At 30.3% G+C, this 72,089-nt stretch overlaps 6 protein-coding genes across 7 annotated transcripts; 3 read left to right on the top strand and 3 right to left on the bottom strand.

Moving 5' to 3' along the window:
• Positions 1 to 1,267: 1,267 nt before the first annotated feature.
• LOC131171255 (ethylene-responsive transcription factor ERF022-like) lies at positions 1,268 to 2,007 on the top strand. Its single transcript, XM_058130725.1, has one exon. It carries the CDS (start codon positions 1,324 to 1,326, stop codon positions 1,900 to 1,902), a length of 579 nt encoding a protein of 192 aa, XP_057986708.1. The 5' UTR covers positions 1,268 to 1,323; the 3' UTR covers positions 1,903 to 2,007.
• Positions 2,008 to 12,547: 10,540 nt separating this feature from the next.
• LOC110673400 (pentatricopeptide repeat-containing protein At1g52640, mitochondrial-like) lies at positions 12,548 to 14,580 on the bottom strand. Its single transcript, XM_058131482.1, has one exon. It carries the CDS (start codon positions 14,541 to 14,543, stop codon positions 12,744 to 12,746), a length of 1,800 nt encoding a protein of 599 aa, XP_057987465.1. The 5' UTR covers positions 14,544 to 14,580; the 3' UTR covers positions 12,548 to 12,743.
• Positions 14,581 to 15,596: 1,016 nt separating this feature from the next.
• LOC131171408 (uncharacterized) lies at positions 15,597 to 28,268 on the bottom strand. The gene is made up of 14 exons (XM_058131481.1): positions 28,254 to 28,268; positions 26,739 to 26,923; positions 26,566 to 26,650; positions 26,402 to 26,472; positions 24,936 to 25,050; positions 24,722 to 24,801; positions 23,930 to 24,014; positions 23,749 to 23,829; positions 18,906 to 19,000; positions 18,699 to 18,749; positions 16,628 to 16,708; positions 16,222 to 16,294; positions 16,066 to 16,143; positions 15,597 to 15,977 (listed from the first exon to the last, which is right to left on the bottom strand). Exons 2-14 carry the CDS (start codon positions 26,876 to 26,878, stop codon positions 15,939 to 15,941), a joined length of 1,074 nt encoding a protein of 357 aa, XP_057987464.1. The 5' UTR covers positions 26,879 to 26,923; positions 28,254 to 28,268; the 3' UTR covers positions 15,597 to 15,938.
• A 16,065-nt stretch (positions 28,269 to 44,333) lies between these two features.
• On the top strand, positions 44,334 to 49,079 carry LOC131171407 (uncharacterized). The gene is made up of 3 exons (XM_058131478.1): positions 44,334 to 44,949; positions 46,408 to 47,206; positions 47,318 to 49,079. Exons 1-3 carry the CDS (start codon positions 44,366 to 44,368, stop codon positions 48,635 to 48,637), a joined length of 2,703 nt encoding a protein of 900 aa, XP_057987461.1. The 5' UTR covers positions 44,334 to 44,365; the 3' UTR covers positions 48,638 to 49,079.
• On the bottom strand, positions 47,887 to 50,902 carry LOC131168766 (beta-amyrin 28-monooxygenase-like). 2 transcript variants are annotated; one of them, XM_058131480.1, is made up of 4 exons: positions 49,881 to 50,902; positions 49,552 to 49,739; positions 49,212 to 49,476; positions 47,887 to 47,969 (listed from the first exon to the last, which is right to left on the bottom strand). In XM_058131480.1, exons 1-4 carry the CDS (start codon positions 50,845 to 50,847, stop codon positions 47,947 to 47,949), a joined length of 1,443 nt encoding a protein of 480 aa, XP_057987463.1. In that variant the 5' UTR covers positions 50,848 to 50,902; the 3' UTR covers positions 47,887 to 47,946. The 2 variants fall into 2 exon arrangements, with proteins under 2 accessions (XP_057987463.1, XP_057987462.1); XM_058131479.1 differs by lacking the exon at positions 47,887 to 47,969 and having other exon boundaries at positions 49,084 to 49,476.
• Positions 50,903 to 54,157: 3,255 nt separating this feature from the next.
• LOC110673374 (tubulin-folding cofactor E) lies at positions 54,158 to 68,955 on the top strand. Its single transcript, XM_021836496.2, has 15 exons — positions 54,158 to 54,552; positions 54,655 to 54,825; positions 55,097 to 55,143; positions 62,194 to 62,340; positions 62,475 to 62,549; positions 63,441 to 63,550; positions 63,665 to 63,801; positions 63,882 to 63,943; positions 65,439 to 65,546; positions 65,635 to 65,669; positions 65,877 to 65,939; positions 67,482 to 67,573; positions 67,655 to 67,731; positions 67,814 to 67,891; positions 68,454 to 68,955. Exons 1-15 carry the CDS (start codon positions 54,240 to 54,242, stop codon positions 68,550 to 68,552), a joined length of 1,614 nt encoding a protein of 537 aa, XP_021692188.1. The 5' UTR covers positions 54,158 to 54,239; the 3' UTR covers positions 68,553 to 68,955.
• Positions 68,956 to 72,089: the final 3,134 nt, after the last annotated feature.

Genomic DNA, 72,089 nt, shown 5'->3' with positions numbered 1-72,089 from the left:
GAAATTTTTTTTTTTAAAGAGAAAAAATATCTTCAAAAATGCTTCCTATTAATAATATAGAGTTGGCAAGGGTCAGGATTATATATTTTTATTACCAAAATATTTAAAATATTATAAATTTAAACAACACACAAATTATGTTAATTGAAATTTAGAATAAAGATGAATATAATAAGGAAATTGCAAATTAAAGTTCGATTAATGCTTATCCATATTTGAACATTTTTTTAATAATTCAACTAAAATTATTGCTTTAATGTTTTAATTTTGACTCATTAATATTTTATCATAACTCAATAATATTAAAATTGTTATTATTTTTTAAAATATTTCATAAAAAAAATCCATATTTTATATATTAAATAATAAATTCAACTTATTATATACAAATGAAATTTTTCCTCTTACAACTTATAATAATTTTAATATCACAAGTACCACACAATTCTTTTGTTTTATAGAAAATAATTCTTTAAATAATATATTTTTTTAGGACGTTACTTGTATTTAAAGATTTAATGGTTTGCAGGATTTTGCAATTCGCATAAATTATGCATTTTTAACATTCTTCATCAATGTGAGAGTCGAGACATTCGTTGTCGTCGAGAGTCATTTTGGTTCTCAAAAGAGAACAATGCGTCCCAAACGGGAGCGTGCCCTTTTTATTTCATGTTATTTGATGCTTCTTGCGTAGGGGTTAGCTGTTGGAGCCGTGGAGAGCTTGCGAGGGGAGGCTGAGGCCATGCCCGACTTGCCTCCTCAGCCTTTCAAATGACTTTATATTTTTTTTAAAAAAATATATATTTTATAAATTTTAATAATCTCAACAAAATTAAAAATATAATTATATATTTACATTATATAAACATATATATAAAGTATTTTCTTTGAAATTTTAGATAAATAAAGTCTAAATATGAATTAAAATAGCTATTTTTTTAAAATAATTTTTTTATTAATTATACTTGGTGCACGTGTAATTAAAAATAAATCAAATATATATTTGCATTCATTTATAGAAATTATTTATCAACAAAATGTCTGAAACTGATGAATTTCAGATTTTAATTTTCCCACCACATACTGAATAATAAAAAGGAAGCAACGTGGCAAGATATGATTGCGTCATCTAAGACCGAAGAAGGAAAAAAAAGGCTTGCATGCAGTGCATAGCCAATGCCAGCATCTTCCCACTCAGCTACGTAGCTACTCGGAAGTTCCCCTTCTTCACTCCACCACACTTCAATGGTTTCTCTCTATATAACCACCCTCGCACTCTTTCACCAGCAACCCATTTCTGCTCTTCTCTGCTCTTCTACTTAAATGGAACAAAGATCCACCGATGCCCATCACGCTGCTCCTCCACGGTATCGCGGCATTCGCCAGCGAAAATGGGGGAAATGGGTGTCTGAAATCCGGGAGCCTGGTACGAAAAAGCGCATTTGGCTTGGGAGTTATGAATTGCCGGAGATGGCCGCTGCTGCTTATGATGTTGCTGCATTGCACTTCAGGGGACCTGGAGTTCAACTCAACTTCCCTGAACTTGCTGATAGTTTTCCTAGGCCAAGGAGTTCTAAAGCAGAGGATGTGCAAATGGCGGCTCAAGAGGCTGCTTTACGGTTTAGGAATAGAAGACCGATGATGAAAAGTTCAGAAGCAGTGGACGGCTCTGGTGGTGGCGGCGGCGGCGGCTGTAGCGGCGGGGGTTTGGGTCCTGTAAGAATTGGGCTTTCGCCGAGTCAGATTCAAGCTATTAACGAAACTCCTTTGGACTCCCCCAAGATGTGGATGGAGTTGGCTGGAGCTCTGCTGCTTGCAGAGCCCATGGTTTTTGCAGATGATGACACTTATCAATTTAGCGAGTTTGAGGAAATTCAAGATGCCTCCATTTGGGATTGCTAAATTTAATTAACGTATATAATTAAATTCAATCAATTTTTAACAATTTATTGCAAGATATTTAAACAATTGCGAATTTCTTTCTGTTTTTTTTGAAGGAAAACTATTTCTAATGTAAACCTTATAATTTTTATGTTGAATTTTTGCATAGACTCTCTCGTCTATCGTGAATTTAAGACGATATACAGTGGAGTGCATATGTTAAATGAGTGGGACTCACGTATTTATAATTTTATTTTTTTTAAATAAAATTAAACCATATAATTATTAATGTATTAATTAAGTTTGCAGTTAATTGCATTCAATAATTACCCTTAATTAGTCTATTTTGTGCAATGAATGAGTGGTATTGATGAAGCCTAATATGTGTTGTGGGGCCTCAATGCATAGCTATGTGGAAAATAAAAGTTTAATGTTTAAATATATTGTCCTCTACTTCCACTGACGTATGCTAATTAATATATTTTTATTTTTTTTAAGATTATGATTAGGCATTATTCATTATTAATTATCAGATTAAGAAAAAAAAATTAAGGTTAATTAGAATTTTAGAGATGTACTCATTAGTCATTAATCGTGATAAACCTCTCAATTATGAGATGCCGATGGATAGATTGTAACAACCAAACGTAGAACCTCAAAGTCAATGTATTTAATGGTTAATATTTCCATAGTGGTGCCTATAATAATAATACACAATATTATTATTATTATTATTATTATTATTGGTTAAGACTTTTTTTATTATTTTTAAAATTATGAAATTTTAAATTTAATCTCAATTAAAATCAATGAAAAATTAAAATTTTCTTGGAAAAAAATCAAATAAATCCATGTATTTTTATTTGAATAATAAATAAATTTAAAATTAAGTTTTTGATAAATAAGCTCTTATACTTCCTAATTAAAACCAATTAAGCTATTACCTAATAATATATTATTTTTTAAAAATAAATAATATTTTTTTTTATTTTTAATTAAACAATATTAAAAATATAATTAACATTAAATAATTCTTACTCATAATTTTTTTAATTTTTTTAATTTTATTTTAATTAAAAATAATAAATACTTTTTAATATTTAAAAGTGAAAAATAATATTTTATTATTAAAAAATAATATTAATTTTAAATTTATTTAATCTCAATTAAAGCAAGAGGGGCTTATTATTTTTTTTTTTTCAAATTTTCTTAGGTGTAGCCTGCTACTACGTCACGTGGAAAGTGATGCGCAATTTTTTGTACTATTATTTTTGTTAAAATGATGCTGAATTAATGATGTTGAATTAACTTGACTGCAGAAAACGCTATTCTACTTACATTTGTCTGTACAATGATCTAGTCAGATTGGCAAGAAGGCCTTTTACTGTTTCCAATATTTCCTCCTTCTCATAATTTAATTTAATTATGAATACCGTATATAAATGATTTATATGAGTTAATATTTTTTAATAAAATTATAATAATTTTATTAAAGAATGTGTTATGTCTCTGAATTATTTATATATATGTGTATATTTTTAGATAAAATAATTAAAGAGTTTGAGAATGTGAGGGCAGTATGTGCGTGGGCTTAACCCCCTATACATGATCCACGTACACATAGACAGTCGCGTGGAGGACTGATTCTTCGAAATTCCATATTCATTGTAAATAGCGTATGTAAGTGGTTTATATGAGTTAGCATGTCTCGATAAAATTATTATAATTTTACTAAAGAGTGTGTCTTATCCCTGAACTATCTCTGGTTGCATACATATTTGGGTAAAAATAAATTAATTAATTCATTTTTAATAAATTTTTTATTTAAAATAAAAAATTAATATTTTAATTTAAAAAATTATTAAAAATATAAATTACATATGATAATCTAATTAATTTTTTTAAAATAATTTTTTTTATAATTTATGTATTTTAATTTAATTTATTAACAGTTTTCTTTAATATCATTAGATGAATATATATATATATATATAAAAGGTTAATTCAAGAGTAATAATTTATAAAATATAGTTTTCTTTTGGTAAAAAATTATTACTATAGTATTTTCCCAAATTATATTATAATTCAACTTGAAGAGTGATGTGATATAGAGGAAACACACTCTGCTTGATGTCTATCAAATTACAATTTAAATTTTATTTCTTGAAATGAGTTTAGTTAAATCACACAAATATTTAATCAATTATTTCAAGTGAATTAATCCATGAATGAGAGGTCAAATATTAGCTCTCTTTTTTCCATGTTCATGTCCCTCCAATTAGGATATGATTGTGGGATCCTCAATTCATCACCTTCTGTATATTTAATTCATCTAATATTTTATTGAAAATTAATAAGAATACAAAAGCATTTATATATAAACAAAAGACTAAAAAAATATTAATCAATATTTACACTCTACCTACCATTGTTACATATAAAATATTATATTATTACAATCTTAAAAAAATATATAAAAGATAATAATTAATAATTATTTAAAAAATAATATTTAATTTAATTTTAATAGACATATAATTATATATATATATATATATATATATATATATATATATATATATATATATATAGTCAATTCAAAAATTATTAAGTAACATATTAAAAGACTTAATTTAATATAATTAAAAAATAATAAAAATAATCTATTAATCAATTTATGAACAAATTTTAAAAATTAAAATTAAATGGCATGTCTTTATAGTCTCTATTAAATAAAAAGTTATATCAATTACTATTAAAAATATAAGATATTATTTTATTAATTTTTATAAAGAAATATTTAAAAAATAAAAATAATAATTTAAAAAATAAAATTTGATTTAATTTTAGTAGTCATATAATTATTCAAAATTTTAACACAAATTTTAATCGTATATAAAGAATATATGTGCAACTAAAAATGTGAAAAACTAATCAAAAAACCTATGATGCGTCTCATTGGATCACTAAAATTCATGGGGATACTTTGCAAATCGAAAATTTTATAGTGAATCATTTCCATAAGACTTGCAATTTGTAATCGATTTAGTATTTTGAAGTTGCATTTAGTTGTTGACACTCATTTTGCTTCCATTGTTGTGATGCTTAAAAGATTTAAACTCATTAGGCGTGCTTTAGAAGCAATTGTTATGAGTGATCAATGGGTACAATACCAAGAAGATGAGTTGCAAATTTTTCCCTTAAAAGTAGGCCATTTGTATATCAAGATTCTATTGGAAGTAAGTATACTATAAATCCTAAGAAGTGGTGGGCATGTTTTGATTCCATTGCACTGTTACTTTAATTGTTGGCTTTTAAAGTGTTAGGAAGACCTATTTCCTCTTCTTGTTGTGAAAGGAATTAGAGTGCTCATTCATTCATTCATTCAAATAGAAGGAATAAATTAACTCTAAAATGTGCAGAGGACTTGATTTTTATCTATAATAATCTTCATCTTCTATCAAGAAGCTTCACCCAATATTAAAATGAAAAGACAAAATTATGAGATGTTGGTGGCAATGAATTTGGGAATATGGAAAATGTGGAAGCTCATGAGTTTGCCAATCTTTTATTAGATGAATAAGAGTTAGAGTTTTTTTTTTTTTTTTTATTCTTTATGAAAAGGCAACTAGAAACATAGAGAAGAGAAAAACAATGAAATATAGAAAATGTCATAAATTTCATTATCTTTTCCTTTTTTAACATTTGAATGTATTATATTTTATTTTATTTTTTTATGAGTATAAAACTTCTAAACTTTTTTTTTTTGATATGGTTGAATTTAAATGCTAATTTAGACTCTTTTTATTGTTGAATATCTTTCATAATTTGGAGACATATATATATATATATATATAGGGGTAGCCACTGTCCAATTTTGAACCGCAACCGAACCGAAATCGGTTCGGTCAAAACTGGACCAAAAACTATCAAAATCGGAATCGGCTTTGAACCAGACCAAAACCGTCTTTCTGCGATTTGGTTCAGGTTCATATTTTTTAAGAATCGTGAACCAGTGATTCTGAACCGGATTGAACCGACGATTTAAATATAAAAAAATTCAATAAATATGTTACCTCACTCCTAATTTATTTATATATATCATTAACTCTCTACACAATTATTCTCTACATTTTCTTCAATTCTTAATATTTTTTAAATTTTTCTCAAATTCTCTAAATAATTATTTTCTACACTCATTTTAATTTCCAATACTCTCTCAATTTTCCTATTTTATTATTTTATATACTTACTGAAATTTTCAATACTATCTCAATTACTTTGTTATTACTTTAAATCCTCAATAAAATTTTCAATACCCTCTATTTTAATTTTTTTCTCTTTTATACTTTTTAATTATCAATTATTATATAATTTTTAAAAAAAGGCAAATAATAGAACTAGAAATTTTTATTCCTCTAAATCGTAAAGGGATATTTAGACAAAATTAAATTCATACACTTTTTGCTAATTTCTTTAAAAGAGATTAATTTCATCTCTAGTTTTTTAATCAGGCTCAAATCTTTATTTATTAAATTTTTCTTAAAGATAAATTATTTTCTTTCTTTTTTTTAATTTTATTTTGATTGAAAGATTTTTAAGAAAAATTAAAATATTTTTACAAATATAACTTAAATTTTGAATCAATAAAATTTTTCTCTAATTTTTTTGTCTAAATTACCCTTAAATCATCCCTAAACCACTTATAAACCATCTTCCAAACTGTCTTGAACCATTTTTTTTCGAATCACCTTTCAAATTGTTTTAAACAGAAACTTCAAACCGGAATTGGCGATTCAGGAACCGTCTTTCAAACCGTCCCCTAGCAGTTTGATTCAGGTTCATAATTTCATTGAACCTAAATTGATAGTTAAAAAATCGTAACCGACAATTTCTGAACCGTAGCTATCCCTATATACACATATTTTATATTTATACAATTTTCTCACGTTACTGTTTTCTATATTTTTTGAAATACCATTTTCCCATATTTGTTTATGCGCTACATAGACCTGAACACATAAAAAAATTCAAGAATATAATTTAGAATTCATCAAGAGAGCCCAGAGCACAACAAACGTTGCAAGTCAACACCCTAAAAAATTATCTGTCTCTTTAATTTGTTCGTCCACCTCCACCTTCTCTCTTTTCTCTTCCAAACCCAGAATAGTTCTTGGCAAACCCAAACCCAGTAAGTCAACTCATAATTTATTTACTTTCTCACTCAATTTTCTCTATTGCCACACAAGCACAAACTCTAAACACAGATAACAAACCCATAACACAAAATCCAAGTGCGCCCATAGCAAAACTCCCCTTCTTTCCCATCACGATTCCTCCCTTGACTTCGAAGAGAAACTCAAGTGCGCCCAGAAGCAAGCAACACAAAATGCAAACATAGTTGCACCCGCAACTGCAGTATCCTTATGTAGAAACCCCATGAGCGGCACCTTTACATGTCTCGTGTAGATGTGCGTTTTCGTGGAGGAGTTGGTGGAAAAATATAAAAATTAATATTTTTAATAAAAATTTTGAAAAATTATTATTTTAATTTTTTTATAAATAATTTGACCTTTTAAACAAAAAAATTCTGAATTTATTAAATTAAAAAAAAAGACTTATTTAAACTTCGAAAAAAAAATGAGGGATTAATTTAAACTTATTTTCAAATTTTTAAAGTTTTATCGCCAACGCCGTTGTCCACCGGCCTCCGCCCGCCCCTGTCCACAAGCTAGAAGTATATATTTGTTTTCGTTTTCTTCATACAGGTCCCAGTCGTATTCGTTTTTAATTATTTTCTTTTTAACTGTTGTTTTGACTTTCAACGTCTACTTATTTTAATGCTCAACATTTTTTTTTAACACCAAATTTAATAATTATAATTCAAAAGATGTTTACCATAAACATTCAATAAATAATTTACATTAACTATTAATTTCGTTGTAATTTTCTTTTACTATAATTTCTTTTTTTCTTAACTCTAATTTAAATATTAATTTTTAAAGAAAATTTTTTTGCACTTGATAATAATTTTATTAAAATATATATATATATATAATGTAAAAAGAGCCTTCGGGCTCTCACATTGATTGTGGATGTGTATATGCGTGAGTTTATAATTATTATCGAGGCTACACTCAGTCAACAATTGTCTGAGTGTGAATGTTGATGCACTAAGTCTTGTATCCCGTGTGTGTACATGAAAAGAAAAAGCAAATCCTTAGGGGGTGAAACTGATTTTCAGTATGGGTCAATGGTTTGATAAAGTCTGCTAGTTAACAGGCGTGTCTATTGTGGTTGAGTCTTTAGACTCCCATATCGATTGGAGATGTGTGTATGGAGGTTTATAAGCGTTGTCAAGGATCTACTTAATCAATAATTGTCTGAATGTGAGTATTGATACAATAAATCTTATATTCCATATGTGTGTAAAGAAAAAAAAAAAAAGGTATCCAAAAAGAAAAGTTAACAACGGACCAAATTTCATTTCACTTTTTCAACAATAAGTCTAAAGGGTCACCCACTTTTTTCATCTATTTTTTCTATTTTTTTTATGTTAAAATATTTAATTAACTGAATCTAATGTGCCGTCCAAATCTAATATGGGCCAACCACACATGACTTTTTAAGGTAAAATAGCAAAGCAAAGTCATCATTCCATGTGATACTTTTTGCTTAAGTGGTATGGCATTTCTTATTATTATTATTATTATTATTATTATTATTATTGTTTTTAATTAATTTTAATAAAAATTTAAATTTAAAATTTTATAATCTCAAAAATAACTTTAATAATTCTGAGTTAAAACTCTATGACATTTCTTATCTTGGTGCAGCAACAAACAACAATTCCTAAGCATTTTTTTTTTCTTTTTTTACCCTTCACTTTGCAATTTTATTTCATCATGTTATAATTTTAAAATTTAAATTTTTTATTTTTATTATTTAATAAAAATAAAATTTTAATTAATTTTTAATATTTATTAAAATTTACAATATAATCACTCTTTTTTCATTTTAAAATAATTTAGCCTCTTAAATTTTTTCCATTAATAAATTGATCCAGCCGTTTATATTATCATTAATTTTATTTTCAATTAAATTATTAAAATTTTTATTTTATTAATAAATTAGTTCCTTCATTTAAATGGTTAATATATTTTATATTTAGATAATTTTATATCAGAATCCTCTTAAAGAGACAAGTGTAGAGCATACGTATCTCTGATTATAAAAGTATGATACACGTTCAAAGGTTTTCGGAGAGAAGGAGAAGAAAGTTTAGAAAGCCATAGAAGAGAACTTCAGAGAATATTATTGAAAGGGGAACTAAGTCCTGATACATCTGAAGAGAGCAACTCCTTATATAGGAGAGGAGGCTCTTAACATTACAGGCAACCGGTTAGAAACTGGCTACCGACGGACCGACCTTATGAGGAATTTGGTGCGCTGACTGGACAGGATATCCTTTTCAGCTTAAGTGGTATCAGAGCCTCGTAACGGCCTGGGTTTGCCCTTGAGGTCCCGGGTTCGAATGCCTGCCCTGTGAATGTTAAGCACTGTCCTTCCTACTCCTGAATCTGCTTACTCTCCTTTTGGACCTTTTAACTATTCATATGAGTCATCTCCAACTGCGTATCACCCATCTCCTTTGTTCAGATCTACTCCCACTCTGACACCTACCAGGTAAAATATTTGCTGTTTGTCATGTCTTATTAAATTGTTAAGAATAATTGTTATATGAATTGTACTATAAATGTGTTTCATGTTCACATTTATAATTTATAAAACAATTAAATATATGTGAGTACAATAATATACATTTAAAACTAAAATGATTAAAATATTTTATTATAATTTTCATGATTTATAGTAAAATTTTATAGGTACATATTATATTAACCACATTAATAAATTATACAATATGATTTTTTTTATATATATGTATATATATTATTTTTTAAATATAATAAATATAATTTTTAATTCAGCTATTGACTTTGTCAATGATAGGACTTTTAGGTTGCCACTAACTAGCTGAATTCCTTACCCTCCTTTTAAATTGGGCTGCCAATTTACTAGGACAACTCAATTCATTCATAAAAAAAAAAAGTAAATATAATATGAAAAGGGAGCGATTTTTTTTCTTTTTTTTTATTTATAAAATTCCAATTTGTCAATATATATACGATTTTACACATTGAATTGAATTAATAAGGGTTTAATAATTCAATCATGTACTTGGTCTATGATAGGACTTTTGGGGTTGCTCACTAACTAAGCTGAATTTCTTGTACTATAGTTAACACCTCCCTTTAAATTGGGTTATCAATTTACTAGGACAACTCAATTCATCCACTAAAAAATAAAATAAAAAATTGAACGTAGTATATCTTTAAAGTCCTTTTACTATTGCATGGTTGATGAGAAGAAGATATTTATGAATAAATGTGAAGATTAGGATAATAGTTTTATGCATGCTGTTTTGATAATTAGGAAACACTCAATTTATAGAAGAGACTATTAAATTCTCGGTTAACTTTTAGCCTTTTTTTTTAATTATTAAATTTGGATGGTAATCATAATAATAAAATTAAACTAATACGGATTTAGGTTAATTGTTAATTTCAGTCAAGTAGTTGGATTTGCTGACTAACAAATCATACTCTTTAGATATTAATTTACAACTTTTTTTTTTATATTGAGTTACCAATCTAAATAAATGCAAAATTTAAACACATATCATTTTATTCGAATATTTTTTTTAATAGTTATATTTAATTTTTTTTAACTTATATTAAAAAACTCTTAATTTTTTTTTAATTTCACAAAAATTTAATTTTAAAATTTATTTAACCAAAAACCATGATGCACATTTTTAGATAATTTTTAGAGCTCATCTTTGAATTTTTTTTTCATATTTTACTTTTATTCTTTATCTTTAATTTATTATTAAAAAAATTTTCAAATTTTAATTTTATTTCATAAAAATTCTTTAACCTATTATAATAGGTTTTTAGGTTAAAAAAAATAAAATTACATTTTTATCTCATTTCCTCCCCCACTAAAAAAAATCAATTATTTTAATTATCATTTAAATTTATCATAAAAATATTAATATAATCACAATTATCTGCTTCATAGAAAAGAATATAATTTACCTTTAACTAGAAAATGCTAAAATTATATTTATAAATTTTATACTATAGGTTAAAGAGATTTTTTTAAAATAAAATTAAAATTCATAAAATTTTTAATAATAAGTTAAAATTAAGAGATAAAAATAAAATATGAATTAAAATTCAGAGATAAACTATAAAAATTATCCCACATTTTTACCTTGATGCTTATCCCTTTTAATTTAAGCAGATTTCATTTTTAATTAGCAAATGATTCAAAATCCATATTTTATTTTTCTTGTAACTTCTTTTGCTTTCATTTCTTTCGAATTTAAAAATTGGTCATTTTTCAGTCAAATTTGGAAGCTTTCTTTCTTTCTTTTTTTAATACACTCCAACTTTTTTTTTTTTTTTATCACTTTCTCACAGTTTTTAAAACTCTTTTGCCTAAACTAATAGTCACAAAGTGGTAAAGTTTTTTTTTTATTATTTTAAAAATTAACTTTTAAATTATAAAATTTTTTAAATAAAATTTCTCAAAAATAAAACTCACTTTGAGAGTGATTCACTTCCACAGTTGACTCATCCTAATAAAATCATTTTCAAATTTTTTATTTATTTATCACAAAGGGTAATGCCCACAAGAAAAGCAAGCACCCAATTAAAATATATTTGAAAAGGAAATTCAAATTTTATATTTTCTTTCCTCTTGTTTATATTACTGAAGTGAACCACATCTCACTTTTTTGTCAATTCAAATTGAAAAATTAACCAAAACTGGGTTGAGCATGAACTTTCAGTTGAGAACCAAAGCTGAAAAGGGCTAATAATTCTAACTGGTGCAGAGAGTAGAGGACAATGCGAGGCAGCCAAATTCTGTTGGCTATTTGCAGTTGCTGCTGAACAAGAACTCAGAAACTCAAAGATATGCATAGTTAAGCCTAAAGCCCTAAACTGAACTGACTGCAAAAGGAAATAGTCACTGACAAGTAATCATAACTCTAAATGATACATGAGTACATATATGAACACAGGGAAATCAATTTTCAGCAGGACGCAAACACTATCAATCAGCTATAAATTAGTTGATAACAGGGTAAACTGATTGGTATAAACAATAGATACATGTTTCTATTAACAATTCTTTCAAAGGAGAGCCAAATGAATCACACTAAATGAAATGCATGAAAGGGAGCCAATTAAATAGCAATTATAGTGCACACCTGAACGTCTATAGCTGAAGCAATATCCAGATTTAATTTGTGAAGCCAATCAATAGTATTGCCAAGCAACACATACATTATGCATGAAAAAATTGAAATAAACCCATCAGAATTCAAAAGGTAAAGTATCAACTAATCATTTCCTCTTCTTCCTGTATCTTTGGCAGCTTGAGCTGCAAGGGCGGGACTCGATATAGAAATCAAATGGCTACTTCCACTACTACTGGCAATTTGAAATTGATTTAGTTGAAAGGGATAAAACAAGAGAACCAACAGAGTTTATAGGAAAAAACTCCAGGTAAAAAGTTCTAAACATAATAAAAATAAGAGGCAATCTGCAGCTTTATTCCTCCAAAATTTGAATTCTGAGAAAAAAACAATCCTTACTGCTACAACTGAAAATGCTTCTGATGCTTGTATTACATGGTTATAAACATAACATTCTATGAAAGGAAAAGCAGGTTTAAAAGGAGGAAATATTCAGAAAACCTGCGAAGCAATAGTCCGTGCAGTACCAGCACTAAGCTCTTAATTCAAGCTGCAGAAATTTCTCTTGTAAATCAGCAGCCGATGTTTTCTCGCCTGACCTCTGGAGTTGCTTTAAAACTCTCATATACATATTATAATGAGGTCTAAGACCCTTTTTTATCATTTCGGAAAGAATATATTCAGCAGCACCCACATTTCCTCTTTTCTGATTAAGGCCTGCAAGCAAGCTGTAATTCACACTGCTTGAGCACTTATCATCTGAACTCAAAACATATTTGTAAGCCTCCTCATACTGTTGTGAGTTAAAAAGCCCCTTGATAAAGGCAGCATGTGTTAAAAGCCGAGGTTCAAGACCACTTGCAACCTCTTCATCTAAAAACTCAAAAGCAACATCCAACTTGCCTCCACTACAAGAGTTACATATAAATATCTCAAAAGTTAATGCATCAGGTGAACAATTGCTCTCTTTCATTTTCTGAAATAATTCATAAGCATCAGCATTTTTACCATTCTTTAGCAAATTGCTAATTATGTAGTTGTAAGTTTGGGAACTTGGATTACAGCCTGCCTCCCTTATCTCATCCATCATATCTCGTGCTCCTTTAAAATCACATCTCCGACACATTTCCTTAATCAAAACATTGTAGAAAGACAACCTCCTCTCTGTTTTCTCGATCACAAACTTTGCCATGTCAAAGGATCCCAAATCACTGAACATCTCAATTAACGAGTAAACTCCAGTACCATAACACGTCCCCCCAACTTCACACAATATATCAATAACTCTCTGTGTTGATTTCCTTAGCAAAGTCTCAGTTGCACCCATAGAAGGTAAGAACCCAAATGCCTTATTGGTTAGGGATAAACTCTTCAGGCTGAAATCATTCAAAAGACATTGCATAGCATCATAATCACCTAACCGCCCACAATTATCAATAACCAAACTACAGATGTCAGAATTACATTCCAATTCTGGCTGCCAGCATCTAATCCATTGAAAGAAATGCAGTGCAGACCGTTTTTTACTATTCAAAGCTCGAAGAACCCGAGCCACCGAAGTAATAGATAGTCTTAGATTCAACTTACACAACTTAGATTCCAAACCATCTTCGTTACTCCTTAGTAAACCAATAATCTTAAAAACTTGTTTTGGAGTTGCTATCGGTCTAAGCTCATCAGTATGCAATTTTTTACACTGAGAAGCATCAATAGAAGAAACTGAATAAAATCGAAAGCAATCATGAGCTCGAGACTTGAACAAATAAAGATCAAAACTTTGCTTTGTATAATCCTTATATCTACAATTACATCTGGTGAAACCAAAACAATTTGAAGATTGAAGATACGGGTATGTAATAGAACTAACAGAAGGTGACCCATGTGAGGAAATTGGGGATAAATTTCTACAACCATTATACTTAAACAAGCAGAGAGAATGATGAAATGGGTAAGTTTCAGAACAAAACAAAAAAGACCCAATTGTGGAAATAGAGGAATATGGATGATCCAACGTGAGGTTTCTGAAAGATGAATTGCAGATTGGATTTCCAAAGAGCCTTGGTGAAACTAGGGTTTTAGCAGGGGAAGAGAAAAGGAAATGTGTCAGGGAGTATTGAGAAGAAATAGAGCAAATAGAGAGATGAGGATTTGACAGGTACCTGAGATTGCTCTTAAAAAGTTTTGAACTTTTCATACCCACTAGGAGGATTTCGGAGACGACATCCACCGGAATTTGTCCTACAGTGAGAGCATCAAAGAGGAGAAGTTTCTCATTATTTTCGGTTGTGTGTTTGACAGTTTGAGAGCTTGGGCTGTGGGCTTGGAAAGGCATAATCGCTATTCCTTGGGCTTGATTGCCCTAGAACTGGGCACGGTTTAGGCTTGAAAGGAGACACATCTCTCTTCCATATGATTTAAGTTTCTGTTTAATTGTGAAAAATAATTTTTTTATTTTATTTTTTATAAAAATAAAGAAAAATATAAAAAATATGTTAAAGTATAATGAAAAATTCATACATTTTATTACTAAAAATTAAAGTATTATAAAATATATTTTATAACTTATTTTATTTATTTATTTCATAATAACAAAATTAATTTTTTATCATTATAAATGAATATATTCCTAGATAATTATTTAATTTTAGTTTTAAGTTATAAACTTATAATATGATTTTGATGATAGAAAAGTCATCGTTTTTTATTTGACAAATAGTTGAAAAATAGAAATTTTATTATAAAGCAAAACAATATTAAATCTTAGTTAAATTTTAAAAATTAAAAAAATAATTTTTTTAATTCTCCATTTGAATAACTGACACATATAAACACAAAATCTCTTGTATTTCAGTTTTCTTAGAAAATTTTTCCAAAAAAGTGAAAAGCAGAAAAAAGTTTAATGCTGGTGCACTTGTAATTTTGAAGTAGACACTTTCTGAGCTTCAAAGGATTCCTGACAGGTTATTGCTCCAGTATCATCATCAGAATATAAGGTGTCTTCCTGTTTTTCAAGTGAGGAATAAAAAAAAGTCGACGGAGAGTCCTGCTTGCAGGCAAGCCACAGAGCAAATCCATGAATTTATGGAGAAATGTAAGACATACAAACCTGCAATAGCTAAGATCCTCCACCTTGTGAATTAGTTGAAATTGACCCTTTAAGGCCATTATTAATCCAACTCTCTCTCTCCTTTGTGAATGTGGACTTCCAGTGCTATTTTCTCAATATCAAGATAGGTTTATGTTGTTGGACTTAGGTGTGAAGGTACACAGTAAACTATACATGTTATCAGTTTAATCCTTTGGATTAGGCAAATAATTAGAATCCAAAGGAGGACAAAAAGAATGAAAATACTATTTATGTACATTGAACTTGCTAGGGTATAACTAAGAAGTAAAATGTAATTTCAAATACATTCCCTGATAAATTATAAAACGCATGTGAATGCAACATTGCAAGTATCCTCTGACCAACAAAAAGCTAACCAATATGAAATTTGATCACCACAGATTATTCAAAATACATCAGTTCAATTATGTCACTGTTTGTCATATCACTTCAAAGTTGCATTACTGGATTATTAATTCAGAAATTTGGCAAGATTAAAGAAAATAAACCTCTAAGCACATTTACTAGAGATCCGGCATGTGAAGCTGAATGCATGACATATGTTGTCTCTGCATCATCGTCCAAAATAGGCGAAAATGTCTACTAATTTGTCCAACATCATCAATGTTGTGGCTGTGATGGTCGACGGAGTCCAGGTATCTGAAACATTTTCATTTTTCATATTGGATGGCAGACCTATAAGCCCTTATGTATTTAATTTGTACAAGCAGGTAATATTGATACCAACCTCAACTCCATGAGGCCCTATGCGGTTGCGGGATATAAAATTAACAATGAGCGTTGCAAATTCATCAGGTACATCTTCCTGCAATCATAGGGATTATACTAGTTTGAATAACAAAGGAAAAAATATCTATTATACATGTAAGTAACTGGTGCCGACCTGTATAGCATGTCCGGTATGTCGGACAACCACCATTTGGAACTTCCCTTGCATTTGGCCAATTGTAAGAGCTCTGTTGCAAAACAGAGCAAAGAAAATCTCAGAATAAAAACTTTTACCAGTCTTGCAATTCCACAACCTATCACACAGAATGCTCCCCACTACTAAATAAGTAACTGCTCCTAAAAAAGCACCATTCAGACATTTAGTGCCATGGAATACAAGGATTAAAAGTAGCTAAAAAGATGAGTAAACTTTCACAATCATGCACTTCACTAACATCATGTCAAAAATCTGTTCAGTGCCATACATTCCATACTGCTAGTTGATTTAAATGTAAGTGATTGTATAATGATGTCATAAAAAACCTTCTATATATAATTTGAGGCAAGTTCAAAAGCACAACCTGTCAAGTCTATCTGTTCCTGCTAAAAGTAAGAGTTTCGGAACAGGAGATGACAGAAATTTTTCTGAAAGGCCTTCATACCTGCAAGATGTGCAAAGTAGGTAATACATCAACATACTTAAATAGAAAACGACTATTTGCAACAATCAACGATTGATTAGAATAAAAACTTCTTTCTCAGTAGAATTAAACTCATCCATCCTATGTTTGGCTTAGGCATTATATTATTGTTTAAGGGTGTGCATTTGGTCAACCGAACCGAATTGAAATTTTGCGTAACCAAATTTTTAAATGACTTTAAGAAAACTAATCAAACTGAACAGAAATTGATAGATTACTGAACTTAACCAAAACTAAAAATATTTGGCTGATTATCAATTATGACCAAACTAAAAAGGTGACCTAGTGCGCAATACATCCCACACTTGTGGGCTCTGTGGAAAATTGATATATGCAACCTTACTTCACAAAGAGTATGTTTTTGTGGCTCCAAACCTTGTCCAGTGTTATTAAAGGCGCTAAAAGGTGCATGCCAATTCCAAGAGGTGAGCACCTCTCTCGCCAAGGTGCAAGGCGAGGCGAGGCACACCTCTTTCAAAATAATATTTATTTTTTTTTTACTTTTTAGGAGAGAAAAAATAAACTCTAAAAATTAAAAAATAAAATAAATGTTACTTTGAAAGAGGGGTGCCTCGCCTTTTTCTTTCCTCTTCTCTCTTCTCCTTCTCTACTCTCCTCTCCTTTTCCTTCCTAAACCCTAAGCCCTAATAAAATAGAGTTAATTAATCTTTCTTTAAATTTCATTTCCTTTCTATAAACTTATTATTTTCTGCTTCTTATTTCTCTTAAATTACATATAGTGCAAATAATATATTTTTCTTTTTAATATATTTTTTTACTTATTAAACTAGTTAAAAGTTTGAGATGGAGGCTATGACGTCTCACTTCAAAAAGACCCTTGTCTCGCCTCATCTCTCGCCTAAGGCCATAGGGTGCCCTGTCGCCTTAGTGTCGCCTCTCACCTTAATAACACTCATAGTTATTAAAGGTTTAAGGCGCATTAAGGCGCCAAAAAGTCCTAGAGCCTAGGCGCAAGGCGTAGGCGCGCGCCTGAACTAGGTTAGGCGCAAAAGTAAAAAATTTAAAAAGCTCATAAAAATCAAATAAATGTGATGCTTTTCTTTTTTTTTCTTTTGGCATATACCTTGAATTGGGTTTGCTGGTTTGAGTTTAAATGGTTGTTATTTTTGCCAATGAAAGTGCTGGCTTAAGATAGAAATAAAAAAAGTATGCCTTTCTAGAACCTTGTGCCTAGAACAAAGGCACACAGAGGCGCTAGGGTTCAAGCCTGGTGAGCCTTGAGCCTGAGGCGCGCCTTTAATAACTATGATAACACTAACCCCGTGACCTCTAGATCACAGATAGAGTAACTTTACCATTAAACCAAAATCACCCTCTGGTTATAATTGAACTAATTGAAAAAATTATAATGTATATTTTTTATATTATTAATTAATAAAATATTAATAAAAATATATTTATAATCCATTTTTATTATAAAAAATAATAAATAAGATTATTTTTAGTAATTAAATATTATTAATAAAATTATAATTAACATATTAATTAATTAAAATTCGGTTGTTTCGATTACTAAGTCAAGGTAATAAAACTGAAAATTTTAGAAATTACTAACAAATAACTAAACTGAACATATTCATACCAAAATAACCGAATTCCATCAGTTCAGTTCAGTTTTTTTGTTATAACTTTATAATGCACACCTCTATTATTATCTAATACCAAGAAAAAAATTAAAAAAGAAAAATAAAACAGTAGAAGCAATAGCAGAATCCATAACATATACAAAAGAAATGGTAAGTGCTAGGAAGGAGTATCCAAACAACTCAGTGATAAAGTTGCATCCAAGCATGTAGCATTGTTATTCAAACTCATAACCAAATCACAAAATATAAAGCCTTTGGTTTTGGTTGTAACAATTTCTATGAATCAAATCCTCATTGAAATGCCATTTTATAGAAGTAAATGTTAATTGCACATTAAGTTATACCATCCTCTCCAATATTGTTCTGTTTCCTCCAGACGTGCTCTATAAACATAACTGCAGCACAAAATAATTTCCCTCAGTTAGTCAAACTGTCCTGGTAACTTTTTTTAACATTAAAAGCAGAACCAGTATACAACAACCTGTAAAAAGTTTTTGAGTAAGAATATAGACATTCCGATTACTTCAACATACTATGGCAGGAGTACTTACCATTTCTTTGAATCATCATACTTTAAAGTGGTAGGCACAGATATGCGGGCAGAATCAATGTTTCTTAAAGAACCTCCCTTGACACTCCATTCTACCTGTGCAAAAGCATTTGTTTCCAATTCACTTCCATTTCAAACTTCACCAGCATGCATAAGCTTCAGTGAAAGTATATCCCTAGCTGTCTGACAACCAGTAATTTCTAAATTCCAGGATATTGAAAGTAGGCTAGAAGGTAACCAAACATTGGATACAGATATGTGGGTATGTTATGTGTCAACTAGTAACATAGTGTTCAGAGAACTTTACAGTTTACATAATGTTTCAGAATATTAGACACAAAAATATTAGGAGTCCTACAATAATTGATGCAATAAAAAATATTTAAACTTTTTCATAGCAATTAGCAAAATAATCAGTTCTCCACAGGTAATCATTTGATTCAAAACTTGAATTGTATGATTCTATTTTATTGAAGCACCAAATGACTTGAATTGAGCATGCAAATCAAAATTGCACAAAATCATAGATGAACCTTACAGATTAACTTTTGTGAATTTCATGATTCGAAAATCAAATGGGTAGAAATGTTATTTTAATCTTTTTTTTCTGGTATTTCCACTCTTATTCGCTATCTTGCTCTCTTCCTCCTTAGTTCCCAATTATTTCTTTTTTCTTTCTTATCTCCCTCCCCTATTTTCCTTTCTTTTCTCGTTCATTGTTTTCTTTATTTCGTTTCTTTTTCTTCCCTATACTCTCCCAAGAAAAAGGGGATATGTAAAAATCAAGCTCATAAGTGGTCTTGATTTAGTTTATGTTGGTTTTGTTTGTATTTTGAAGATGACAAAGCCCATAAAGGGAAAAACTTTCCTACTTTATATAATATATAGGGCACAAAAACACTGTAGATGTAAATAAGGGAAACTAAATCTATATTTGATAGGTGAAATTATCAAAGTACAAAAGCCACAATTGGAAAATAAATGTTGTGTATATGTCTATTTGCATGTCTAGATGATGTGTAATGCAGATTGCAAACATTCCTGCTATCACATTTCTATGAGAGCATGTTTCGTTATGTATTGCATTTCTGATTTGCCATGCAGTCATTAAACTCAACTACGCCTTTATCCCAAAAATTTGGGGTTGACTATATGGATTCTCTTTCTCCACTCTAAACGATTTTGGGTTAAATCCTCGGAAATGTATAATGCTTTTAGGTCATGTTGTACTACTCTCCTCCAAGTCAGTTTAGGTCTACCCCTTCTTTTCTTTCTATCCTCTAACATAATATGTTCTACTTGTCTAACTAGAGCCTCCATATGTCTACGCTTCACATGACCAAATCACCTCAATCTCCCTTCTCTCAACTTATCCTCAATTGGCACCAATCCTACCTTTTCTCTAATACTTTCATTACGGACTTTATCTAGTCTAGTATGGCCACTTATCTACCTTAACATTCTCATCTCTGCAACTCTTATCTTAGACACATACAACTCCTTCAGTGCCCAACACTTAACCGGTCGTTTAGTTGTATGGTAAAAATTTTCCTTTCAACTTATTGGGAATCTTGCGATCACATAAAACTCCCGTAGCACGTCTCCACTTCAACCATCCGACTTTAATCCTATGACTAATATCCTCCTCACATCCCCCATCTACTTGAAGGATTGAACCGAGATGTTTAAAGTGATTACTTTGGGACAGTACCACTCCATCCAAACTAACTCCTTCCCTATCACCAGTTCGGCCTTCATTGAACTTGCAATGCATGTATTCTGTCTTCGTTCTACTTAACTTAAAGCCCTTTGACTCTAAAGTACTTCTCAAAAACTCTAGCATTCTATTGACTTCTTCTCGCGTCTCATCTATCAAAACTATATCATCCACAAACATCATGCACCAAGGGATACTCTCTTGTATAGGGGTGAGTATTCGGTTCAAACCGAACCGAACTGAATTAAATTATGAAAATCGAATTACATATTTTAGAAACCGAACCGAACAGAAATGGATGAAAATAGAATCAAACCGAACCGCTATATTTCTGTTCGGTTCGGTTCAAACCGATCGATTTTGATTTTTGATTGATTTTTTAATTTAGACTTGATTTTCAAATTATTTGGTCTAATTTTAACTTTGATTTGAACCTAATAACCATTAATCAATGAAATTAAATAATTTTTATATACATAATTAAATATAATTCATAAATTTCTCATAAAAATAAATCAATTCAAAAATCGATTCTGTTCGATTTTGTTCGATTCAAATATATAAAATTACTATTTGGTTCAGTTCGGTTTAACCGATTTTTCCTCTTTAAAACCGAACCAAACCGAAATAACCGAAATTTTTATACTATAAAACCGAACCGAATCGATTGAATTTTAAAACCGAATCGATTGAACCGAATTTATTCGGTTCGGTTTTTCGATTTGAACCGAAATCTGCTCACCCCTACTCTTGTATATGTTTCGTCAATTCATCTAAAACTAATATATAAAGGTAAGGACTTACAACTGAATCTTAGTGTAATCCAACTGAGATAAGAAAATCTTTTATGTCCCCTCCCACTGTACGCACAATAGTAGTTGCTCCTTCATACATATCTTTCAACACTTGTATGTACCTAATAGATATCTTATTTTGTTCTAACACTCTCCATAAGACAGCTCTTGAAACACTATCATAAGCCTCATTCAAATCGATAAAAACCATGTGTAGATCTTTCTTTACATCTCTATATTTCTCCATCAAGCTTCTTATGAGAAAGATCACTTCCATAGTTGAACAACCCGGCATGAAGCCAAATTGATTGGGAGAGATAGAAGTGTCATGACGTAATCGATGTTCCACAACTCTCTCCCACAACTTCATAATATGGCTCATGAGTTTAATTTTCCTATAGTTTGAGCAACTCTGCATGTCTCCCTTATTTTTAAAAATAGGTATTAAAATATCCCTCCTCCATTCATCAGGCATTTTCTTTGAGTTTAGAATCTTATTAAACAATTTAGTTAACCATGTTACTCCCATATCTCCAAAACACTTCCACACTTCAATTGGTATTCCATCGGATCCATAGGCTTTATCAACTTTCATTCTCTTAAGTGCTTCCTTTATTTCTAAAGATCTAATTCTTCTAGTATAATTCACATTCTTTTCTATTGCTCTGTAGTCTATATTCACGCTATTACCATTTTGACTATTATTAAAGAGATCATCGAAATAATTTCTCCATTTTTCTTTAATATCCTCATTTTTCACCAACACTTTTCCTTCTTTATCCTTAATGCACTTAACTTGATTGAGATCTTGACATTTCTTTTCTCTCATCTTTGCCAATCTATAAATATCTTTTTCCCCTTCTTTAGTTCCAAATTTCTCATATAACTTTTTAAAGACCTGCGCTCTTACTTGACTAACTGCCTTTTTTGCCTCTTTTTTTGCTATCTTGTACTGTTCATCTGCCTTATTATTATCACACTTAGGTAATTTCTTATACCATTCCCTCTTTCTCTTCACTGCTTTTTGTACTTCCTTATTCCACCACCATCTCTCTTTTAAGGAGGTTTCATGTCCTCTCGACTCTCCAAGTACTTTTCTAGCTACTTCTCTAATCTTTGATGTCATCTGTATCTACATACCATTTGCCTCCACATCCAGCTTCCATGCTTTGGACTCGAGAAGCTCATTTTTTAACTTCACTTGCTTTACTTCTTTGAACTCCCACTACTTTGTTCGAGCTACACTATTTCTTCTAACCTTACTTGAATTATTCCTAAACTTGGCATCCAATACCACTAACCGATGTTGAATTGTTAAAGCCTCTCCCGGAATGACCTTGCAATCCTTACATAGAGTTTTACTTGTTTTCCTGGTTAAGAGGAAGTCAATTTGGCTTCTATGTTGCCCACTTTTGAAAATCACTAAATGTGACTCTTTTTATGAAGTAGGTATTTGCTAGTATTAGGTCATATGCCATAGCAAAATCCAGGATGTTTTTTCCCTCCTCATTTCGGCTGCCAAAACCAAAACCTCCATGAACATTCTCATAACCTTACCTATCACTTCCTACATGTCCATTCAAATCTTACTGATGAAAATATTCTCTTCATTTGGTATGCTTTGCATTAGATTATCCATATCTTCCCAAAACCTTTGTTTACTCTCACTATCTAATCCCATTTGTGGGGCATAAGCACTAACTACATTTATTGTTTCTCCTTCTAATACTAGCTTTACTAGTATAATTCTATCTCCTACTCTTTTCACAGCTATTACAGCATCTTTCAACGTCGTGTCTATGATTATGTCCACTCCGTTCTTGTTCCTCTCCTTTCCGGTAAACCACAGTTTATACCTTGAATTACCCACTTCCTTGCTTTTCTCCCCTACCCATTTAGTCTCTTGAATGCAAGCAATATTCACCCTTCTCCTTTTCAAGGTATCCACAAGCTCCATTAATTTTTCTGTAAGTGATCCAACATTCCAAGTGCCAACCATGATTCTCCTCCCATTATGTTCCTTCCTAATTGATCTCTTTTTTCTATAATATCTTCTATTATTCACTATGTCTATCTTGTATTATGTTCCACATTAAACATTAGTTAAAAACATTTCATTGTCCAATGTATATATTTGTTAGTTTATATGCACACGTGGCCACTAGAATTTGTATGAAATCTTAAAATTTTGATTTTCTTCTCAATTCTTGAATCATCAAATTATAATTTTGATTCTCAGTTTGACAACTTAGGAACAACTAGGTACAAATAAATCATGATGTAAAAAGAACTGCTAGAACAAGAATGATTGGGCTCCAAAAAATTATATATACCGCTTTCTCTATGCTTGAGAAATGCTGCATCCTATTTGATAAGATTTTCTGCATGTGAACCAAAGAAGCCATAGCCGTTCCCTAAAATACCATCACATTATGCAATAATGCTTCATTACACTATTTATAAATAATAAATAATCAGAAGCATGCAGACAAGTTTATCATCTAGAAAGCAAACCTCCACAACATCCACAACAACCAACCCAGCCAAGCTACATAATGCTTTCTTAGCGGAAACATGCACAGCTACTGAGCCCCCCATGCTGTATTACAATGATAAAAGGACAATTAGGGAGGGGGTAGAGAAGAAAGATATAGGGAAACTTTGAAAGAGAAATAGCATAAAATAATGAAAATTTTCAGATTAGTTACTAATCAAACAGAAGAAATCAGAAAACTACAACACCAACAATTGTTTCCTCATTTTACACAAGGAAAACGTAAGAGAAATGGCAGGACTAAAATTTTATTAACAGATAAAAGCTTTGCAAGCAGTGCATTATTGACTTCCTTGATCAATTAGTAACATTTATTGGCATTTGAGAAAGGGAATGAAATGAAATATAGTTAAAAATATAGAAAACATATATTTGAAAATTTCAAAGTATGTTATCATTAAGGGAAAAAAGATATATCCCTAATCATCTCTTCCATACCTCATACCTTAAAAAAAAAAAAAAAAGAAAAGGAGAGAGAGAGAGAGAGAGAGAGAGAGAGAGAGAGAGAGAGAGAGAGAAGCACAGAGATGCAAAATGGAAGATAGCTACTGCCGAATTCCTAAGCATCATATCATAACATAACAGCCTTCACAGAGCAAGGAGGGTTGGGGGATGGAATAAAAAGATGGTTGATGGTAGGAGAGATTGAAGCTTTTTGCTCTTGCTTTTCATTTCGCTTTTGGATATCTATCACCTTAAAAATAGGGAACATCGTTAATCCAATGCAAATTAACTTACAGAAAGAGTACAACCTGTGACCAACAAGCACAATTGCAGGAGGAGAATCTCCATACATTTCCTTCAATACAGCCAAAACATCAGTGGACATGGTCTGCACATATGAGAAAACACCTGTTGATAGCATACTATAAAACCAAAAACTGTAATAAAATATTTTTCAAAACCTAATAACCAAAATACATGTCTAATTACAAGAAACATAGAGTAATAATATAATATTAGTACCTCAATGGATAGATCAAGGTCATTTTCAGTGGATGTTTTCCCATGTCCTCTCAAGTCAATGGCAACTACCCGTGCTTTCTCCTTAATTTTGCTTGCTGACAGTGCAAATGAAAGCCTAGCCAAATGTATTGTGTAATTTACATTCATCAGAACGCCAAAGTTTAGAACCTTTTTTTTTCTTCAACATTAAATTCCTTATGTATTAAATTGATTTAGAGAGAGAGAGAGAGACAGAAAGAGAGATACAATGACAATAAAATAAAGGTACTGAAGCACAAACATCTGTCTCTGTTAATACTTGCATTAGATGCTTCTTTTCTTTTTTTTCATTAACTCCATGATGAGATTCTAGGGGGAACTCAAATAACACATAAACTGAACATATTACGATACCAAAAAGGAATTATGTTCCATACAAATGTCACTCATATGTTGATTTAGAAAGTGAAGCAACTACCATCTATTTCAATGAAAAGGTCTTAGGCAGCTACAGACAACCATGCAAGTTGTGCATATGAAGTTGCCACCAAATGCAATAATATTGAAAATTGAGAACTTGGATCATCTTTGGATCACCAAGCATAATGAACCTGGTAATAAAAGCCTCTTTAAACTGAATACGTTATACCATTACATGCATAAATAACATTGTTGATAAATAACGAAATGAGGCAAGCTCTTATAAACTAGATCAGCCATGTGGGAAGAAGTGATGGTACTTTTTGAGTCAACAAACACTTAAGTCAAAGACTAAGAAGGCTGTGGCAGCAGTTTTGATTAAAAAAAAAAAAAAGGCTGCCAAAGATATAGAGAACCATGCAAGCTCTTCTAAACTTGGTCCGCCAACAACCACGTAATGGAAGTGATTTCATTGAATTTCAAGTCCCCAGATGTTAAGTGAAATAGGCATTGAGAATTAATATGGCCAAAAGATATAAAGGAGAATAGAGCTCTAGATAGTGCCAAGTGGTGAGAGATAACAAAGGTGAGAGATGACAAAAGTGGGTGGTGCCAAACCCATTTGCTTATTCTTAAAACTTTTATAAATATCGCGCCGAGCTAATGAACAAGCCTTAGTTGAAATATAATTTTCTATAGCAGATTTTTATTAAGGATTAGAATGCACATAACAACCATTCTACCTCATTTGATCAAAATCTATCTTTTTTCTTAAAAGTTCTTCGTTTTATAGATGAATAGATGATTAAAAGCAGTAAGTTACTCCTCATAAAACCAGTTTTATGAGCTGGTTTCCAGCCACAAGCCTATCAGCTAGACTCAAGAAAATCATAGTTCCGACCCTATTTTCAGCGAACCCAAAAAAAAAAGCAAATTGAATGATTATCTTTCTTTTTTTTTTTTTTTGAAATTAATTGAATGATTATCTTACTTATTCATGTATTCATAAACTGCAGTATCAGATATTACAAAAAGATAATAACCAAAACAAAAATAGTCAATCATACCCAGAATAGCCACCCCCATGAAGACAAAAAACCACAGGTCCTTCGCTTCCTGCCATATACACATGAAATACCTATAATGATAAAGAAAATTATAAGAGAGGAGCAAAGCAATTTTATATGATGAGAAAAAGACTCGTTGTTAAATCATCAATCCAAACACTAACATCATTTGAATTGGGAATGCAAACATCTTCCTCTCGGTCGAAGAACTCCTTCCAGTCTAAGGGAGAGTACTTCTGTAAAGAGCTCCTACAAGAACAAAAATAAGATACCCGATTCAATTAACAAGAAAAAAATGAGAAAAAAAATAAAAAAGAGCATTGATCATTTAACTCACTGAGCAGAAGGAGGGCGATGAGGAACAGAGGCAAAAGCAGAAACAGATGGCTTCCGGCTTTCTTTTCCTTCTTGTTCTTCATGATTATCGTCCTCTTGGCCCTCTTCAGGCAGTGAAGTGAGATTTTTGGAGGATTCCATCTCTCGCTAGACACAGTGCTCCAGATCGTTCACCAAATGTAACAACTAAACGAAAATTTTAAGCGATCATCGTCAAGGGAACAAGGATTTAAAAATTTTAAAAAAAATAAAAAATAAAAAAAGGCCCAACGTTTTTAGTTGTACAGTCGCAAAAGGATGGAGCGGTCTCTATTGGGCTGAGCAGAATTCGGTTCAAATTGAAAAATTAAATTGAATCGAATTAATTTAATTTAATTGGTTTAATTTTAAAATTTAATTAGTTTGATTTGATTTTATATTATAAAAATTTTAGTTATTTTAGTTTAATTTGATTTTAAAGAAAAAAAAATTAGTTAAACCGAACCAAACTAAATAGTAATTTATATAATAAAATCAAATTAAATCAAACTGAATTAATTTTTGAATTAATTTATTTTTATAGAAAATTTATAAATTATATTTAATTATATATAAATTAATTGTTAATTTCATTGATTAATGGTTATTATGTTCAAACCAAAGTTAAAATTAGACCAAATAACTTGAAAATCAAGTTTAAATTAAAAAATCAATAAAAAAAATCAAACCGATTGATTTAAACCGAACAGAACCGAATTAAAATATAACGGTTCGGTTCGATTAGATTTTTCACCCATTTTGATTTGATTTCTAAAATTTATGATTCGATTTTTATAATTTAATTCGATTTAATTCGGTTCGGTTTGAACCGAATGCTCACTTTTAGTTTCTGTGGGCTACAAGCCTAAAACCCAGAAAAGTTGGTCCAAGATTTTTTTCCACAGTTAAAGATTGGAATCAATTATTAAAAAAGTTAGAAAATATCAGTTTAAATTAATTAATTTAATTTTATGAATTCAAAAATCGATTAAAATCAAACTAAAAAAAATAATAACGGTAACCAATGGTTTGATTAAAAATTAAATAATAGACAAATTAACTTGTCTATGCTCACACACACATATGATTAAAAAGAAAACTAACAATAGAAAATCTCAACTTTTAATGATACAATTATAGTGATATTATACTATAAAAGTGAAATTAAATTGTTATCTAAGCAAGATTTTTTTTTTTTTAATTGCACATTGCATTGCATTGAAGTCCATTGGGCAAGTTACACAAATTAACATTTGAGCCAAGAAAATGTAAAAAGCCTCTAACCCAAACGAACAATCCCAGTAACAAGCCCATAGTTCCATCCAATCAAACCCTAACCTAAACTTCCAAGTAGAAATTCAGGATCAAATCCTGAATTATGTTGTCGTCGGGAAGCTTGGCTAGAGAACCTAATGGAAGACAAAAAAAAAAATCCTTCTACTAAAGCCAAGACCCGCCAAAGCAAGAAAAGCCACAACAAGAAAAACATATCGCAAACCTTGCAACTAAGCCCAACGTCTCCTGGAGGTAACACAAGACCATCGACTGGGGGGAAAAGGAGGTATGGGCCATGACATTTCAGTCTCGATCTAGTCATGGAGAGTCAGCAACCATCATTTTTAACACTAGGCCTTTAATCCCTAAGAAGTCAGCAACCATCATTCCATCACAGTCGAAAGGCACCCAACAGGCAAAGGGCTTTTTCAGGACCCAGGAAAGCAAATCACACAACACCATTAATCAAATCTTCTTTATTCCATCCTCACCTTGATAAGCTCCAAGATCTGTAAACAAACCAAACCCATAAAAACTATGAACAAACTAAACCGGGAAAGGGAAGGGAATCCTTCAACCCACTGCAAAAAGATACCAAGAGAGGGGTATCCTTCACCCCGCTACAAAAAGACGCCAAGGAAGGGGAAGGCCACTGGTGACCCTCAACAGAGACTCGAGAAGACCAAAGAGCAAAACCAAATGAGAGGATATTCACTCTCTAGAAAAAAAAAACTAGAAAGAGACCTTAGTTGGATTTTTTTTTTTAATGTCGAGCAAGATTAATCAGGTAAAGATAAGAGCTCTTAATTTTCATCAATTAGTATCCGATTTCATTTCAAAGTATTTTGAGATTATTTATTTTGAATTTAATAGGTTGATGTGATGAGTGTGCCCATAAAATCATTTAGAGAATAATATTTTGCTAGTTCCTAACGTGCCTCTCATTGGTCTCCACCTTCCTATTGGTTCTTTTAAAATAAACACTGATGCTTCAGTGTCTCAAGCAAGCAATTTCACGTCACTTGGGGTGGGGTTATTATACGCCACGTTGAAGGTCTGTAATAGCTTCAACTAGCAGAGGAAGCATGGACTCGATGTTGATTTGCAGAGGCTATGGTGGCTCTCTTCAACTTCAACTTTACCTTGCTTTGGAAAGTAATATTGTAGACAAACAAAATTTTTTATAAGTATATATTTTAAACAAAACTATTTAATTATTTCCATTTCTCCAATCAATATATAGTTTGGTGAAAAAAAAAATATAGTGCTATGATTTTATAAATTAATAGGCTAAAGTGAACTATTAGGGTTTTTTTTTTTAAATAAAAAAAAAGGTCTCAATTCTCATATTCATTATAATTATGGTGTATTTTTTGTATAGTTTTTTTCCCTTTAGAGATAACATGTACATAGTGTAATAATTTAATAGTTAAAAACTATTAAAATGACATAAAATTTTAAAATTAGATTTTGCAAAAAAAAAAAAAAAAAAAATAGGAGGAGTCAATCAATTCGAATAAGAAAAAAAAGGAAAAAAAATCGCCTGATAAATTTATTACAATATTGTTATTGGAATAGTTACTCAAAATTGAGTTTATATATATATGCTGAAAAAAATTTTGCAATACTATAATGGGTATTATTTTTTTAATGATAATAGTACATATTATTTTTAATTTATTATTAAATAAGAAATCATATTTTATAAATTCATATTTTGAAAGTATTTATTTATAGAAAATAAAATAAAATTGTCTTTTTACATTCAATATACAATTTAATTAGATTTTATTTGAATTATATGAAATATTTAAATAACATTATCTTTTTATGCAAATACATATTAAATAATTTTAATTATGAATAAATAAAAAAGTAAGAGGAAATAGATAAAAAAGAAAAATAAAAAAAAGCAAAAAAGAAAAAGAAACACTTTGGCACTATTCATGAATAGTGCCAAAAGATTTCATTTTTTTGGTTTACAAAGCCAATTAACCACGGCATGCCTTGGGTTTGCACAATATTTCCCAATAATATAATTATTTTCTTGCTATTAAATAAATTTCATCCTTATTTATTATAAAATAATAGCTGAAATTAATTTAGATTTTGTTAGAAGAAAGAATACAAGTAATGAAGAAAGAGATATTACATCTATTTATACATGAAAATATGAATTAATTTGGACAAAAATAATAATTGCTATAATTATGCTACACAAATCTCCTATAATCATGCTAATTGCAATAATTATGCTACACAAATCTCCTATAATCATGCTAATTGTTTTATATATGAAAATATGAACTAATTTGGACAAGTATAATAATTGCTATAATTATGCTACACAAATCTCCTATAATCATGCTAATTGCTGTAATTATGCTACACAAATCTCCTATAATCATACTAATTGCTGTAATTATGCTAACAGATTTAAATAAAAGACATAAAAGATTATGTGAATGTTTGATAAGCAGTATAAGAAACAAAGTAGATATAGAAGTAAAAGAAAATGCAATTGCATGGACCTATCTATGAGACTTATCAAAATTAGAATACGAACTGGCATTTATAACAGGGACATAATTGCACTTTTATCATTCTTAACAATAGCAAAAATGCTTCCTCTTTTAATAATAATAATAATAATAATAATTCAATTGAGTGTTGACTAAATATTTTACACAAAAAAAAAAAGTCTTTGATACTACTAATTTCATCAAATAAAAATTAGTTAACTTTTTCATAATAAAGTAAAACTAATTAATGGCATTAAAATTTAATGATAAATTAAATAATTACATGTGAAAATAATATATATATATATATATATAAATTTTTTATTCATCTCACTTGTATTTTATATTTTTAAATTCTTTATAAAGTATAAAATTATTAGAATTTAAATTTTTTTTTATGATTATAAATGTAATGCCCTTCGTCTAGGCTAGTTGGAATCTGTAATCGGAGACAGAATATTCCTTAAAGGTTTGAGTGAAGGAAAGGTCTAAAAAATGTGTTGAGAGAGAGAACAAGAAAAAGAATGTGCAACTATAAAAAGCCTACTTGAGCATCTTCGGTCACTAAAGTTGCTCAAATCTAGGTATACAACTTGAATATTAGAGATTTCCATCAACCATCTCCCACTCTTCCTACCTCTCTCCCTAGTTTTCTCCCCCCTCCCTCTAGTTCCTTACCCCTTTTAACCAAAACTCCCTACTCTAGCTCCCAAATGAAGGAGAATCACCTCTAAGCCTTTAAAAAGGCAAACATACATTTTTCTCTCTCCTCTCAAGTGATTTGAATAAGGAACTGGAGAAACTCCTCCCCTTGGAAACCTTATCTAAAAGAGATAAGTCTCATTTTCCTTGTTCCTTGTCGGTTTAAGGTTGTAGTGTTATTATTTTATAAATGAGTTAGTTTAAAGTTGTTTTAGGGTCTAATATAAAGATATAAAATTTAAGTTTAAATCTAGAAATTAGGTTGTTTAAAAGTAATTTTAGTTGCTTAAAACATAAAATAGCATAATTGACGTACAATGAGAATCCCAAGACTAAATGTTGAGATTTGGAGGTTTGAACTCTTAAGTTTTTAATTGAGAACGAATTCCAAGAAACCCTAAGTTCGATGGCTGAAACATGTATCTTCAACTATTGAAACACGTAAGTAGTCAAGTAAACAAGGCATGACACCTTTGGTAGCCAAAAAACCAATCCTATGTTATTGAACATGCTTTACCTAAGATTTTCAATTATAATTTAATCTGTTTAAATCCTAAACTAAGAACCTCTAATGCCCTTCTCTTATAAGCATGAAGATAAGACATAAAGGACCTAAAGTCAAGGACCATATAGCAGTCGGTGAGGTAATAGAGTCTAGCAGCCCAAAGTGAGTAGAACTAACTAAATTCTTTTTAAATAATGTTTCTTTTTGCATACATATGCATTCTTGCATCATGATTATTTTATTAGATCTATTTGCATCCTTAGGTCAATTTATATAAATGTATAGTATTCAAACTCACGAAGGTGTTACATAATTAATTGTGATATGTCAGTAGTTTATGGACAACCCTTTGATTCCCAATGGAAAAGTAAATGAAAATGAAAGAAAAAAAGCATGCATACATTATAAACTCATTATGATATGATATGATATGTTATGAATAATAAAAGCAAGTCTTGATGAGCTCTTATAAAGAGCATGGCACAGTGAATAAATGTTATCACATGAAATGGGATAAGAGGACTACTCATGACATGAATTGTCTTGATGTGGCTTATTTGTACTATGAAAATCCATGTAACTATTGCATTTCCATATGCTAAAATTATTTTATTTAATTACATGTTTATTACCTAAGTAGGCTTTTAATCATTGAGCTCCAAACTCATTCACCTCCTCCAGTCTCCCTCTTCAAGGACAAGAGTTAAGATACAGTTAGCATAATCAGATTATTAATTCCAAAGTTTATTGCCTCAACTTTTCTTAAAAAGTTATATGTAAATTTTATGGAACTCCATTTTATGACATGTAATTTATATAATGGTTTACTATGATTGCTACCCCATATTTTGTGATGCAAATAAATTATCTTCTAGAATTATATTATTTAAAATATTCTATGACTTATATGGGTCCTAAGAATGTCTAAGAAATTATATTCAGGCTTGCTATGTGTTATAGTGGCTTATAACCTATCCATACCTTTAGCGTAGGGGTGAGCATTCGATTCGAACCGAACCGAACCGAACCGAACCGAATCGAATTAAATTATAAAAATCGAATTTTAAATTTTAGAAACCGAACCGAACTGAAATGGATGAAAAATCGAATCAAACTGAACCACACTATTTCGATTCAATTTAAATCGATTGGTTTTGATTTTTAATTGATTTTTTAATTTAGACCTGATTTTCAAGTTATTTGGTTTAATTTTGACCTTGGTTTGAACCTAATAACCATTAATCAATGAAATTAAACAATTAATATATATAAAATTAAATATAATTCATAAATTTCTCATAAAAATAAATCAATTCAAAAATCAATTTGGTTCAATTTAGTTCGATTTGAATATATAAATTACTATTCGGTTCGGTTCGGTTTAATCGATTTTTTTCTCTTCAAAACCAAACCGAATCAAAATAACCGAAATTTTTATAATGTAAAACCGAACTGAACTGATTGAATTTTAAAACCGAACCAATTAAACCGAATTGACTCGATTCGGTTTAATTTTTCAGTTTGAACAGAATTCTACTCAGCCCTACCTTAGCGTCAACAACTGTCCTGGTTTTGGGTCGTTATACTAAATATTGAAAAGCTATTACAATGTTATCTCATTTTCATTTCTTGTGGTTAACATCTTTTGACTAAAAAAAATAATTTATAAATTAAAAAAAAGATGGCATTTATGGAATTTAGGAGAAAGGGAGGGTGTAGATTATCTTTTGGTACATAATAATAATAATAATAATAATAATAACAATTTTTAATTACGCTTTAAAAGATATTTACTTCTATCCAGACATAGTACGTGACCAAGTGGAGGAACAATTCATGATATATATACTTTATTGTACTTTTTAGCATGTAAGAAAAGCAATCCAATCAACTAGGGGATGAACTAGGGAACATTCAACTTCGGATCATTTCAGTTCTCAATTATGGAAAGGATTGTAAAAGCTTAAACTTCCACTGAAAATAGCCATTTTTATGTGGAAGTTGCTAATGGAGAGGCTGTCGACAAATGACCAGCCTAACAAAAGATTATCTCATGTTTCTGGAGATTGTAAATTCTATGGGGATAGAGAAATGCACGCTCATTTCAATTGCCCAAGAGCTATGCAATGTTGGTTTCTGTCACCGATTATGCTTTGATCATCTCTTATAAATGGTTCTTCAATGGCAGATTATTGGTCTCAATTATCCTCATTTGTCAATGATAGCAGTAGGGGTGGCCACGGTTCGGTTTCGAACTAAAACCGAACCGGAACCGGTTCTATCAAAACCGGACCGAAACCGGTCAAAACCGGAACCGGCTTCGAGCCGGATCGAAACCGTCCTTCTACGGTTTGGTTCAGATTCATAATTTTTAGAAACCGTGAACCAGCGGTTCCGAACCGGATTGAACCAACGATTCCGAACAAAAAAAAAACCAGCGATTTAAATAAAAAAAAATTCAATAAATACTTCATTCTACTCCTAATTCATATATATATTATTAATTCTCTACACAATTATTCTCTACACTCTCTTTAATTCTTAATACTCTTTCAATTTCTCTCAAATTTTCTAAATAATTATTTTCTACATTCCTTTTAATTCTCAGTACTTTCACAATTCCCCTACTTTATTATTTTTATGTTATCTCAATTACTCTGTTATTATTTTATTTCTTCAATAAAATTTTCAATACCCTCCATTTTGATTTTTTTTTCTTTTATATTTTTTAATTATCAATTATCATATATTTTTTTTAAAAAGGGTAAGTAATACTCAATTCAACTAAGATTTTATCCCAAAATTTTATTGGAGTCGACTATATGGATTCTCTTTCTCCACTCTAAACGATTTTGGGTTAAATCCTCAGAAATGTGTAATGCTACTAGGTCATGTTGTACTATTCTCTTCCAAGTCAGTTTAGGTCTACCTATTATTTTCTTTCTATCCTCAACCCAATATGCTCTACTTGTCTAATTGGAGTTTTCCTGTGTCTATGCTTCACATGACCAAACCACCTCAATCCCCCTTCTCTCAACTTATAACTGAAAATTTTGATTCCTCTAAATCCTAAAGGGATACATAGGCAAAATTAAGTTCATGCACCTTTTTCTAATTTTTTTTTAAATTAATTTCATCTCTAATTTTTTAATAAGTTCAAGTTTTTGCTTATTAATTTTTCTTAAAAATAAGTTATTTTTATACTTATTTTATTTTGATTGAAAGATTTCTAAGAAAAATTAAAATATTTTTACAAATATAACTTAAATTCTAAATCAATAAAATTTTCCTCTAATTTTTTCCTTTAAGTCGCTCTTAAACCGCTCCTAAACCGCTTTCAAACCATCTTGAACTGTCATTTTTCGAACCGTCCTTTAAACCATTTTAAACCGGGGTCGAACCAGAACCGGCGGTTCAAGAACCGTCTTCCAAACCATCCCATGACGGTTTGGTTCAGGTTCATGATTTTATTATGTCACACCTTACCCCTCTGTAAGGCATAACATGATCCCGTAGAATACCTAACGAACTACCGAACTTCACCTAGCGATAACTCATTAAGTACCCTATAAGGGATTTTAAAACAATTTTCTTATTTTTGATAAGTGGTGAGCATTTTCTAATAAGTATTTAAAACATTTAGTTAAAATTAAAACTAATTAATATTTTTTGCCCATTTTATTTTTACGCAAATTTTATAAAAATTTTGACAGAGTTTCCTCTGTATTTTGTGAAAAAAGTTCTTCAAATACCTGTAAAAAGCACTTCTAAAAATTTTTCTCAACAACTGCTTCAATTTCATACTCAATCTCAATCAATTTCTCAACACATTTATCAACTTTCAAATTTCAAATCCACTATTCAATGATCATCAAAATACTAGCAATCCATTTCATTCAAATTAAATAAAATAGTTCCATTCATATTTCGTTAGAAACAAAACAATTTAGATACATCATTACAAAATTTACATTAAGAGAATTTCAAACTACAATATATATTACAACTTTATACAAATTTTATACAAACTGCTCAAGACCCATTTTTACATGTCCATACATTTATGTGCAATATATACATCAAAAGAAATATTTACAATTAGGGTATAAATTATACCCGATGACTTTCAGCTGATAGCTACTCACACCTCAGTGACTCGATCTGCGCTTCTCTAGTCTCTCTGTCTGACAATAGAAACTATCGCTGAGTACTAGGACTCAGTGGTGCACAACATACTAAAATAATCTTTATGCAAAATATAAATCACATTTATTCAAAAATTTGACTAAACATGAGCATTAAACACAAAACATGAATCATGAGATTTTAATGCAAACCAAGTTCATTTCGAAGTATCAAAATATATTTCATAAAACCCACAGTTAGATCATGCCATTCAAAACAAATAGAATCTCAATAGCCAGAGGCTAAAGAGAAATCGCATCACAAGGCTAGCTAGCTCAAATATATGGATATCCATTCACATCCTCTTCTACTGACACACCTCAACACTTCTCCAGAGAAGGAATCAAAATTCGAAACTAATTACCCCCACTAGTCATGCTAGTGAGGTGTTCAAATATATGGTCATGACACTGTGGTTTCAAAACTTATCTTAACAATTTGCTAAACATTGTCATTTCAAATATACACAATAACTTTCACAATTTAAATCAAAACATCATAAATAAGGTCACAATACTTTCAACAATTCAAAGCAACAGTAAAATGCATATTTCATTCATTTAATCAATGAATTTTTAAAGCATAGTGATGTTGTGCGCAAACCTCAAGCGAGTCGCCTCTTGGCCTTGACTCGGTTCCTCGGGTTCTTTCCCGGTATTCTTTTCAATTGAAACACACAATTTTACAGTGTTTCAGTACCATAACTTAGCATAAATCCAAAAATAAATTTAACTTCACTTTTACCTAGCTCTAACGTGCTAAATTCGACGTTCTTAAAATTTTGTGTTTCGGGTTACTATTCACTACACTATTCAAGTCAAATTATTGACTTTCTAAGGCTTAATAGGTATGGGAATTCCAACTTTACCCACATACCACATTTTGGTCACCAAACTTGTTGTTTTTGGTCATTTTCTCAAAACTTAAGTCTTTTAGGCAAAATTGCCAAATTTTCAGTTTTGGTGTCCTTAATTTTACTGTTTCATTGGTCAGTTTACTGTTGGAATTTGGCAAAACTTTCTTCATAGAAAATGTTCCCTATTGTCTCAAGTTTATTCTCCTTTTTGAATCACCCCAATTGGAGTTTTGTAGCTCAAGTTATAAGCAAATTACGTTTACTGTTCATGCTGCAGAATTTGGTTCTGCAGATTTATTTATCTAACTTCATTCAGTAATTTGATCAAGTTAAGTCCATAATTTGATCTAATTTTCTTCATATGAAATGTTATACTATGTCTTAGGTTTTCATCGGTTCAAGAATCGCCTAAATCGGAGTTTTCTAGAGAGAGTTATAGCCATTGAAACTTTATTATTCAAATGGCAAATCTGCAGTTTTGCAGATTCAGGTCACCAACTTTGCTCAGTATTTTGATTGGGTTAATGGCATAATTTGGGTTAGTGTTCTTCATGAAAGTTTTAGATCTATATCTTATCTAATTACTGGTAAAATTTCAAATCATTTTGACCTGTCTAGCTCGAGTTATGACTAAATGAACAAATACTGTTCATTTGGTCAGTTTGTGCAGAGGCAGACTGCAATTTTTCAACTTTGGTCAATTTGTTCACTAGGTTTTAGTCACTTTTTGGGCATGCTTCCTAAATGAAAATTGTGTCATTTAGTGCCTATTTTCATTCCCAATTGGTCCCATACCAATTGGACTTGTAAAATTCCATTTTTGATCCCTCAAAGTTGACTTTTGGTCATGATGCATACCCAATCTGAATTTGGCTTTGATTCAAACACTTCTAACATACTTAATTAGGTCACAAATGACCATTTCTTTCCTTAAACTATGTTAAAGACATCATTTAGCACTTCTTCACATTTTTTGTCTCTAAACCCTAAGTATCCAAACCCTAACCACACTAAATTGTTGCATTTGATTGATTCCATGCATACATACATATTTCTTCATCTCAAACAAGCTCACATATGTATTTAAATCTATCAAACCATGCAAATATACCCCCATACACATGCTGGCCAAATTTTACTCATGGTCCCTCAACCAAATTTTCTTTTATTTAAAGTTTATTTACAAGTTCAATAAGTTAAAAATGTAGAAATCAAACTAAAATCATCAAGTTTGCTTACTAACCTTTTTTTTGTTGAATTTCTCCCTCTTCAAAACTCCTTCCTTTCTTTTTCTTTTTGTTGTCAAGCTCCTTATCTAGGTCTAACTACAAGATTTTATGTTGGAGAGTAAGGTTTTTATGGTGGAATTGAAGGTTTATGAAGCTTGACTTAAGAGCTCTAATGGAGTTTGAGAGAGAGAGCTAAGGGAAAGAGAAAACGTATTGGAAGGGAAGAAGAAGACAATGAAATTTTTTTTTTCTTTTCCTTTCTTTTATTTATTTTGTCTTATGGAAGACCCCAAAAATCCATTTAATTTAATTTATTAATTATAGGATTTATGGCATCATGCATGATGTCATGCATGATGTTATCTTCCTACACCTTTTTCATTTTTTTTTTCTATTAGTTCTTTAATTTAATTCTCGATTTCAAAATTTTCTTTTTTCCGATTTTATTTGACAGTTAGGTCAGGAGTCAGCTCTCGGTGTCAATTGATCAAATTGCCCCTCGCCGGTTCATCCCGATTTGCAATTAATTCAATATTTCTTCCGGCTCCCTGACCTAATTATTTGACTGGCTTAACAGTTCTTTTTCATGATTTTCTCTTTTCCACCGTGTTTATAAGGGTCCTAAGGACCGCAGCGTTACTTTTTACAGTTTGAAATTTGAGTTTAAAACGGCTTCGTAGTCGTTCCCGAGAAGGTCACCCATCGCTGTGACTTTCGGCTCGTTTAACTTCTTCTGTTTTTCTTATTTATACTCAACTAATTGAACATTACTAATTATTTGTGTTTATGGCTTCTCTAGTTGTCTTAAGTATGTTTCTAATCTCCTTAATTATCCGGACCGACACCGGTCACCGGAACAGTGAAATATACCAGGCTATACAAATGGGGGTGTTACATATTGAACCTGAACCGGCTGTTCAGGAACCATAACCGGCAGTTCCTAAACCGTGGCCACCCCTGGATAGCAGCCAATATCAAAGTTAATTGATGTTGATGGCTTTCCTTTTGTGAAGTCTACAGAAGAGCAGAAACCACTTCATTTTTAAAAATGAGAAGCTTGATCCTTATAAAATAATTCATTCAGCACTATCAATGTTTTTAACTCTGGCCCAGGACCACAAACGGAACTCTATCATCCTTCCTTGACTTGATCAGCTCCTCTTTATGGAATATTCAAGATCAACCTCAACGAGGTGTTTAATATTGCTAAAAATACTAGGGCAATAGTTGTTTTAACTCGGGATTCAACAAGTAGGCCGACTCGATGAAACTGCAAACGTTATTATGGCATCGCAGATCCTCTCCTCTTAGAGGCATTAACGTGTAGAGAGGCGGCTATCATGGCCAATCACATGAATTTTAGAAGACTTTGGTTGAAGGTGACTCTTTAATTATCAGTCATCCAACAATGCCGAGGTGTTAATCATTCTAGTGTCATTCAAGGAATTGTTGCTGATACTATTCATTGGTGTCAAGAATTGGAGATGGTGAACTTTTTCCATGATAATAGGATAAGGAATTCTGCAGCACATTATCTTGCTAGGAAGTGATTGTTAGATGATTTCTTTAATTTGAATCCTTGACCCAATTTAACTTAGTTATAGCTTGTTTGCCCTCTTTGGGTTGTTAATGCATTCTGCCTTAGAAAAAACAAAAGCTGACTTCTTCTTCTTTGTTTCTTTCCTATAGTTAGACCTGGTTAATGAAAGTTTTGAGTGGTGGCAGCCAAGCAATGGTTGCTTTTGGGGTTGAAATCAGGAGATGAAGCGCGGAAGGCCATATAAATGTTGAAGTAAAGGAAAGGACAAAATGTCACTTCTACTATTCTTAGTGCCACCTCTTTTAATATACAAACTAGAATGCTCGCTTATATATATATATATATATATATATATATATATATATATATATGTGTGATTAATTTTGTAATATTAAAATTTATTTATTTATTTTAATGATAATAGTATAAAATTGTTTTTAGTTTATTTTAAATTAAAGGATTGTACTTTTTAAATTCATGTTCTCAAATTATTTATTCACGAAAAAAAATGTCTTTTATATTCAACATTTCAATAATTTGACATTAAAAAAATTAATGAAATATATTTTATTAGTATTGATTTATCTTGACTTAAACTAACTTAAAAAGAAATAGTATAACATAATTTAAAAAAATTAAATATTTTTAAGAATTTAATTTAAAATTATTTAAAATAAAAAAAATTTATATAATTGATTTTAAATTTTTAAAATAAAAATTTAATTGAGTTGAATATTAATTCACGCTTAAAATGGTGAAGTTTCAAATTTGAATGGTAATTACCACGAAATGAATTAAAGGAATTTAACAATTGTATAATAAAAATAAATTAATAATAACATCGGATAAGTTACTCAACAGCTTAACATTAAAATAATATTAAAGTTAAAAAAAAAAAAGGAAACTTTGACCTTTAGCTTCTCATAATCGTGGCAATAGTACCGTTTAGGGGTGGCCACGGTCCGGTTTCGAATCGGAACCGAACCGGAACAGGTTCGGTCAAAATTGGACCGAAACCGGTCAAAATCGGAACCGGCTTCAAACCGGACCGAAACCGTCCTTCTACGGTTTGGTTCAGGTTCATAATTTTTAGAAACCGTGAACCGGCGGTTCCGAACCGGACCAAACCGACGATTTAAATACAAAAAAATTCAATAAATACTTCACTCTACTCCTAATTCATTTATATATATATATATATATATATATATATATATATATATATATATATATATATATATATATATCATTAATTCTCTACACAATTATTCTCTACATTCTCTTTAATTCTTAATACTTTTTCAATTTCTCAAATTTTCTAAATAATTATTTTATACACTCCTTTTAATTCTCAGTACTTTCACAATTCTCCTACTTTATTATTTTTATGCTCACTGAAATTTTTAATACTATCTCAATTACTCTGTTATTATTTATATCTTCAATAAAATTTTCAATACCCTCTATTTTGATTTTTTTTTCTTTTATGTTTTTTTAATTATCAATTATCATATAATTTTTTTAAAAATGGCAAGTAATACTCAATTTAACTCAATTCAACTAAGTTTTTATCCCAAAAATTTATTGAGATAGGCTATATGGATTATCTTTCTCCACTCTAAACGATTTTGGGTTAAATCCTCGGAAATGTGTAATATTTCTAGGTCATGTTGTACTATTCTCCTCCAAGTCAGTTTAGGTCTACCTATTATTTTCTTTCTATCCTCAACTCAATATGCTCTACTTGTCTAATTGGAGCTTTCCTATGTTTATACTTCACATGACCAAACCACCTCAATCTCCCTTTTCTCAACTTATAACTGAAAATTTTAATTCCTCTAAATCCTAAAGGGATACATAGGTAAAAATAAGTTCATGCACATTTTTTCAATTTTTTTAAAATTAATTTTATCTCTAATTTTTTAATAAGTTCAAGTATTTACTTATTAAATTTTTCTTAAAAATAATTTATTTTATTTTAATTGAAAGATTTTTAAGAAAAATTAAAATATTTTTACAAATATAACTTAAATTCTAAATCAATAAAATTTTCCTCTAATTTTTTTTCTTTAAGTTGCTCTTAAACCGCTTTCAAAGCGTCTTGAACTGTCATTTTTCGAACCGTCCTTCAAACCGTTTTAAACCGGGGCTCGAACCGGAACCGGCGGTTCAAGAACCGTCTTCCAAACCGTCTCATGACGGTTTGGTTCAGGTTCATGATTTCATTGAACATGAACCGGCGGTTCAGGAACCGTAACCGGCGGTTCCTGAACCGTGGCCACCCCTAGTACCATTCCTAACTGCAAAGTCTATTAAAATTTGAAATGACGAATTAGTTTTTTTAAAATGTATTCCTTTAGTACTCACCAAATGCCATGGACATTCACCATAGTTAAAATTGTCGGATACGTGGATCAACTATAAAAAGGAAGCCATAGCAATGTAGACGTTTACAGCCTGCGGTTTTAGTAAAAATTAAAATTGAATCAAAATTTCACATGATTTTAATTGGATATTTTAATATTTTATTTTTAATTTGATATAATTTTAATTTAATTCGATTCATAATTTTAAAAATAATTTTATATAATTATTTTTTAAAAAAATTATACTTTAATTAATATTTAAATTTTAAATTGAGTTATTAATATATAATATATCTTTTAGTTATTTTTAAATTATATAATCTTTAACTATAAAGTATATATATAATTTAAAATTAAATATATTATATAATATATTAGTATAATCTTATAAAATATATTTTAATTATTTATTAATTATATAATATTTAACTAGAAGATATAAATATAATTATGAATTAACATATATATAAAGAGGGGAGTATAACACTACATTTATAATTAAAAATTATAAAATAATTTAATATATTTATAGTTAAAATTATTAAAAAAATATAAAAAAATAAAATATAATATTATGTTATATATAATTTATAATTATATATATGTATGCAAATATATAATTATATTAAAGATATATAATACATATAAAAAAATTTATAAAAAAATGTATGTTTAAATTGGATTCTTAATTCGATACGATTCAATTTACTTTTTAATAAATAATTAAAATTAAATTAAAATATCAAAATAACTTTTATTTTGATACTGTTGTTATAAATTCAATTTTTTTATTTAATTTGAAAAACTAAACTAAATGAATCAACATAAATTAATAACTGGCATGAATTCATATACTATACTACATTAGATAAGTTAAGCTTATAATTTTTTAACTTAACATTAGAAGTAATACAAAAGTGAAAGAAAAAAAAAATAGTGTGGCAGTTATTAAATTCTGATTTGTATGAGAGCTTGAGAGTTTTTTAAACTTTAAGAGATTTAATAATAATTTCATAAAAACAAAAACTCCAAATTCTCAGTAAAAAAAATGATAGAAATACAAATAGTCTTATTGAAAAAAAAATATCCAAATTGTTACTCTATATTTTTTTATCAATTTTTTTCATTCAATAAATTCAAAATCACCAATTTTTATTTTTTAAAATTTAAATTATTGGACAATATCATTAAAGAAAAATTTAACATAATTTTCTCATCATTTTTTCATCAATTTCAAACATTAATAATTTTTTTCTTATAATTTTATTACTATTTTGAAATATTTTTTTCTTGCTGAAATGTCTTCATACTCAAGTTAAAAAAAAAAAAAATCTTTTATAGTATTAGAAGTTAAATTATGTCATTTATTTTATTTAATCTATAATTTTAATTGAATTTACTTTTCATAATTAAAAAAATAGATTTAAGATAAATTAGATAAATTTTGTAATGTTAGGCTATCTATATGTTTTAGGTTTTACAATTTACGATATTAATTACTAATTATGTTTTTTAATTAATAGTAAATCTATTTAATTTTTAAATAAAAAAATTAAAGCATTTATTTATCATTATATTTATTAAATATTTTAATTTTATAGCTATAAAACGATACTATCATTGTTAGTTAATTAATCTCTTTAATCAATATCTAAATAAATAATTTATTAATAAATTATATATTTTAATTGGACCATTAAATTAAATTTCTAGTTGCCTCATTGACTACAAAGTCAAAAAAAAAATAGTCAAATAACTTCTTTAAAATGTGATCGAATCAATGATTAATTCAATTTAGAAATAAAAAAAATTGTCTTCCAACCTATTAATATATTTGAACTTAAATAATTTAAAATTATTCAATTTGAATTTTCTTAAAAAAAAATAAGTTTAAATTATCTAAAGAATCTGACCTTTTTGAACCTACTAATGTGTTGAACCTTCAATCATTTAAATAAATTTATAATTTACAATAATTCATTTTTTTTTTTAAAAAAAGAAAGTTTAAAGCGAGTCAAAAAAATGATCTCTCCCATTTAAAAAAAGTTGATAAAATAATTTTTATTTTGTTAAAAATAAAATTATAGTTGAAATTTTCAAAATAATTATTGTTTGGTATCAGTCGAATCAAATTTGAAACATGAACATGGCAACAACGCGTATGCGAAAAAGTCTACTTAAATAATATCCCCCGAGGGGACCATATTATTCTATTCTAATAATATTTGTTTGGTAGAAAAGAAAATTTGTGTGGAAAATAAATCAAATAGTTCATTTTCTTTTCTTTAAATTGGAAAGGAAAATAAGAGAAAATTATATTAAATTATAATTTTTTCCTTCCAAATTTTCTTCTGCGAAAATAATTTTCTTTATTATTCTTCTTCCTACTATTTTTATGGATTTATGCAAAGACTTTGAATTTGATTTGCAATGATTTTTGCTGGAAAAGAAGCAGCTTCATCATTTAATCCTTTCTGTTCTTCTCCTACCTCCATCTCCTCCTCCTCCTCCTCCTCCTCCTCCTCCCCCTCCTACTCCTCTTCTTCTTCTTCTTCTTCTTTACCAGAATGGAGATATGATGTGTTCCTTAGTTTTAGAGGTCTGGATACCCGTCATAACTTTTCTGACCATTTATACACTGCTCTAAAGGAAAGAGGTGTTAAGGTATTTAGGGATGATAAGAAACTAGGAAAAGGGAGAATCATTACTCGAACAATCTTTCGAGCAATCGAAGAATCAAAGTTTTCAATCGTTGTTTTTTCAAGAAATTATGCTTGCTCTGAATGGTGCTTGGATGAACTTGCAAAGATCATTGAATGTATGAATGAAAAGGGTCATGTAGCTTTTCCAATTTTCTATCACGTGCCACCTGATGATGTGATGAATCAAATAGGCCATTATGAGGAAGCTTTTCTTTGCCATCAAAGACTCTTCAAGAAGCAGAGGGTGCAGAGGTGGAGGATTGCTTTGACTGAAATTGCTGGTATATCAGGATGGGATGTCCAAAATTATAGGTAACTCGCATTTCTATTTTTTTTTTTTTTTTTTTAGTGAAATATGCAATTTATATTATGTTTAGGAGAGGTTTTCGGAGGCAAGCCATGAGTTTTAAAGTAATGTGTAATTAGCTGACATGTTTGGGAGTAAGATTTTTGAGAATTTCCAAAGCTTTAATTTTTTTATCCCACAAATTTAGTGAATTTTGGAGGTTTTAATAAATAATAATATTATATATTACTTTTTTTTTTCAATTAAATATTTTATGATAATTCCATTTTCTTTTTATCTTTTTTTGCTCTGCTAATTATCATTCCTGCCACCTTTGTGCTCCATATCAGGTAAGTTTTACTATTACTTGTTTTTTTGTTATTATCATCAGTATATAATTAATACATGTTTCTGGAAGTTATAATTTTGTAATGCTATTGGTAACAAATATTAATATTATTTTTTTGATAAAAATTAATTTTCAACTTGTTGGGTTATTGCACTTCTCATTACATTTCTTGGATTATATTGATTTTCCTATATTTATTTCTTGAATTTTATTTGAAAAATGATATGATTTTTTTGTCAAATTTTATTTTTTTATTTAGTTTTTTCTTAAATTTTATATGAAAAATCATATTTATTAAAAAATAAATATTATTAATTTAAATATTATAATATATCTATGTAAGATATTTTTGTAATCTTATAGTTTACCTTACCTTCTCATACATTTCTTCCAAACAATATCAAGTTATTAAACCATCATTTACTACTTTCTTCATAAACAAAATAAAATTGAAAAAAAACCTTACTTCACTTTAATTTACCTTACTTAAAAAAAAAAAAAACCTTATTTTACCTCGTTACACTTCTTCTAAATTTAATTAAGAGTATGTTGGCATTGTTGTTGAGAAAACACTTTTTTTTAATATATTAATAACAGAATATTAAAAAATAATTTAAAATTAAATTTGTTTGTTATTTTAGCACTATAGTCCAAAAGCTGTTTTGTTAAAATAATAAAATAGTTTTTTTCAAACTTTTTGAATGATGATTTTTTGTTTTATGAAAAATAGTTTTGACTCTCAAATTACAATGTTAATCGAGCACTAAATAAGGAAGGTTTTGGAGGGAATAAATGGGTTTCACACTCCCTCCATGCATACTATCAATCTTATTTCACTTTGACCTTGTGTTGGGGGACAACATGCTCTTTTCTTGCAACTATGGGTTAATCAAATGTAATCCCTAAATTTATCACTAAATTTTAATATATATATATATATATATATATATGATCATAGAACTTCAATTTTTATCAGCAAAATCACTCAACTTTGATTTTCTTTCAATAAGTTTACCATTGCTATTTTGTTAGAGGTTTAACCAAACTTTTCATATGATGAATATATATTTTATCTAATTTTCTAGTTTAATACACACACACAGACTGCTTGATTATGTTTATTTTGTCTCTGTAGATCTGATTCGAAATTAATAAAAAGCATTGTTAGGAAGATATCATGGAATTTGAGATGCACATCCCCAAGTACTGGCAAGCAGTTGGTTCCATTAAGTTCCACAATAAAGGAAATTAATCTTTATTTATACGAGGGGTTAGATAAAACGGACATAGTGAGAATTTGTGGGATGGATGGAATGAGCAGTACAACTATTGGAAGAGTTGTTTATGATGCAGTCATCAGGCAGAAATGGGAATTGTTTCGTTTTCAAGAACTTGTTTCTGAAATGCCAAGGGAGTGTAGTAGAAACATATGGGATGCTGATAGAGTAATAAATGTGATAAGGAGTAAGCGGCAACATAAAAAAGTACTTGTTCTTCTTGATGACCTGGATAATCTAGAATTGGTGGCATCCTTACTTAGAAAGCATGGCTGGTTCATTCAGGGAAGCAGAATTGTTATATCAGCTAGAACTCCTAACAAAACGATATTGAATGTACTTGATATAAGATTTGGTGAACCACAAGGTAGGGAGAATTTATTTGATGCAAGTTTTAACAAAGCAGAAAAGGCAAATAACAGCATGTTCTTAGATATTGCATGTTTCTTGAAGGAGATGGATGATGATCATATAACAAGAATAGTTCAATCGCTGGTCAGTGGTGATCTGCAGGCAAAGAGCGGAACGAAATTTCTCATCAGTAAATCTTTGATAGATATTTCTGATAATGAGTATCTATTGCCTCTGCAAGATCTAAGTAAGAAATATTTTTCTCAAAAAAACCTGGAAGAGACTAGAAGCCACGAGAAGTTTTGGGTAAGAGTTTTGACAAGGAGTTTAAGCTTGGATGGTTTCGCTAATTTTTTTGTTTATTATTTCAGTATCCTTAAACTGTTTCTCTTACTAACTTTTTGTGCTAATTGTTAGGATATGGCAGGCATTCACAGATTGATAAGGTTTGACGGTGCATCGAGCCAATCTAATGGGAAGACTGAAAATGAACCAATGAAGGGCTTAAGCACTGACAAATTTAAGATTCAGCACCAAAACTTAGTTGGAAATGGTGTTTCTGGAAAGGATACAAGTTCTCTGCATAACCTTGCAAGAGAACCAGTTAAAGAAAGGGAAAATGCAGCTTGTGTTGTGCCATTGGAATTGAGAAGTAGTGGCATATCAGAAGCTAGGTGTGCAGCAGCTAAATGGCAATCAGAGCTTCGTTTCCAGGAAGATGTAGTGAATGCAGTGGCACTTAAGGCTAATGGCAATGCTGTGACTAAATCATTGTTAATATCAAAAGAAATCTCGAATCAGAATCAGAGGTTAAAGATTACTAATGGCATGAGCAATTCAAGGAAAAGGAGGAATGCTGTGGAGACAATTTTTTCGCCATTGTCACCAGAAACTATTTTTTATGATACAAATGAAGAAAAAAATGTTGCCTCATCTGATAATTTTGAGATGAAAGAGCATGGCAGTGGATTACCTCGTAATATTGAATTCATTAATCAGAGGCAAAGCGCTGCAACTTTGCCAGACTCACAGATTGTCTTTGGAGGTCAGCAGTTGAGGTTTTTCATGCCTGAAAGCACAAAAGGTAAGAACATTGTTAGAATTCCTAAAGCTGTAGTTGAAGAGGGAATTAAAAAGTGGGATCAATGTCTTGTGGGGCAATTTCTTGGGCAAAGTGCAGATATCAGTGTAATGCTCAATATGGCAAATGGATTGTGGGGAAAAGAAGGAAGAATAGAAGTAACCAAAACAGAAAATGAGCTTTACATCTTTAAATTTCCAAATGAAAGAACAAGAGACTTTGTGCTGGAATCTGGACCTTGGTATATGGCAAATAATCCTTTGGTGATGAGAAGGTGGCAACCTAAGATGAAACTATTGGAACTCGATAAATCAAAGATCCCTGTTTGGATCAAACTTATGGGGATCCCTATGGAGTATATGACTATGCAAGGGCTGAGTTATATAGCTAGTGCTGTTGGGAAACCTTTGTACGTAGACAGGGCAACTGCTAGCATGTCTACAATTGCTTTTGCAAAAGTATGTGTGGAGATAAGCATAGAAGACAAGATTATGGAAGATATATCAGTTATGGATGATGATGGTGAGGAGCTGCTTGTAAGAGTGGAGTACCTCTGGATGCCTGAAAAGTGCATTGCCTGCAGAGAGTTTGGACATTCAATAAGCACATGTACACGCTTTAAGAATTTGATTGGAAAATCTGATTACTTCCTGTGAGGGAATATGGTGTCAATCTGTATGTGGAACAGAGATGGATTCCAAAACTGTTTGTGCTTCAAGCTCAAGATCACAGAACTACTAATGTCAACTGAACAATGTGAAAAATGAAGAAGAAAAAGAGTCTGTTGAAGAAGAATGAGGAAAAAAGCTGTAATCTTTTTCCAGTGTTCAAGAAGAAGATGCAGGATATATCTGCAGAAGAATTTTTGATAATCAGAGAGGGTTGAAATAAGTGGCCTGATGATGTATTTGCTATTTAATTGTGAACATCAGTGGGTCAAATTTCATGTGATAGGCATTGAGAGACTAGTAAATTTATACAATCACTATTAGAATCTCTTCTGCTGCCATTGTGAAGGGCTGGTGAGAAATTTAAAAGCTAAATTTTGACAGCGGCTATATAACAATTAGGCTGCAATCACAGCCATTTTTGCCCCCATTCATTAGAAAAACAATAGATTTTTTTTTTTAATTTATTAAAATTCAGAATTTATTTCATTGCAAGAAATTCACAAATTATTCTTTTACAAAGGATACAAAATCTAAAGAGGTTCAAGGTGAATTGGTAAACCATTCACTGGAATGGGTGTTGGATCAAATATGATCTTCTCATCTTCATTCACTTGCTTCCACTTGAATTTGGTTACCACATTATGCATGAAAATGAGAATCTCTAAGCGAGCATATTCCTTTCCTGGACACATGAGAGGTCCTCCTCCAAAAGGGACATAAGTATATGGTGCAGGTCCTTCTCCTTCGAATCTAGAAGGATCAAATTTTTCTGGATTTGGGAAGTATTTCGGATTTTTGTGGGTTGAATGAACTGTCCAGTGAGTCTGCAAGACTAGTAATTTATTAGCCTCAGGTATATAAACATTGAAAACTTTTCATTTCCCTGAAATGTAAATTACCTTCCAGCCCTTTGGAATTGTAAAACCTGCATAAGTGAAGTCAGTTATGGCCTCTCTAAATGCTCCTTGAGAAGGTGGTGATAGCCTCATTGTCTCACAAGCTACACACCATGAATACTTCATCTTCTGAATGTCATCCCAGTTCAACAACTCATCTGGAGCCTTAGACTTTGCAATCTCCATTTGTTCTATTAAGCAAGAGAATTCATCTTAATGTAAATTCTCATTTTTTTCCTCCTTAGGACACAAGGTCCAGGCATTGAAAATCCCATTATGTTTATTAGACATTAAAGCTAGAATATTCCAGGAATATTTGGAGATGGACTCACCTTTGAGGACTTTGGTATAGACATGTGGGTATTGCACAAGATACTTGAGAGCAAAGGTTAGAGTGGTACTTATTGTATCATGGCTAGCGATAAGCAGTGCCATTATCCGATTAGCTATTTCTGTGTGGCTCATAGACGAACTTCCATTCTCATCTTTTTCAAGAAGCATGCGAGTTAACAAGTCTGCATATGCTGTGTCTTTCTTCTCCAACAGCTCCATTTTTCTCTGCTGGATGATCACTAAAAGCTCGTTAAGTATGAATTTGCTTCCTTTAATGGCTTTGTTGTAAGCTGTACCTGGAAAATTAATGGGCACTGACAACATCCCAGAAGTTACAAGAGCGAAAGGATTAGAATATTTTGTGACCTGATTCGGATCTTTGATGCTCATAAACAATCTACAAGCCAATGCAAAGGTATATTTCTTTGTAAGTGGGAAGACCTTCACTTCTTTATAAGGATACCAATCTGTCTTCAGGTGTTCTCTTGCCATGGAATCCATGACAGGAATGTGGTGTTGCAGAGCTTCAGGCTTAAGAAATTCAGGCAATAATCTACGGATTCTTACCGATTCTTCTTTCGCTGAGATTTGAAGAGAGTCTTGGAAGAGCAAAGCTTTCAACATTGAACGAGGCCACCAAGCAGTAACATACTTATTCTCACTTGTGAATAACAACTTGTTCCCTGAAGCCCCGCAGAAGACAGCAATTTTTTCTCCAAGCAACGAGGTCTGGAAAACGTCCGGCGAGTACTTGCTCACCCTATCGTTAACGAACTTCTCAGGCTGTCCCCGCCGGCCAACCTTGACATATTCCAAACTTTCACCAACAAATGGCCACCCTTTTGTTCCGGGTGGATGCTTATTGCCATGGGAGTCTGAGGGCTTCTGTTTGTAGAGAAGAAAGATGAGAGATAGAGAGATAAAGAAGACCGCAAGGTGAAGGAGATACGGAAAGAAGACTTCCATGTCTGCCTGATGAGGTTGTGAGAATGAAGTGTAGCAGATTGATCATGAGGAAGGAGACGATCGATTGATATAGGCAGTAGGTAAAGCAACGCAGGGTACGTGGTTCAGTTCTTTAGGCTTGGAATGTGAGTGTGCAACGTTCATGACCAAATATTGTACTTTGCATTATTAAATTATTTAATTGACTAAGCAAAACAAATATAAAATAATTAAATAACAATGAAGAACTCATGCCGTGGGCATGATTTGATGGAGTTTGGTTAACAAGTATAAATATTATCCCGTAGTTTGATTATTTAAATAGAATATATTAATTTTTTTATCTAATAATTATTCTCTTTAAAAATTAAAATTTATAAGAATAATATTCTTTTTTTTTACCAAATATATAAAAATTGTGGGATTTACGATCTATAAAAATTATAAAAGTACATATCTAGGGGACAATTTACTTGCACCTATAATTATTTTTTTCCCTCTAAGTATTTATTTTAATTTCAATTATTTATAATTATAATATTAAAATTGCATTTATATTTTAATTAGTGCATAAAAATTCTATTAAAATTTTCTTACTTAAAATAATTATTAAAAACCTTTATATGCTTCCATTTTTTGTTCATATTGGCCCTTTTGGACAATAGTTTTTAAAGTGTCAAAATAATACATCTTTAATTTGTATTGTTTAGTAACAAAATATTTATAGTAGTGTTTAAAGGTTGAAATAGTGGTTCATAAAAAGTTACTCTTTTTAATTTTAGACCATATTCGACAATCGCTTTTAAGATAGCTTAGTATTTTAATTATGATCAAAATATTACCTTTCTTATTTATACTGTTCGATGACATAATATTTATATTAGTATTTAAAGGTTGAGAGAGTGATTTATGAAAAGTTATATAGAAAATATGTTATAAGTTGAAAGAGCTTTTTAACTAGAGTCAATAAAATTATATCATTATTTTTATATTTAATTGTTAATTTAATAATTATTTTTACATAGCATTTCTACTTTAATAAACTATATAAACAACTAACCACTAATATTTAACAACTAGTAAAACAGTTGATAGTTGCTAAAATAACTAACAGCTACTAATATTGCCAAATAGGACCTTAAATATTGAGAGAGCATTTTGACAGGTCAACAAGATGACAAAACCATTTTTACATTTAAAAGTTAATCCAATAACTATTTTTATCGAATACTTCTATTTTAAATCACTATATAAATAACTAATTTTTAATTGCTAGTATCAACAGTTAATAGCAAGTAAAATAGCTGTAAGCAACTGAAACAGCTAACAACTACTAGAATATCTAATATTACTGAATAAAGTTATAATTTCCCGTTACAATTAAAATTTATTTTCTTTTAGTTTAGACCTCTTAAGATTCTTAGAATAAACATTATTATTACTATTATTATTATTAATATAAAATTCTATGCATTAAAAAAAATAAGTAGTTTTGCAATCGATTATTGCAACTGAATGAAATCGGTTGCTATTAGCAATCAATTTTGTAACCGATTTATGATTTCAATTTTTTATTAAAATAATTAATTTTAAAAAAATTTAGCAACCGATTCAAGAATCGGTTGTTAATCAATATTAAAAAAACCTTAAATATACGATTATCAATCGATTTTAAAATTAATTATTATTAATAACCGATTAAGAAAATCGGTTGCTAAAATTTATTGCTAATAACAACTGATTTTAAAATTAGTTGTTAATAGCAACTGATTTAGGGAATTGGTTGCTAAATTAAAGAATTATTTTAATTAGTTCCAGAGTTAGCAACAGATTTATAATCGGTTGCTAAAATCGGTTGTTATGCAATCGATTCCTTATTAGTTACTAATAGCAACCTATTTTTGCAATCAATTATAAATCAATTACTAAATTTTTTCGCCAAAAAATTATTGCTCAATTTTTTTTCCTTTTTTTTTTATATCTATAATCAATTTGTGAATCGATTGCTAATAACAATAAATTTTTATAATCAATTTTGCCCCCAAAAATTTATGTCTAATTTTTTATTTTTTTTATTTGCAATCAATTTTTTTTTCCTTAAAAAATTGTCTCCAAATTTTTTCTTTTCTTTTTTTTTTATTTGCAATCAATTTGTAATTATCGATTGTTAACAACAATTGATTTTTAAAATCAATTAAAATTGATTGCTATAACAACCGATTTTGCAACCGATATTTTCTCTAAAAAATTCTCATATAGTTTTTATTTTTTATTTTGATTTGCAATTGATTTCTGCACCGATTAAAATTGGTTGCTATTAATGACCGATTTTGCAACCAATTGCGAATCGGCTATAATTTTTTTTTTTTCAAAAAGTTCTCATCCAATTTAAAAAAAAAAAAAGCAACAGACAATCAATTGCTAAAATCGATTGCTAATTCGCTTATATAAATTATTGCTAACTTTTTTCCTACTACATAATTTTTTCTATTTCTTCTATTTTTTCCATCATCTTTTTTATTCTTGTCAATTTTATTCATTATCTTTTCTTTTATAACATATTTTCTTCATTATTTTTTCTTTCTCATCTATTTTTTATCATTTTTTTATCTATTTTCTTCTTATTTTTTTCTTTCTCATATATTTTCTTTTTCATTATCTTTTTTCTATATCATCTATTTTTTTATCATCTTTTTATATGCTTCGAGTTAGTAATTTAAAGTTTTGATGCATTTTGGGTTTGAATTTCTAGATTTATTGGATTGTGATCTTAATATTCTTTATTTTTTTTTTGAAATTTATTTTTAATATTTAAAATTATAAAAAATTAATATTTATTATTAAAAATAATATTTTATTAAATTTGAGCTGATTTAATCTTAAATGTAAAATTCTGAGATTGTTGAGCTAAAAAATTAAAAGACTTTTTGATATCTTGCATTAATTCAAGGACAAATATAAACTTATTTATAATGATTTAATTTAGAAAATATTTGTCTTAATTTATATATTAATCAAAATTCTTAAAATATTGTAATATTTTTAAATTTATAAATTAAATTCATAAAAAAAAGTTAGAAAAGATTAATTTTTTATTTTAATACTTATAAATTATCTATTTATAAATTGATTTAATTAAATATTTATTAGATTATTTATTATAAATTTTATTAACTATTTTTAATTATTTTATTAATAAATATATTTATTATTTATTTTTTATAAAACATATTAATTATGATTTATTAATTATTTATAAATAATAACTTTTTTTAAATTTTAAATATTTATAAATTTAAATTAATTGGTTGTAAGTTGATTTTTATAAAGTAATTTTCAAATTGAGCTCTGTGCCCGACCTCCAAAGTAAAATCGCCAGCCGGAACTTGGAAACAGTGATTTTAGGGAAGAAGATGCAGGAATCGGCCGAGTCAAGTCCCGACTCTTTTAAACTCGGCCAGCGAGTCCATTCAGAAAGCGATCCTAGCCGAATCGGGACAGTCAGGTACGTGGGGCCTGTTCAGGGATATTCAGGGATGTGGGTCGGTGTCGATTGGGACAATGGAGAAGGCAAGCACGATGGGTCAGTGAACGGCGTCCGATACTTCCAAGCGAAATCCGAGCGGTCAGGTTCCTTTGTTCGGACCCAGAATTTGAGTCCTGGCATTTCGTTCTTAGAAGCTCTCCATATCAGGTACAAAGGCGAGTCCACCAAAGAAGAAGAGGGTATGCCATTAGACGACTGTCACTGTGGTTGTATTATCTGTTCTTTTTCCCTTTTCTTTTTCTTTGTCAGTCTGACATAATCTATTTTTGGGTTTTTTGCAGATGAAATGTACGTGCTTTCAGCTAGCAACAAACGGGTATCTGTTGAACTTGTGGGCAAAGAGAAAATTCAAGATAAGCTAAGTAGATTTGAAGAGTTGAAAGGTGCTTCACTACCTTATTTAGGCGTTAGCACCCCTGGAAACCCAAGCGATATCAGCAGTTTAGTACCAAGTGAGTATGTTTAATATTGTGTATTTCAGTTTTAGTTGTTCTTTCATAAGGGTGCCACTCATCCATCATGAAGAGCAAGCAATTAGGTGAATTTTGAGGTATCTAAATATAGCATATAACATTAGTATATGAAAACGGTTGTTAATCGTGAGAATTTGGAGATTCGGTTTTCTGGATGTATTGTTAATCATTTGCTCTTTCAGTTATATACAGCAGCATTACTCATGCTACTATATATGTGATAGTAATTTGTTTGATGCTTTTCTTGTAGATCTGAAGGAGTTAGACTTGACAGGAAATTTGATTTCAGAATGGAAGGTATATTCTGCTTCCTATGTCTGTCTAATGCTGACTTTTGTGAAACAGCACTGACATAAATTAGATTCAAGTATATAAGTTATTATCTCAATTAGATAGTTAAGCTATGAAATTTCTAGAGAATTGTTCTTGGTGATTTTACTTATTTATTTATTTATTGCTTGTAAATCACCAGAACAAGGATGCCTACAATTTTCTTTGAACTTCTAATTTAATTATGTAGTACATTGCAAATTGTATGAAAGTACCATGATATATTGATATTACTTTTACATTGTTGTTAAAGATGTTGAGAATTGCTCTATTGACATAAATGGCTCATTAATAATCAAGACAACAATGCTTGATGCCTTACTTGTTAAGAAAATCATAGGAGGAATAGAAGAAGGCAAAGAATAATAAATGCTTGGAAGTTGCTTTTCTAACATACTTTATGTTCTTTTAAATATTATGTTTAGACTTTGCCACTTGGGCCAGAGGACAAAGCATAGGCATCATGTTAAACTTGTGCTGCTAAGTTTTATTATGATTTTTGAATGAATGGCTTGAAAAGTTCAGTACTATTTTCAAAGAGGTAAATTTCACTCACAATAATTGAAATAGTTTTAAAATTATTAAACTTATATTGATCTCTTAAAAATCATTGAATCTTAATTTTTGTAATGATAAAACCATTAACACTAAATTTCGGCCAAATTTAGACCAAAAGTATGATGTAGCAACTGTATTGGACTTTATTAATTTATGATGTAGCAACTATATTGGACTTTATTAATGTATTTGTCTAATTAAGGAGCCATTCAAGACATTTTCCCTCTTCTTCCAGTGTCTCCTCATGACTAAAAGATATGAAAATAAATGTTTAGTCATACTTCTCACTCCTATTCTCCTTTCCATTCAATTTTTTCTTTCATGCCTTTTGTGAACAGAGATAGGAGAGAGTGGGAAAAGAGAGGGGAAAAAAATGTTTGGATGACCCGTTAATTATAGGAAATATATTTAAAAGGTCCAATATATTTGCCCCATTAACCTTTTGTATGGAATATAGTCTTGGCAATTTTATTGATACAAAAATGAAGGTTTATTAATTTTTACGAGCCAGCTTTAAATTAATGACTTTAAAGAGATTATGACAAGCTCAATGACTACAAGTGAAACTAACCTAATTTTGAAGTAATATAACACACTTTTAACAAGTGCATGTCTCCTCATGATGCTTTTTCATCATGATTGTCTTTTCTCAAACTTCCTAATATTCCTTCATTGATTTGATAAAGCGCCCAAGAAAGGCAATTTCTGTATGCTAATGATGATGATTGTGATTTCTAAATTGTAGAAAACAAAGAATTTGGAAAATTTTCTTTTATATTTCTTCATACTAAAATGATTTACAAGCATTCTAATTTATATACAAAGGCTAGGACTAACTAGAAAATTAATAATAGCCAATAAATACAATAATTCGTAATTATATTCTAATTTACAGCTAATTTACACTGATTAAGAGATTTACACTAATTGAGGGATTCTAACATTCCCCCTCAAGTTGGTTCATGTATATTGCACATGCCTAACTTGCAAATTAGGATATGAAACCCCTCACAATTTAATTCCTTAGTGAACACATCAGCAAACTGGTCTTTCAACCCTATGTAAGAGATATTTAAGGAACCATTGACAACTTTTTCTTTTATGAAGTGTCTGTGAATCTCTATATGCTTGGTCCCATCATGTTGAATTGGATTGTGAACTATACTGATGGCAGCTTTGTTATTACAGAACAGGGACAAACCACTAGTTTTCAGCAATTTTAATTTCTCCATCAACTTTCATAACCACAATAGTTCACAATTACCTTGAGCCATTGCTCTAAACTTAGCCTCTGCATTGGATTTAGTTGACACATTTTGCTTCTTGCTTCTCCAAGTGACTAGATTACCATCAACAAAAGTACAGTAACCAGATGTTGATCTCCTAGCATCAAGAGATCCACCCCAATCTGCATCTGTAAAGGCCTTAATCTGAAGATGGTCATGCTTTGAGAAAAGAAGTCATTTCCTAGGTGCAGATTTTAAGTATTGCAAGATGCAAAAAATAGCCTCCAAATGAGGTTCACAAGGATCATGCATATACTGACTCACTAGACTTACTGCATATGCTATATCTAGTCTGGTATGCGAAAAGTAAATAAGTCTGCCAACCAACCTTTGATATCTCCCAATATCCACGGATCCCCAATTTCTGCTTGCAATTTGTGAGTTGGCTCAATGGGAGACTCTGTTGGTTTACAACCTAGTATTCCTGTTTCCTCTAACAGATCTAGTATTTACTTCCTTTGAGAAATAAAGATTCCTTTATCTGATCTGGCAACCTCTATTCTAAGAAAGTACTTTAGCCTTCACAAATCTTTGATTTCAAACTCCTGTGCTAGTTGTTCCTTCAGATGAATCATTTCTTCCCTATCATCACCAGTTACCACAATATCATCCACATAAATAACTACATTTAAGACTAGCATCACTAGTTACCACAATATCATCCACATAGATAATAAGTAGAGTGATCTTATCTCTATAGTGTGTTATAAATAAGGTGTGATCAGCATTGCTTTGGTAGTATCCAAAAGAAATCATAGCCTTACTAAACCTGTCAAACCATGCCCTAGGTGACTGTTTTAAATCAAACAGTGCTTTCTTCAATCTGCAAACTTTTCCTTTGGTCTTCCCATTCTCAAACCCTGGAGGGATTTCAATATATACTTCTTCTTCCAAATCACCATGTAGAAAGACATTTTTTACATCAAACTGTTGCAAATCCCACTCAAGATTTACTGCACATGATAATAAAATTCTGATGGTATTCATTTTAGCAACAGGAGCAAACGTTTCCTGGTAATCTACCCCATACGTCTGTGTGAAGCCTTTTGCTACCAGCCTAATCTTATACCTTTCAATTGAACCATCTGCAATATGTTTCACAGTGAACACCCACTTGCATCCAACTGGTTTTTTTCCCCATTGGAAGAGTAACAAGTTCTCATGTCTCATTGTTTGCTAGAACTTTCATCTCCTCCACCATGGCTACCTTTCATTTTGGATCAAGACATGTTTTCTTTCAATCATGTGGGATAAAATCAGAGGAAACAGACAATAGAAAGGCTCTATAGGATGGAGACAAAGAATCATAGAAAATGAAGTTAGAGATGGGATGTTTAGTACATGTTCTAACACCTTTTCTGAGAGCAATAAGAATATAAAGATCATTATTAGAAGAAGGAAGAGTAGACTAAGAATTAAAATTAGACTTTTCAGCAACCAAAGGAGACTCATGACATACCTCAGGATGTTGAGGGATTGAATCCAGAGATTCCGGTTGATCAGCAGTCTCCTGCTCGATGGCTATATCTGTCTTGTTCCGCCGAGTATAGATTCTCAAATCTGGTCCATTCAGTCTCCCTCGAGATTTAGGTGACTCCCCTTGAGTATCATTATTAGGTGTAAGCTTTAGACCCATATTTTTCCTTTGAAGTTGAAAGTTGGGAGAGCACAAAGAAGAAGGGAAAGACACCTCTTCTTCCTTCCTATGCTCCTCCTGAAGAGGTGGATGAAAATAAGATTTAGATTTCCTAAAGGTAACATCCAAGCTCACAAAATATTTTTGTGTAGTAGGGTGGTAACACCTATACCCTTTCTGAGTACTGGAATAACCAACAAAGATACACTTGAGGGCTCGAGGTTCTAATTTCTCCCTATTAGGCTGATGAACAAAGCAAACACAACCAAAGACCTTTGGAGGAACAATATATGAATTTTTAACTTGTAAAACCTCTAAAGGACTCTTAAATTCCAAAGTCCAGAGTAGCGTTCTGTTAATAAGATATACAGTAGAAAGAGTTGCATCTTTCCAGTAAGGTTTGGGAATATTCATTGTAAACATAGGAGACTTAGCAACCTCAAGTAAATGTCTATTTTTTCTCTCAAAAATTCCATTTTGAGCACTATTATTAACACGACTAGTCTGATACAAAATTCCGTGTGACTTCAAATATTCCTGAAAAACTCCATTCATATACTCTGTGCCATTATCAGTTCTCAGTATTTTAACATGAGCATCAAACTGGGTGCTAATCATTTTATGAAACTGCTGAAAACATGAAAATACTTCATTTTTCCCTTTCATCAAATATATTCAAGTTAAACACACTTTTAGTAGGCCTCCACACATCAGAATGGATAGTCATAAAAGGAACTAAAGCCTTATTATTTATTGAAGGATAAGATTGTCTAGTATGTTTGGCAAACTCACAAGCATCACATACTAATAATTCGGTTTTGCATTGCTTAAATAAAAGATGATAAAGCTTCTCTAAAACAGTAAATGAAGGATGTTCAAGTCTCCTATGCCACTGAATAATTTCTTCCTTAGCACTCATAGACTGTTCCAACATGGCCTGATCAACACAATCATTCAATAGATATAGTCCATCTTGCAGTCTACCACTGCCAATCGTTCTCTCTGTTATCAACTCCTAAAACACACAGTGAGTGGGAAAAAATTCAATTTTGCATTTGAGAGCTTTTGTGATAGAACTGACAGACAAAATGTTAATAGGAAAGCTAGGCACATGTAAGACAGAACTAAGACTTATAGTAGGAGTGTATTTAACAGAACCTGTTCCAAAAACATTAGATAAGGATCCATCCGCAATGCAGACTTTTTTTTTGCCTGAACATGGAGAATAGGATATGAATTTATTCGAAGAGCCTGTCATATGTTTGTTTGCTCTAGAATTTATAATCCAAAATGAATTATTATGATTGGCAAGAAAAGCATTACCTGAGTTGACGAAGTCAGAAGAGGCAACTGTAGTGGATTGTGATTCAAGCTGTGATAGGAATCGTCTCAGAGTCTGTACCTCTTCATTGGAAAACATCCCAGTGATAGCAGTATCTTCAGAACACTCACAGCCTCAGATACATTTGCTTGTGATCTAGCAGAGCCCATCCTTTTTTCGTCCACGCCCTTTAGTTGGGCGGCCGTGCAGCTTCCAACATTGTTCTTTGGTGTGCCGAGATTTCCCACAGTAGTCACAATGCAAGTGATCCTTATCTAATGGACCATATGACTGTTCTCGTAAGGAGTTAGCAGCTAGCCCAGCCTTATCAACAGTTGTAGAATTGATCATAACACTCATTCTGCTCTCCTCTTGTTGAACATAAGAGTATGTCTGCCTTAAGGTGGGCAAAGGATCCTTACCAAGCACTTGGACTCGAATTTGATCATACTTCACATTTAGCCCAGCGGGAAAATCATATATGCGCTCCTTCTCAATCAATTTCTGGAACTTAACTGCATCAGCCGGATATGAAGCCTGAAAGTCTTGATAGAAATCCAACTCTTGCCATAGACTACTTAGTTCTGCATAATACTGAGCAACAGTCAACTCACCTTGTTTCATTCCATGAACCTTATTCCTAAGCTCATAAACTTGTGCATCATTCCCAACTTGAGAATAAGTCTGAGAAACAGCACTCCAAATGGTAGCGGCACTGTCCAACGGTAAATACCCACGAGCTATATGAGGTTGCATAGAATTGATGAGCCATGATATAACAAGAGAGTTCTCCGACTCCCACTGGCTGTAGGTAGAACTAGTACTTTCTGGCTTTTTTCTATCTCCAGTGATGTACCCCTGCATTCCTCTAGCCTGAATGAACAGTAGACAAGATCTAGAACATGCCAAATAATTAGTTCCATCTAACTTTACAAGATTAATTTATAAAAAGGGATTATCACTAACAAATCCAGCCTTTGTTTCAGAAGCTTTCTTCTTTTCATTAGTAATTTTTCAATTAAAGAAATAGGTATTGAGACAGAAAGCAAGAAACTGGGCAATGGAATGTACCCAAAAAAATAAATGTGCAAACCAGGTGTGGAAACACGTTAGTCAGAGGCGCACCGGACAGGGAAGGTCGTCAGCAAGAGGCGTGGTCGGAGAAATCACCGAAAAAAAGGGTGCATGCCCCGGCGCGTGAAGAATGACGCGAGACTTCTGGAGGCACGTGAGCTTACGCGCTTCAACGGACGGCGGCGGGACTCCGGGCGTAGGCCGATCGGCTGGTGTCCTTCCTCCTCAAGTGGGTGGTGACAGTTACCTCCTTGCCTAGAACGATGTAGAAGCTTGATCCAAAAAAAATAACCCAGAACTATACTGTTTACGCCAATAAATTTTGGCACTGCTCTGATACCATGTAGAAAACAGAGAATTTGAAAAATTTTCTTTTATATTTCTTCATACTAAAATGATTTACAAGCATTCTAATTTATATACAAAGGCTAGGACTAACTAGGAAACTAATAATCGCCAATAAATATAATGATTCCTAATTATATTCTAATTTATAGCTAATTTACACTGATTAAGGGATTTACACTAATTGAGGGATTCTAATATAAATACCATTTGGTGAAACAAGGTCTGGTCACTCTTTCTGTCAAGGATATGGATAAAAATCCCGTTACTAAATATGGATAAAAATCCCATTACTAAAACAGGCTTTGTATAACTTCATGTGCATTTTGTATTGGATTTTTATGAATAGTTACATTACATTAGCCCCATTGTGTAATAACTGCATAGATGGCTTGACTATTGTAAGTGGAATCTAAACAGACATGGAGGCCAGAAAAATGATTATGTTAACCCATCTAAGCTGCATGTTTTTGCCTTCATTGACAGGTTTATACCACACACTAAGAAAACTAAGATCTAGGTACTTAATTCTCCATCCCCCCCAGCAGCAAAAAAGAGGAAATATTTCAATATGCTCTGCATAATATTGAAATATTTTGAATTAGTTCATTACTTGAATTTTGCAATGCATATGATGCATGTTCATTGAATGTATGTGCCCTACTCTAATTAGGTTGAATAGGTGTCAGCAAGGAGATGCATTTATTTGTTCTTCACTTTTTATTCTTTTTGTGTTAATTATTTAGTGAATTGCTTGTTGCTGATGAGCCTTCTCTTTTTTAAATTCATACTTGCAGGATGTCAGTACCATTTGTGAGCAATTACCAGCTCTTACAGCCGTCAATTTGTCTGATAATTTAATGTCGCAGAACATTACTGGGCTACTTCAACTGAAAAACATCCGTATCTTAGTTTTAAACAATACTGGCATAAATTGGACACAGGTGGACTACGCTTATTTATTTGAATATATATGTTAATTTTGTGTTTTATCATTTCTATTATGCTTTTTCCTTTATTTATTTATTTTTTTTACTTTAAATTTGAGAAGCTAAATGTAATATTTTTGATATTGCAGGTTGAAGAACTTAATCATTTATTGCCAATGATTGAGGAGCTACATCTGATGAGAAATGGCATAAGTAGAATAATGGTCTGCTCTAACCTAGATATGTCATATGATTGTTTTGGATATTGTTATGTTCATTATTGTTGTCATTATCCTCTACAAATGTGATTTTGTGGACGGTCACTGATTTCATGAGTATGTTGGGAGGATGATATTTTTATGTTCATTATTGTTGTCATTATCCTCTACAAATGTGATTTCGTGGATGGTCACTGATTTCATGAGTATGTTGGGAAGATGAACACTCATGGTGAAGAACTATAAGAATTATCAAAATGTTCTTCTCAGAAAAGGAGAAAGAAAATAGACAGAACCTATAATTTCAATTTTGCCCTCGAGCAAACAATGAAACACTAAGTTCCACCACATTTTCCCTTCTCTCTGTTTGCTGGATATAGACCGTTTATATCTCTAAGGCTCTGAGAATGGGGTGGAAGGGGGTTTATTTACCTTCTTCTAGCCTTTGAATATTAACAATGTATTTGAACTTGAGCATGTCCCTGAAAATGCAAATGTGAGAAACAAATATTAACTGTAAAAAATGGATTCAATCATTGCCTGGTTAATCATTAAAAGTAAAATGGTCATGTTAAGAATTCTTTTGATAGAGTACCCTCAGGAAGAAGTGGACAGCAAAACGTATTGTGCAAGTTTTGTTGTTACTACTGCAATTGGTGGATATTGTGTGTCATGTTTACTTATTAAAAAGGAAAAACTAAAAATAGAAGAAGAAGAAGGAGAAGAAGAAGAAGAAGAAGAAGATAATATTTATATTTGTTTAGATATCTGGTTCCCTGATATTTGTTTCATTTTTGGATTACACTGTTATATCTTGCTCTCCACTTGAGCATATTGTCAAGTATATTGATCATGTTGTTGTGAAGGCTCATTCTATATTTCTTTCTTGTTTTTTAGCCAACATCTTCATCAATTGTTCAAGGGTTTGGTTCTTTGCGGCTTCTGAACTTGGAAAATAATTCAATAGCTGAATGGAATGAAATCTTGAAGCTCTCTTTGTTGAGAAGGTCAGAAAGATATCGGTGTTTTCTTCCATCTGGAACTTTTTTTTCATATAATTTTCAATTTTTTATTTGCTAAATTTTTATCTTGATAAGTATTATAACGTGTTTTGCTGTCAGTTTGGAGCAGCTTCATTTGAACAAAAACAATTTGAAGCACATCTTTTACCCAGATGCTGATACTATTCAAAAATTGCTTAGTGGATCTGAATCTAATGTCAAAATGCCTTTTCAAAACTTGCATTGCCTTCTTCTGGGTAATTTAATCAATGACTCCTGTTTATTATATCAGTTAGCAACTTTATAGATGTTACTGATCATCTTGTATGTGTTTCAGGAGGTAACAACATTGAGGATCTGGCCTCTGTTGACTCACTGAACTCATTCCCCAAATTGGTGGTAAGATGTACAATGCAAGTCAATTATTTCATGTCAGACTAGGAGTATGCAGCATACCATGTCTGTGTAACCTACCATATCTATGTGATATGAAACGAGTCCATGAGGCTGCTAATTTAATTACACATGGAAGATCATCCTTATAAATAACTTTTTACTGTAGCTAAATTTTGGTTAATTGTACTCAAAGATTTTAGATTACTGAATTCGTAATTTGTTATATCTTTAATGCCACCTTGATGCATAAGAATGAAGCTGGACAAATGGAAAAGGTTGTACTCTGTCCCAGTTCACTAAATGTCTTTTTCCTGTTCAATCCATTTAATGCTTATTTACTGCAATGATTCTTCTGCATTATAAATCTTTTATGTCATTGTTTAGCACTAAAGCAAAAGGCTTCTAGTGTGGGGTTGACTTCTATAACTTAGTTGCATAACAAGTTCAAACTTATAATTTTCTATTGTAGTTATACAGATCTATGTGTTTCAAATCCTTCATTGTGAATTAAAAAAATGGATTAAGTTATGAGGCTGGATCTTGGTGAACATTTCTACAAGAGAGGTCTAGTTGCTTGAATGCAGCATTAACTAAAGCCTTCAGAAAATAAATAAATAAATAAATAAAAACCAACAACTAAGCCTTAACCCCAAACTAGTTGGGGTTGGGGTCAGCTATATTTAACTAAAGCCTTCCTACAGGCTAAATCAGATTTTGCTGACTATTCAGATGCTTAACTAGAATGTACACCAATGCCTCCTTGTATATTTAGGTATGGCCCTGCATGCCTTTGCACGTACAAGTTGATGTTAGGAGGAAAAGTTTTAAAACATATTTGGAGAGAGAGAGAGAGAGAGAGAGATTTGTTATATACATGACAACTTGTTATCTGGAAGGAAAGATTATCATTTGAATTGCCTATGTTTCAAATTTGAATTCAATGCAGACGTAGTTCTCTTTTATTTTTTTTTTTCAACTAGAATATTTTGAACGAAGTCATACAACATACTTAGTGTTGATATTTTTATTTATTCTTTTACCAATATTTGATTATTTCTTGACATAATGAATAAGATAGGAAGAATTTGATATCTAGCCTTCTGATAATTGAATGTTGTGTACTTGGTTGCATAATTATATTTTATTAGGGTCATTTCTTTTTTTAAGTAAAATAACTTATGATTGGTATTGACTCCTAGCAACAGTACCAAGTTGCAATAGAATGCAATTTGTCTCTACTTCATATTACTTTATTTCAGTTAAATAGGGCTTCATCAATATGCCAAAAGTACTGTTAGGAAACAGTGCCTTTTGCATTTATCACTATAGTTTAATCCTGCCATCTCTGTCCTACTCTTGGCCTGTAACCTCATATTGGTTAGAATCATGGGCAATATAGAATCATTTAGAAATTTTAGACTTCATGATTGAGAGGTAAAATGTATTTTGGATATAGACCTACCCTTCTGATCTCATAATTTTTTTTGCTATATCATAGGATATCAGGCTTTCTGAAAATCCAATAGCTGATACCGGAAGAAGTGGTATCCCAAGGTTTGTTTTGATTGCACGATTATCAAAAGTTGAAATACTGAATGGAAGTGAGGTAAACTCCTGAAGTTCTATGTAGCTGTATGTATTTTATTTTGAGGTTCTTGTGAATCTGATCTATCGTCATATGAATTGCCTCTCAGGTAAGTCTTCGTGAAAGGAAGGACTCTGAAATCCGGTACTTGCCTTGTCCTGTATCTGATCGCTTTATTTTACCTTTCTCAGAAATGAAGGAATTCATTTATTTAGGCAATTATTCTTGCCATTGTGTTTTCAGGCTAATGAATATCATCTTTGGTTTTCTTCTTTAACGTTCTTTAAAAAATATTTGCTTCCTTTTTCTCTTTTTTTTTTTCCCCTTTTTTTTTTTAATTTTCCTGTGCAGATATGTTCGCTTAGTTATGTCGAAGTTGCATGACAATCCAGATGAAATCAAAGAGCATCCCAGGTAATCATTCTTGTGAAGTTATCATCCTGTTAGCTGTTGCCAGTGCAAATCCCTGGTGGAAGTTGCATTAAAGATAGATTAATGTTTATGCATACCTTGATTTGAGTATATTCAAACTCAAACTGAGTTCAGACTACTATTGTATGCAGTGATGTAGGCTTGTTTGGCTTTAGTGTAGTAGATGTGAAAGCTTATTGCTTCAGGATTAGTAGGATATCATGGATTTTTCACATCCTGTCTCCAATTGTGTAGGAGATTTTCTGGTTCTAGGATTTATTTTATGGTAAGCAAATTACTTGTTTCCTGTCATAACTTTCAAAAGATAGCATATACTTTGAATTCAGGAAATAGAAATGACCAAAAGAAAAGGTACCTCATCAATGAGGATTAAGTTTAAATTTTTTGGCAAATCCGAGTGTAGGCATGTAAAATGTAATTGATATCTTTCTTTACAATTACATGCTATTGTAAATAGCTCATCATGACTCCTGGAAAGATCAGGCTTGATTGTGGAGTACTCTTGCACTGTGTCAATTGAGGGGATGAAGGAATGCTTACTCAATTACCTTCGTTGGACATTGTCATTCGATTATTAATTTATTTATTGAGCAGAAGGGGATTGAAGGGTTCCTTGTACTATCCCATGATCACCTAAATTATTGAAAAATGTTTTCCCCTAAATTGGGTTGAGAGGGGAGATAGATTGTCGTCCCAATTCCTTAACTTGTTCTTGAATTCCAAGATTACACTTCATTTGGTGCATTGTCCTTCTAATAAATTGTTTTCAAACCGAGTCAGCCAAGAGAATCTCACGATGATCTGTTCAATAAGATGAGTATATTAGTATAGTTTGGCAAGCCAATCGGGAAAGATATCACAAGCATCGTATATGAACAAGCATCTTAAGTATAATAAAAAACGAGACACAAATACATGAAAAAGGTGCTACTTCTTTTATTCATTTATCACAATCAATACAATTGGATCGGCTGTCCTTACATCACTTATAGAAGGGGGAAACCTACAAGGAGTGGTGGGACAGAAACTCACCATGCTAGTGGCTGGCTATACCTATCGCTCCTCAATTGTCAACTAGCCGCTTCCCCCTAAAGAGTATTAGGGACACAATGGGGTGTGACAGGAGGAGACATCACTGTGCTTGAGCAATCATGTCACGGCCCAAGTGTAAGAATGCCTTTGGGACCGTGAGACACTTGGCTTGAACTCTTTCAAGACAAGTCAGCCAAGAGAATCTCACGATAATCTATCTAATCAGATAAGTATATTATCAACTGAGTTAAATGTTTTTAGGATCTGCCCACATTTCTAAGAGCAACTAAATCCTATAGACTCCCTTTTACCCAAGCTTTCCAGCATGGTCCCTATTTATCAAACTGAGAATATGCAAAGTTTCTTGGACTCTTAATAGAAAATGGAGGATAAAACCATCAAAAACTTTTTCTATTTAATGCCAAGTTACTTGTTCTTGTCGGTTAAGCAATAATGTTCTTCCTGCTTACTTTGGACTTAACTTGATTATAGGTTTGCTGAGCTTAAGGCTTTTCATGGCATTGAAGGTGAAAGGCCATCAGTTGGAACATCAGGCCCTCAGAAAATGGCTTCTGGACTTCTATGTATGAACCTTTTAATGCTTACCATCTAATTATTTTATGGATTTGCCATATATATGTTCAAACATTTCAATAAAAATGCAGCGGTCAATTTGAAATGTGTGGGTGCATCCATTTGTGAGAAACCGTTACTAACAAAGAAACTGCCAGCCACTACAACGGTGATGTTCACATTACTTTTACTAAAGCCACATCATTTTGTATATTCTTTTAAGACTCATTAAAGTTCTTAATTCATTTTAGGTAGGCAAGCTAAAAATTCTTTGCGAAAGCTTTTTCAAACTCAAGTCCATCAAGCCAAAATTATTTCTCCAGGAAGAGGTTCGTCTTAATCTCCCATTTTCCATTATACTAATACCTGTTTATGGTGAATGCCTTCTTGGTACTTTAATCATTCAGGAGAGTTTGACAGATTCTCACTGGGAGTTATTATTCTGATATAGTGCATATTAAAATGAATCCCAACCGGGCCAACCCTCAAATTGATAGCTCTCCCGAATTGTATTTTTTGTTAGCATTGCACTCTTCACAGCCCTTCTGAAATTTCTTCTGGAAATAAAATATGGCCGGGAATTCATGTGTGTCTAAAGATAGAATTTGTGCTTTAGCATTACTTTGTTACTTTCTATGCTCTATAACTTTGGAAAATTCTATCACCCAACACCCCCAAAGAAAAAACAAAAGATAAGGGAAATTACAGAATCATTCCATTGTTAATTCTCGTGTAACAGCTTCTCATTCCCACTTTGAATGGAGAACTAGTGGACTGTTCGTTTGCAGCCAGCTACTGCAATAGATCTTTTCTCCTAATTTATCTTTGAAGTTTAAATTTCCCATTGGCTTTGCCTCTTTTTTATTTTTCTTTTCTCCTGGTAATTTTCAGGGTTCACCTCTACCTTCATTGCTGGATGATGAAATGGCAACTTTGACGGACATTGGCATCGGCAATGAGTCGACCATTCTTGTGGATGAAGAGAGTTGACAAAAGTAAAAATCAATGAACTCATTGCAATCTACTGCTGAAAGTTTTTGAATAATGATACACACAAGCTGCAAGTTCATGCCGTTTCAGATATGCTACAGTTTTGCATCTTATGCATGCTGCCATTTCTTTCATCATGCATGCACACCCTCAAATGATGGTTGATGGTTTATTATACATTCACTCGTCTGTTCAGAGTTAAAATTTTTCCTTATGTCAGGCAATACCAGTTATGGATCCTTGGAGAAACAAGAAAGTTAATTCCCCACTAACAGATTTTGGGGTGCATAAGAACCTGTGTGTGTCTAAACAAGTTTAATGACCGTTAGACTAAATATTTATATCGAGATATATTCAAAATTAATTAAAATGTATCTATAGAGTGTACAAATTTATACGTAAATATTTAATCTTATGATGAAATCATTTTAATATGAGTTCAAGCTCTCTTAGTCACACTCAATGCACATGGGTGAACTTGGGACAACGAGTTTGGTTTTTATCCACGAGTTTTTCTTCCAATATATATTGCAAAAGGATTCTTATATTTACAGTTCACAATTATTTTTTTAATCATGTAAATTTTTTAGCATAAAATTTATGCTAATAGAGGGTAGTTTGATTGGAATCCAGCCTTTGCATTTATCTACTTTGAAATTAATAATCCTTTTGGTATCACACAATTGCTTTATAATCAAATTAGGATGTGATTTTTATCTTTTTTATTCAAATTTTAAACCAAATGAAAAAGTAAAATTTTTATTTTTAATAAAAAAAGCATAATTTTTTTAATATACTATAACTTAGGACTGTACAAATTGTTCTTTTCCAAAAATAATTTTTATTTAATATATCTTATATAATTTTATTCAATAATCAAAGAAATCCTTGTATAATGGGCATAAGCTATTTTAATTAAATAAAAAATATTAAATATTAATGAAAGGATTAATTGAGTACGACTTAGGTAGACCAGCACTTGCTGACGAAAGTGTTGTTCCTACTGATGTAAAATTTGAGAAAATTATTTTTTTAAATATATTAATTAGATAACATTAAAAAATAATTTAAAATTAAATTTGATAAGTTTTAATTATAAGAATATTAAAATAATAAAATATTTTTTTAAATTACTTTTTTTATAGTATGGTGTTTTTATTTAGAAAAGCAATACTGATCTCCAAAACTCAATGTTAAATAAATATTTAGGACCTATTTGATATTACTATTAAAATTGCTATTGAAAAAATTATTTTTTTAAATATATTAGTTCTAGAGTATTAAAAAATAATTTAAAATTAAATTTGATAAGTTTTAATTATAAGAATACTAAAATAACAAAATAATTTTTTTCGAACTGTTTTTTTTAATAGTATTTAAAATGATATTTTTATTTATAAAGATAGCTTTCACCTTTTAACCTTAATGCTAAATAGACATTCAGTCTTTTTAAAGGCTCTGTCTATGTTATCCTTAAGGTTTCAAAATGGACTGCTTGTTAAGGTAATAAAACTAAAAAAATTCTGTTTTAGAATTAGTTTAACACCTTTTACCTTATCATGCTTATAGAGCATAATGGTTTGCAATCGGCTTTGTTTCATTGATCAAATTAATTGGAAAGTTCCATTATGAGACCATTTTTATGAGGAAGAGTGATGATGAGGAGCCAACATTAGAATTCAAGATAGATGAAGCTATTTACTTATATTTGCCCTCATCATTTGGATGTTTATCATTCGTATGCTTATATCTATAAGATATCCCATAAATATCTCCAAGATATATTTCTTAAAGTTAACACGTTTATTTTTTTTTTACAGCTAATTATTAAATACATCAAAAGTACTAAAAAATAGTGTTCTCTCTTTCACAAAAAAGTGAATCATCCGTATAATATAGAAAGTAAATCCCACATAATTGTGAAAAATGGTGCATGTGCACTGAGTGTACCTAATAATTTTTCTTTTTTTACATATTTTTTTCAACTTTTTATATGTTGTATTTTAATTGTATATTTTATCAACAATGAATCTATATATGTATATCTCTATCTATATAATAAATATTATAAAATTAGTCTCTAAATTAGATTCACTAAGAGGTGACAACTGATATTTTATTAGTTTTTTTTCATTTATCAAATTTACCCTTATATTATTATTATCATTATTTAATATATGACTTTTTAGTTTCGTACTTAATATTTATGTTATTTTTATTATTATTATTAATTAATATTTATATATTAAAATAAAATTTATTAGTCTTAATATTATTACTTAATTAATAGGTGAGTTTTAATTTTTTAATCCTTAAAAAAAATTACGTAAAATTAAAAAAAAAAAAAATATATATATATATATATATATATATATATATATATATATATATATATATAATTGAAAAAATTCATTTTTATCATTAATAATAATAATATTTTTATATTAATTATAATTAATATGTATATATTAAAAAAATTATTGAACTTATTATTGCCACTAATTAATGTGTGACTTTTTTATTTTCTTAATGATTAACATTAAAATTTAAATGACATTAATATATAGCTATCTTTAAAATTATAATTGCAAAAAAATGTACATTTTTATAATTAATAATAATTAATTTCTAATATATATATATATATTAAATTAAACAAAATTTATTAATAATAATTAATATTTGTATAATAAATAAATAAAATATTTACATTTTCATTATTAATAATAATTTAATATTGATATATTAAATAAAATTTTTTAATCTTATTATTACTACTAATTAATATGTGACTTCTTAGAAGAATAAGTTTTTCATTCTGATTTTAATGGCTTATTTAAAATTTATTATTCTTATTCTTATCACTAATTAATATGTGACTTTTTTATTTTTTTAATATTTAACATAAAAATTAAACAAAATTAATATATATATATATATATATATATATATATATATATATATTTACAAATTATAATCATGAAAAAATACATTTTACCATTAATAATAATTAATATGTATATATTAAATAAAATTTGGTAGTCTTCTTATAATCACTATTTGATATGACTTTTAGTTTTATTAGTACTTAATACAAAATTTTAAATAAAATTAATATATCGATATTTAATTTTAATGCATACTATTTGTATCTGTTTTAGTTATATTTTATTATTAATTGTTAATAACTATTTCATGCATAGTAAAAAAAAAGATTGCTCTCTCTAAATTTGTGATCACATAATTATCACTAATCACTTATTAATATAATTTTTTAATTTCCTCCTAATTCTTAACAAAACATGTATAAGTATATATTCATAGATGAATACCAAGTAAAAAATTACTATTGAGAATATAATTTTATTAAATTTTAATAACAGAAATGTCAATACAAATTTAAAATCAATATAAATATCCATAAAAGTTATAGTAAAAAAAAGTATATGGATATGGTAAGCAAGAGTTTCAATAAATATTTGCAAGGTATGTTTTTATAATTTATTATTTATTATTTTTTAATATTTTTTAAATTTC

The sequence above is a fragment of the Hevea brasiliensis genome, chromosome 12 (genome assembly GCF_030052815.1).
Source record: "Hevea brasiliensis isolate MT/VB/25A 57/8 chromosome 12, ASM3005281v1, whole genome shotgun sequence".
NCBI lineage: Eukaryota > Viridiplantae > Streptophyta > Magnoliopsida > Malpighiales > Euphorbiaceae > Hevea > Hevea brasiliensis.
This window is presented reverse-complemented; position numbering and strand designations above follow the sequence as displayed.

Coding starts and splice junctions, on each gene's coding strand:
- LOC131168766 (XM_058131479.1), bottom strand. CDS start 50,847: ATGGAAGTCTTCTTTCCGTATCTCCTTCACCTTGCGGTCTTCTTTATC. Junction 49,740..49,880: donor CTATACCAAAGTCCTCAAAG/GTGAGTCCATCT, acceptor CTTGCTTAATAG/AACAAATGGAGATTGCAAAG. Junction 49,477..49,551: donor CAATTCCAAAGGGCTGGAAG/GTAATTTACATT, acceptor CTAGTCTTGCAG/ACTCACTGGACAGTTCATTC.
- LOC131171255 (XM_058130725.1), top strand. CDS start 1,324: ATGGAACAAAGATCCACCGATGCCCATCACGCTGCTCCTCCACGGTAT.
- LOC131171407 (XM_058131478.1), top strand. CDS start 44,366: ATGATTTTTGCTGGAAAAGAAGCAGCTTCATCATTTAATCCTTTCTGT. Junction 44,950..46,407: donor TGGGATGTCCAAAATTATAG/GTAACTCGCATT, acceptor TTGTCTCTGTAG/ATCTGATTCGAAATTAATAA. Junction 47,207..47,317: donor GAAGCCACGAGAAGTTTTGG/GTAAGAGTTTTG, acceptor GCTAATTGTTAG/GATATGGCAGGCATTCACAG.
- LOC131171408 (XM_058131481.1), bottom strand. CDS start 26,878: ATGGAATCCTCCAAAAATCTCACTTCACTGCCTGAAGAGGGCCAAGAG. Junction 26,473..26,565: donor GCATTCCCAATTCAAATGAT/GTTAGTGTTTGG, acceptor TTATCATTATAG/GTATTTCATGTGTATATGGC. Junction 19,001..23,748: donor TCTCAAGCATAGAGAAAGCG/GTATATATAATT, acceptor GCTTTTGCACAG/GTAGAATGGAGTGTCAAGGG.
- LOC110673400 (XM_058131482.1), bottom strand. CDS start 14,543: ATGCCTTTCCAAGCCCACAGCCCAAGCTCTCAAACTGTCAAACACACA.
- LOC110673374 (XM_021836496.2), top strand. CDS start 54,240: ATGCAGGAATCGGCCGAGTCAAGTCCCGACTCTTTTAAACTCGGCCAG. Junction 54,826..55,096: donor TATCAGCAGTTTAGTACCAA/GTGAGTATGTTT, acceptor CTTTTCTTGTAG/ATCTGAAGGAGTTAGACTTG. Junction 65,547..65,634: donor AAATACTGAATGGAAGTGAG/GTAAACTCCTGA, acceptor ATTGCCTCTCAG/GTAAGTCTTCGTGAAAGGAA.